We start from the raw sequence: 72,089 nt of genomic DNA on the forward strand, positions 1-72,089 counted from the left end.
ACAACAGCATTTGATTTTATGTCTCTCAGGTTTATTAGGCTAACTGTGAACTGTGCAAGTAAATTATAAAAACCTGGAGAAGCACATATTATGATTCCTTCTGTATAATGCTCAAATTCTCACTCTCCATAGAACTACCTGATGGTCAAGTCCTGTGTATTTGTCAATAAAGGACTGTTGGTCAATAGGGAAGCAAGATAGGTGGGACTAGGATTCAAGGAGGTTTCTGGGAAAGCAGCAGAGTCAGTCACGATTTGTCTCCAGAAGAGTAAAGGGTTCAGACCCTTTCTCTGGTAGGAGAAATACTTAGATTAACAATTATGGGGTAAATATTTAAGTCTGAGATAGCCAGTAAGAAACCAAACAAACAGCCAAAGTTTTATAACTAATATAGCAACCTGTGTGCTATTTGTGGGACTGCAACTGTGGCAGGGACCAGGCAGATGGCAGGGAAGGCTACACTCAACACCTGTCTATGCCTTTTTGGTTCACAAACTATTGCACTGAGCTTACACATTTGATATTTTTTAATAAAGAAATTTTCTGTTTAAACACAAGAAAAATGTGTTATACTTGGTCACACAAGGAGAATACAATAAACATGATCCCTTCATCTAAATTTAGTTTACAATTAACATATTTGTGGGCAATGTGAGAAAACTGAAGATAGGATGAATATACAGAAAGGTGCGGGCAAACGGATGAGAGTTAAAGGAGAGGAAGCAGTCTTCTAAAATGTTACTACGAAATCTTGAAAATGCAGTCCACAAAAGAAATAACTTGTAAATACACACAGAATAGGACATTTGTGACGTCAAATAAACACTTTCAGCTCCTGTCATTAACTTAAATTCTCTATAAAGAGCAGAGAAATTCAGATTGGAATGGATTTCAGATGACTCATCTCGTAAAACTCAGATATAAGCTCTGCATTCAGGCACAGAGACCATAGAGCAATCGAAAGAAAGCTGCTTGCAGATTCCATTGTCATATGCAAATTCTAGAGAGAAGTCAACTCTGCAAACTTAATAACACAGATATAAACTGGTATCACTTCCAATTATCCTTTTGTGATTCATAAATCTCAACCTAGACTTCTGTGCCATTTTCATCTCTGTTTATATTATTCTGAAGCACCAAGACACCCATTTTTTGTGATGATTATAAATATCTTCTCAGATGTTTTCTCCTTTAGTGTCTCATTTGATGTGATTGGTATATCTTTATTTAAAACAAATGAGAGCTTGCTTGACAGATGATAAAAATAAATATTTCATTTGCCATCACTTTAAAATGAGTAAAAAATGTGTATGTTGCCTGTTTATGACACTATTTCTACATTAGGTTTTCCACTCATTTTTTTTTACCTGCAGTGAAATGACTGTTGATTCATTCTATAAATGTATTGTTTTATGATTGTATTTTCCTGAGTTTCAACCATGCAAGTTAATATTGTAGTGAGATATGTGTACTTTATAGAGATACAGTTGCAGTACATTTGGTAAAGTGCATCTGCATGAGACAGAAATGTCATCCCACAAAATAGCATATCTACTCTGAAGGGAATGAAATTAAATGCATTTTCATAGTACGTCTTAAACTTTTTAGTGTAATGCACTAGTTGTCAAATAATCATATGCTACTAAGGCAGGGAAGACAAGAGTTCAAATTAAAAGGCAACATATGTAGCTTCCTTCTAGAAGGGAGAAACAAACAATTTGACCATTAAATGGATCAAATCCTAATACCTGAAAATGATCATAACATGAAAATTGATCATCAGATATTTCAAAATCTCAGAGAAAAAAATAGAAATGCTCATAGTTTCTGATTGGTTTGAGTCCTGCATGTTCTTATTGTTTTTATGCAGATCATTGCTGTGATCTTGGTGGGTGTGCACAGATGTTAAGGTAAATTTGAGAGGAACTAAATGCTAGGACTATAGAAATTTTAAACTAAAAGCTAAATCCATTAATTCAACTGTCTCTTTCATGAGTGGTGCTTACAGTATTGTAACACGATTACTAATATGGTTATGTCTAAGTCTTTTATGCTGTTGGTAATTTCATTTTGTCCTTTGTTTTGTTGTTCTTTTTCTGCTTTTTAAGATTGATTCAAGCTTATAATTGCCTTTCTTGCAATCTCATTTGCTGCAGATTTGCTATCTACTTTTGAGTTATTATTTCACATAGCATTCTCCTAATTTATTATAGATTTCCTTCAAAGACTTTTGCTATTAGTGTATCAGTGGATTAAAATTTATCATTAATATTTTACATGAGTTACTTTCCTAAAAATATTTTGTCACACAACAGTTATTTAGCTCTGTTAAATCAATCTATACTTTGAAATGTTTAATTTGCATGAAAATAGAGTATATACAATATAAAATACATGCTTTCATAACTATTATATGTTCCCACTAATCCCCTCCATACCTGATAATAGCTCTGTGAGGATTTTTGAGGCATGATTATGCAATCTACTGAAATACTCCACTTTTACAGGAACTCCTGAATATTTCCAATTTACTATAACTAGTTTGGGATATAATTGGCAAATAGTTATATGACAAGTGGGGATATGTTCAGCTATAAACAAATTCCTAGTTTAGATCTCAAGTACTGCCTTTATATTCCCCCCCCAAAATTTTTAAAAGTAAACAAGTAAAACAAACACTTTGTTCCCTGTAAGCATAATTTTATGAGAGAATGTAGTTTGGGCCTGGGGAGTTATTAAAAGCACAGCTCTGATTTGTCTTGAAGAAAAGAGAGCTAATTATTAAATTATGTGAGATTTTTGTGAAACAATGTAGCAAATTATCAATGGCTGACATCATGTAGAGCCTAGAAAGATTTTGATTTATGGTAAATATAGATGTAAGATCATTTTAAAAGAAATAATAGTATATATCCTTATATAGGTACATAGGTTCTATTATTTCTTTAAAATAATAGTATATATCCTTATATAGGTACATAGGTTCTGTTTATGAAAAAGTACAAAACTTCTAAATCAAGCAAGAACATTTAAAAATAGCAAGTATTGGATGGGTTTGAGAAGTTTCAGCTTCCTTAGCTGATATGGGATCAGTAATAAAGATTTCAGAGCTAAGTTACAGTCCATGACAATACATTGAAAAACTGATGTTGCCTAGAAGCTGGCTGTCAAAACCCTTGTTCATATTTCACAACCTTACACCATTGTATTTTCTTGCATGACTCTCTAGATAGAAAGAAATGTCCGATTAATTAAGGGAGTCTTCCAGGTTATACAAACTAGGATTCTGTGGCCCAGCACAGGCCCATGAATTTAAGTAGATTCTTCCTGAACAGACTCAAAATCTCAAGCTGTCAAGTCCTAACTGGTGATAACCTTCCTCAATTAGAAGTAGGGCTAGGAATAAATGTGTTAATAAACACTGTAAGTCAGATAAAAGTTCAGTTTTCCCATGATGACTTTCTAAGAATTGGCTCCATTTTATTAAACTTATTTCAAAGTCTATAGTCAAATATAATTATCAGAGCATACAATATCTGGGTGAGGTCTTGACTGTCAAATCCTCGAAATATGGAAGGTATGTATCTAAACTACATAAGTATTACCACGTATTACCTATCATAAAAGTACCCAAAAAAAGATAAATATGAAATTCCTAAATCTTTAACTTCTATTTTCATTGGCATTAATGTAGCTTATTAAACTTGTATAATATATTGATAGTTTAATATAAAAAATTAAGTATAGAAAAGTGTTTTACTTGAAAAGCATTTTTAAAAAATCCAAAATTGGCTAGTAACATACCAGGTGACATATAATGGCATAAATGATTCATAGCTGCATTTTCCCTAATTTCCATACCATATTTTTTATTAATGATAGGACCAGGAGAGACAAAGCATTCCAAACTCTAGTGAAGGTCATAGGCTTTTAAAGAAATGGCAGACTAAAATAGTCGCATAAGTAAAGAATTCCACTTATTGCCAACACATGTGTAATGGTTGTTACGATAATTACTTGATCATTATTTTGATCTTGCATTCCAGGACGTGGATTATTTTCAATTATTTTCACCAGGGTTATGCATGCACTGATGTACATAGTCTAGATGATGAAACTAACAAGTCGAAATGAAATGTGTTGAAGACAACCGAGTCATGCAATTGTCCAATTTACACCATGGAGGAGAATGCATGTGAAAATATTTCTGACCATGATGACACGATTAAATATTATGACCATCTATACAATCAGTTTCTTGCAGGAATGGTTATGTGGCTCCAAATGTTAATATAAAGACACTAGTAAAATTCTTCTTCTTTTTTTCTGCTATACCATCATCTCTCTAATTTATTCGTTATGCATATATGTTTATCAATGGTTTTACCAGTTACCTACCTATCTATTGTGCTCTGGGAGTTGTAGAAGGGAAAATATCTATGTTCAAGTAGCATGTAATCATTATGGGTTGCAAATGACCAGAAAACATGGTAACCTCTCATATGGTATGGTATAAAAAATACTGCATGAGTTCAAAGAAGGGAGCAATCTGTGCTGACTACAAAGGGAGGGAGTTTATAAATTGCTTCTTTGCAGGTGACATGTTAGCTGAAGCTTGACAGATAAATAGGATTTCAATAGGTAGAAATGACAGGGTTTAGCTATAGCAGAAAAAATGATGTGAATAAATGAAGGTAATAAAGGACAGACAAGTTCCAGAGAAAATCAATGCCTTTATGGAACTCCAGATGTAGGTACTGGGGTTAAATAAGATCTGTACTGACTTCATAGAAACCCTAGAATTTCCTCTGAGAACACTCTATTATTTTAAAAAGTCCTCTGTATTTTCCTCATAAAATTTAAAGAAAAATAAAACCAAAATCTAGAAACCTCAAGGACATATTTCTTGAATTCCTGAAAATGTTTGAGTTTATGGTTTATTTTTCTTCATTCATAGCATTCTTTCAAATGTTAAAAATATCATGGACAGGACATTTTAGTGAATAAATATTTAGAAATGCTACATGATAAAATTTGTATTACTAAAAGATTAAAATGGAAAGATCTCTCATGCTCTTGGATAGGTAGTATCAACACAGTAAAAATGACAATCTTTCCAAAAGCTAGCTACAGATTCAATGAAATTCCCATGAAAATCCCAGGACAATTCTTCACAGACCTTTAAAGAACAATAATCAACTTTATATAGAAAAACAAAGGACCCAGGATAGACAAAACAACCTATTTCAACAATGCAATGTCCAGAGGCATCACCATCCCTGATTTTAAGCTCTATTATAGAGCTATAGTCCTGAAAACAGTTTGGTATTGGCACAAAAATAGACAGGTAGACCTATGAAATCTAATTGAACTTCCTGATATTAAACGATACATGTATGAGCATCTAATCTTTGACAAAGAAGCTAAAAATTTACAATGGAAAAAAGAAAGCATCTTCAACAAATGGTCCTGGAAGTACTGGATGCTGGCATGTATAAGAATGCAGATAGATCCATGTTTATCACCATGAACAAAACTGAAGTCCAAATGGATCAAAGACCTCAACATAAATCCAACCACACTGAAACTCTTAGAAGAGAAAGTGGGAGACACCCTTCAACTAATGGGTACAGGAGACTGCTTCCTCAACATAACACCAGTAGCACAGACAGTGAGATCAACAATTAATAAATGGGACCTCCTGAAACTAAGAAGCTTCTGTAAGGCAAAGGACACAGTCAGCAATACAAAAAGGCAACCAATATAATGGGAAAAGATATTCACTAACCGCACATCTGACAGAGGACTGATCTCTAAAATTCACAAAGAAGTCAAGAAGCAAGTCACCAAAACACCAAAGGATCCAACTTAAAAGTGGGATACAGAACTAAATAGAGGATTCTCAATAGACGAGTCTAAAATGGCTGAGAGGCACTTAAAAAAGTGTTCAATATCCATAGCCATCAGGGAAATACAAATCAAAACAACTCTGACATACCATTTAAACCATTTAACTCCTGTGTGAATGGCTAAAATCAAAAACACCAATGACAGTTTATGTTGGAGAGGATGTGCAGACAGGGGAACATTCCTTCATTGCTGGTGGGAGTACCAACTCCTACAGCCACTTTGGAAATCAGTATGGAGAGATTCCTCATGAAAATGGGATTCAGTCTACCACAAGACCCAGCAATTCCACTGTTAGGCACGTACCCAAAAGATGCACATTCATACAACAAGGATGTCTGTTCCACTGTATTCATAGCAGCATTATTTGTAATACTCAGAACCTGGAAACAACCTAGATGCCCTTCAACTGTGGATAGAGTAGATAGAGAAGATGTGGTACATTTACACAATGGAGTACTACTCAGTGGAAAAAAAAACAATGACATTTGCTGGCATATGGATGGCACTGGAAGAAACCATCCTGAGTGAGGTAACCCAGTCAAAAAAACATTGTGTGTACTCACTCATATATGGATTTTAGACATGGATCAGGGGAGTGCCATCCTATAATCCCACTGCCAGAGAGTCTGGGATACAGAACCTTCAACCAATCACTGATGGAAACAGAGGCTGACACCCACAGCTAAACACTGAGCTAAACTCAAGGAACCCAGTGAAAGAGACAGAGGATTTATAAGCACAGGGGTCAAGGCTGGGCTTGTTTAACCCACAGAAACAGATGACCTGAACGAGCTGGAGTTCTTGAACCCCAGACTTATGGCTGGGAATCCACCATGTGAATTCAGATCCCCTGTATGTGGGTGTCAGTGAGGAGGCCTAGAAAATCTATGGGGCCTTGTAGTAGATAAGTATTTATCCCTGGCATGTAAAGGTACTCTGAGTGCCAATCCCACAATGACAGATGGTCTCTCAGCCTGGACTCTTGGGTGAGAGCCTAGACCCTTCCCTGGATGAAATGACAGATTATGGATACCCCCATGGAGATCCTCACCCTTTCTGGGGAAAGGAGGGGGGATTAGGTTGGTGGGAGGGCATGGGAGGAGGGGAAAGAGAGGGAGAGGGAGCTGTGACTAACATGTGAACCAACCTTGTTTCTAATATAAATTTTAAAAATGATGACATTAAAAGTTTACAAAAATATTCCTTGTTTCTATAGGGTAATCAATCTTTTATTTTGAAAAGAAACATTTAAAAGAGTGATAGTATTCAAGACATGAAATCCCACATAAATCTCTTGAAGGCCTGTTTCAATGACTCAGATACAAATCGAATGGAAGAGTAACACTTGTCGCAGGTCTTCAGATATCAAAATGCAAAATCATATCCAACAGCAAAGTACCTTAAAGACCCTACATAGCAGTGTTTAATTATTCATTCCCTGTTAGCTTGTATTCCAACTCTCTCAAAATTATGTTCCTTTGATAAACTCTGAGTTTTATTTCCAATTATTCATTGTGGTATTGCCATTTTTCCTGAGTCTATTTCTTTTCAAATTCAGAAACTCACCTTAGCATGTACTCAAAAACTGTGAAATGTCTCTAAATCTTCAAATTGGCGATTCAATCTTGTTGTTTTTGCCTTGTACCTTCTTTAAAATAAATGTTTTGCAAGTTATATTTTTGTTCTATACAAAAGGAAATAGATTTCTGTAACATTATATCAAACAAGTATTGTTGACAAATAATCATTGAAAATTGTGGATTATTAATATATTAATGAATATCAAAAGAACTGTACAGCATTCCTAGATGAAATTCAATGATAAAGCATAGCTTATAACCAGAAAAATGATTTTCGATGCTAGATACCAGAAATCTATTCTCCCAGGAGATGGTCTTTATATATATTAGTAAGCACAAAGTCTAAATCATTCTGTCTAATATATGAGTATTTATGACAAATCAAACACATGAGGCCAACAAGGTAGAAGACCTGGCTCTTTATTAGTTACTTTATTCCAGAGTTCTGAATGCTTTCTGCTTAGTAATGCTATGATTTGTTTGAACCTTGTAACAATATTAACCTGGAAGTTATAAAGGTAAAGCAACTATATCTATTTGTTTATCTTTTTATGTAATTTCCTTATACTGAAATATCATCTACATAATATGAGCAAGGAGGCATTGCTTTGTCACAGTTTCATTAGGCTGCAAATTGCCATAGAGACACGGTTTCATGGAAAGTGCTTTACCATTAAGAACTTCTCCCTGGAACTCCAAGTGACATTTTTATATGTATGTAAATAAAACAAAATTCTTAGAGCACATGCCAAATGATACACATCAAGTTAAATTTGAATCTAGTATCAACAGTAAAAGTCTGGACATTCTGTTTATGAAAAGGGAGAGCCAGTATTGACTCTTGTCACAGATCATGTTACCTAATCCAACCTCTCCGAGTTGGCTCAAACCTAACCCTCATGCAGTTGAACAATCAAGTCAGTTACTGCCCATGTGTATGGTCTTCATTATTTCCCAACACTGTTGTAATGATAATGGTGCAAACGTTTGCACATGATTTTTTTACTTTAAATATTTATTACAGAAAGTTCTACCCAAGCTGAAGAACTGACTTATATATGTCCGGTTATGTCATAGGTACAAATGAATGTTTTGTTGATGCTTCACAGACTTTTAGGGATGCTGAGTATTGGATTACAGCTGAAACAACTATGTTGCCAAAAAAGCCATTTTGATTTTATACATCAATTTTCTTAGTGCAATTAAATTAAGACTACTCAAGGGAAATGGATGCATGCCACATATCCTAATGAAATTATGGTTCGAGCAGGTTAGTCTTAGATGCCCTTCTTTGTCTCTGGTAAAATAATCAAGAAAATGGCCCATTGCCAATGTTTTAGAAGCCAGCCAAAAGGAATTATCAGGTGACGTGACCATTCTTTCTCCTCAGAACTCTAATGCCCATTTAGAAAAGAATTTGAACTCAAAGATATAAATGCTTTTCTCTAAAGTGTAAGCATTCCTTCATTAAAATTTCATGCCTTTAAAATAAATAATCCGTATTATTAATTTCCTCAGTAGGAGATGCTATTTTTGTAGATTTGAATATTTTAAATTATCATTTCCTTCATAATGGTATTAAATGGATGTGATTTTTAAAAGTTATTTCATTGATAATTTGGGGCATATTTCAATTACTCCCTCTTCCATGACTTTTCTTACATGTATTCTCCCCTCCCTATCTGGAATATTTTATGTCCTTTTTTAAAAAAAGTAATAATCAAGTCCAGTTTGGGCTCCTCACATAATTTTGTATCTTTGGCCTTCCACTAAAATACGGTTGACTCACCAAACACTTTATACTTTAAGGAAATTCACGTTATCCAAGCAGCTCTTGATTATTGATGGCACTTTATACATGGTATTGGAGGTCATTGCCTGCTAGTCAGAGGTTGCAGTCTATCTTGGCCTGGCAACTTTTTCCAAATCATTGACAATATGGAGATTTCTTCCCTCCCCATCAAAATTTCCTGCCTCTACCTATCTTTATCTAGACAATGTGCCTGGACATTAAACCCTTCTCTGAAAGCTGTCTGGAAACCAGCCTGCTTTATCTTTAGCTTGAAACTTGTAACAGATTCTTTCTAGAAGTATCCCCTGCTGCATATATGGTATCTAGATCTTGTGCTAGTTGTCTTATGATAAAACCATATCATTCAATAAAAATTAGCCTTCATCCCCAGGCTCTCCAAACCTATATATTTCTTATATTCTTGAATAATGCTGAGATGATTCAATGAAGTCAGTTTTATGGGGAGGGGTCTGTCTGCATTGTACCACAGCCATCCAAATCCTGTTCGCCACTTTTGCTTCCTCCAACCTCATGGACCAATGCAGTCAATCATCTGGAGGAAGAACAGAGTAGAATTTGAACAGGGTAGAATTTGTACTTATATCCTTTACCTCCATTTGGATTTTGGTCATCCCTATGCTTGCACAGATCTTGTTCGTACTGTCAAAAGCACTGTGAGTTCATATGTACAGATGCATTGCTGTGTCAAACAGGCACTAAATTCTTTTATTCATCTACTGCCTCTGGCTCTTGAACATTTCTGCCCCATCTTCTGCAATTTTCACTGAGCCTTCAGAGGTATAGTGTGATATATCCCATTTTAGGCTGAGGATCCAGCAGTCTTAGTCTTTGCAACTTGAGCAGTTGTAAGTCTCTGTGTTAATCACCATTTACTGAAAATGGTAGTTTCTCTACTGCAGGCTGAGTAACGCATTAATCTAAGTAATGGCAACATGTCTGGAATGAGTTTAGTTCTGTGTACATTTAGCTAAATAATTGGTCTCCTTTTGCCTATTTCCTTTGTAGGCATAGGTTCTTGGCCTGCCTAAAACTTATGCAAAGCTGATGTGTTTTTAAAATGAAAGTTATGCGTATATAGTGATTGTTTATATAAGTATATAATCTTTAAACATACATGAAAGTGAAACGAGAATAAAATTATAAAGCAGAAGATAGACATATGCTGAGGTAATCCAAATTTATTCCTGTTGAAATAAATATCTAATTCTTTTGGAGTTTAAAGTCTTCTTCATGTTTATCTGACCTATATACCATGCATTGGTAATAAAACATGACAAAATCCTTATTTGTTTAACGGTTGTTTAAATCACATTTATCTTAGCTTGAAAACCAAATTAATGATAAATAGCTTTAATTTCACTTGATATCATCTCTCATATTTTCAGATCAATCCTACAACTTTTATTTTTTGAGACTAGGCCTCATGCAGCCCACATTTTTCTCAGACTAACTCTATAACTGAAGATGGCCTGATATTTCTCATTCTTGTGCCTCTACCCCATAAATATTGGCATTACAACAATCAGATCTTCAAACATTTAAAAACACAATCACAAGTCGCAGGAATGATATTACATATAATGAATAACAGATTAATTTCAATAGTCTGCAAATTTCCCTTGAGATAATTAAAAATAAATTGATATGGTTTTGCAAATAAGAATAAAGTAGTATAACATTCAAATCTTACAAATAATGTAATATGATATCAAAATTAGAAAGATGTAAATAATGAGGCATGGGAAATAGACTTGTTATATACATGCTTACACATATTTATACCAGCCAAAAAATTGTCAATAAACTCTTATAATTTTTATTTGTTACTAGACTTGGAATAATGATATTCTGTGTTTTCTGAATAATTACATCCATAGATTTATAATTACATGTAGTCATCCTATAAATTTTCAATTAAAAAACTCCAAATACTCTAATGGGTAGATATTAACTTTATTTTATATTTGGATGTTATTTCCAAAAGAAAAGGCGAGTGTAATCTTCTGACAAACTTTTCTTCAAGCTATGATCAAATAATTGGAACAGGTTCTGTATTTGGCAAATGGAGAAAACAAAATCCCTGAAACCTATGTTTTCTTCATTTGAAAAGAGACCAAAAACAGATAAGGTAAATTCTAAAATTCCATCGGCTTACTGCTGCCTGTGGACAGTTTCCAGGTCGCCACACTGAGTGAAGAGGGTCAAGTGGAACCCCCATTCTTCTCCATTAAGGAGGCAGACATAGAGGCCAGTGGAGGTAACAGCACTTAGAACTTCTCAACAGAACGCGGGTAAAAGACAAGCTATACAAAGGAAAAGACAGTCCTAATATCTTCAGGGAGTTGCCTTTGAGCCTTGGCTGACTTCTAATTTCTTCTTGCTCAAGCAGAAACTTATCAGACTCCACAAAGTAACAAAAAAGCAGCATCCTCAATAGTCCTCTGTGCTCAGTGAGAGTGTAGTGTACTTTCTGTTCTTATCCACCAATCTCAAGTGAAAGAATCCAAAATATTTATGCTACAGGGGAAATATTTGCCTCAATAGTTATACTATATGAGAGTTAGAGCAAAACTAGCATTGAAGCTGACTTAGTAGAGTCCCTGGGTATCTGATGTTCAAAAACAAACAAAACAACAACAACAAAACAATAAAAATGAAAAGTCCAAGTACGCTCCAACCAAAATAACCTCTGACATCTAATAAAAATGTGTATAGAAATGAAATCAGGAAAACAGGAAACTTGGAAAAATAAAAGTACTTACCAAAGTTAGTGGAAATACTGAAAGAAAATGTTCTTCTGCAAAAGCCACTTACATTTTGCGTTTCCCCTGAGAAAGTAGTGTTCACAGTGTTGAGTTAATCTTATGTGTTCAAAAGTCATATGTAGAGAACAAATTTTAGTGATTTAGTGCTAAAATATTTTTTAAACTTCAGAAGATGGGTACAATTATGTATTTTTAAAGATAGTCTTCTTGCAGAATAAAATGTAAGTAAATTTAAGCCATAATATTATAAAGACTATGGTTCCTTTGGAAGAATGAAAAGAAATATATACTGTATTGTATGGTCATCACTCATTTCTAAATTTAGGATTTCTTACTTTTATTCCAATACCTGCTTCATGCCAAAGTCACCTCAATCACTTTCCATTGTCCTGTACCTGAAGAAATTGGGCAAACACAGGGAATATGTAAATATCCTCTCTGCTATTGCTATCCAAAACTCCTTGTTTATACCACATGGCCATCATCCAGAAGAATATATGGATTTTTAAAATTAATTTGTTCTTTCTTTACCCTCTTTGTCTGGAACATAAATAGATGGGAATATGGGACATCTTTTCCACAGGTCACAAACACTCCATTTATCTATTAGGGGTTTGGGGGATTCAATCATTTTAGAAGGAAGCTATATGTTAACAAATATTGCAATTATAGGAAATAATATGGGATAGTATGAAACCAGAACTGTATGGTCATTTCTAAGGAAAAAAGAGTATACTGTTCATCTCTAGCAGACACTTAGAAACTGCATTTGCCAGAAAAAGCACTGACATACTTTGCTACACAAGGTATCAAACAAGCAGCTTGATAGGCTGATATCTCTGCCTCCATTTTGTATGTTTTTAATTTGGTTTAATAACTTACTGAAATCTACAAATACTGGCTAGTCATTCAAGGAGGGTATGTCTAGAACCTGGTTGTATTGGGATTTTCTCAACAAACTTCAAGTCTGAAGGCAAAGAAAAAAAGGAGTATAATCGTTCTTCCTGTCAGATTTTTACAAAGTTTTGTTTCAGATCCCAAAAATTGCATGCATAATTCTGTAGCTATCATCCTAAATCACTTACCACCTTAGATTTAGGAGGAACAAAGCTTAGCACACCAGGCCACTCTCAAATGAGGGAAATTATTTGCTCTTGTAGGTTTTACGTAGAACCAGAGTAATAATGCTATGAGAGCAACAGTCATGAGAACAATGATCATTTCTTCAAGCCCACAGATGTAAGTAGAAGCAGAATAGTGTTGAATCAGGCTATATATACTTATTTATGCAGAGTGTCTGAACACAGCTGCTCTTCAAATTGGACTGTGGTCATACATAATTTCCGTTCTTCACTATGTTCCACGTTAATTAAAGACCTTTTTGCTGTTTGTCACTAATATGTGTCATGTACTTTTAGCTGCACTTAGTTAAAAAGACACCCAAACCTGCAAAATCTTTTTCTGAAACTCACGAGCTAAACAAACTCTGTAAAAAGTAAACCACACAACAGAATCCCATGTGCTACTACTCTAAACTAGAAATCATTTCTAGGTTTGATTTCTCAAGTGACAGAGATGATGGAAGTGTAGCCATGGAAAGCTTTAGTCTAGTCCGTCTATGGAGACAGCCTTTATGTCATCTCCATTGAATCTTTTTAATACAAAGGCAGGAAGTTTTTAAGTGAAAGTCAAAACATTGGCTATTCTAAAGCTGGTCAGCAGTATACAGTGAGGCTACTGAAAACCCTTTGATTCCAGTTTGTCACCGAGGTCAGCAAGGTAAGGACGAGGGGAATGTGATAACTTCTAAGTTCTCTCAGTCCATTCATACAGGGTCAGTCTGATCGGCAGAGGAAGCTGTGTTAGAACAAAGCTAAAGGCTTATTGGACTGTGACTGTTTTGAGAAATGCATTCTTAATTTTCAACCCAATTTTTTCTACCCGATGGTATTGAACACTGATCAAAATCAGGAAGGGAAGCTTATTGAACTGACTGATTATAAATGATTGCTGTTATGTCTCAAGATTTCAGTTCCAAGAATGACTATTCTGACATGAGTCCATGTTGTTATTATACACAGCTCTTTAGTGATTCACAGTCTTTTTTTTTTTCTTCTTCATTTACTGCTAATTCTCTGTTGCCTGCCTCTGTGTGTCATGATCAATTAATGGATTGAGAACAGTTTCTAAAGAACAAACTGAAGATCCTATTCTATGTGGAAAACAAAGAAACTGGAATACATTGAAAAGAAAGGACTTCTCTGTGTCTTAGGACCCACAAATAACCTTGAGGCCCGGAAAGTTCATTTCCGTCTATTACAGAGTTTGAATTGTAAAAAACAAACATAAAAACAACAGTGGTTCACTACTGCCACCCAGTGGTAAATTCAGAAAATGTATAAACTTTTTGTCTATTAAAGCTTTCTATCCACTGAGTTCAAGTTTTTAATTTAATCACTCAAACCCTGGAAAAGTCCAGTTTCTTATTCTCAAATGCTACTGAACTCAAATAGTTGATTTTTTTGTCATCAGTATAATGCGTGTTTCCGAATGACTGTTGTTATCACATTGCAAGGATCTCATGTCATATTCAAAATATCTCATTTAAACCAGGCAATGGACTGTATATGTATAAGTGTATACTTATGCTAGCATACAATTTTATGCCATTTCACATAGGAACACATAATTACAAGTGGCAATTTTAATGGAATAAAATACACTGCTTTAAGTTTTTATTGTGTAACATGCTCTACTAAAGATTGTTGGAAACTAAATGAAGACACATCAGCATCCTGTATTTATAAAATAACATATAGTAATACACATACACAAGCAACTCTCTACAAATCTTTTGTGCAATATTTCTCTTCCACATACAAAATTTCACCTAAGTAGATATACAAGAAATGTAGATTATATCTGGTAATTACTAATAGATTCCTCTTGTCATAAATTATATTCTAACATCCAATCTATTCAATAGGTATCTAGGCAAAAATGAAATAAAGTCAATGTGAGATCATCTAATTTGGCAATAATTACAAAGTTCAATGTAGAGGAATGTCAGGAAATCTTAAGAGACGAAGAAAAGAATAATAGCTGTACAAAAGAAGAACAGAAAAAGAGAGGGGGATAAGAGGAGGGGAGAAGAAGGCATGGGGGAGCAGGAAGGTTGAGTCTAGGTAACAATAGAGGAGAGCAGGATGAGAGATACCATGATTGAGTCATTATATCCTTGAGGAGAGAGCTGACACTAGTGAGATCTCCAGAGATCTACAAGGATAACACCAACTGACAAATTAAGCAATAGTGGAGAGACTACGCTAATAGCCCCTCCTTGATGATAGGGTTGATGATTACCCTATATGCTATCCTAGAACCTTCATCTAGGGACTGATGGAAGCAGAGACACATACCCACAGCCAAACACTGAACTGAACTCCTGGAACCTAGTGACAGAGATGGAGGAGTGATGAGCAAAGGGGTCAAGACCATGATGGTGAAATCCACAAAGACAGTTGACCAGATAAGGGGGAGCTCTTGAATCCCAGACTGATGGCTGAGAGGCCAACAGGGGACTGATCCAGACTCTATGAATGTAGTGCCAGTGAGGAGGCCACAGAAATCACTGGGGCCTTGGGTAGTAGATCAGTGTTTACCATGGTTTATGAATGATCTTTTTGAGCCCATTCCAAACAGAGGGATGCTCTCTCAGCCTGGACACATGGGGAAGGGCCTAGGTACTTCCCTGGATGAAATGACAGACTTTGGAGATTCCGCCAAGGAGGGCCTCACCCTCTCTGGGGAATGATGTGGGGATTGGGTAGGGGGATGGGAGGGCTGATGGAGGGACAAGGGAAGAGGGGGTAGGAGAGGGAGCTGGGTCTGACATGTGAAGAATTCATGTTTCCAATTTAAATAAAATCATACATTGAGGAAAAATAAATAAATAAAAAATAAAGGCAAAAAAAGAACAGAATTCATTCTTCTTGAGTTCTAAAATTTGCCTCAGTTGCAAATAGAATCCCTTCATTTCCATGTCTTCAAAAACTAAGTACCTTCCAGTGCATCACAGCACAAAGTTTCTTGCACCCTATTTTATTTCAGAGAGTAGATGAGAAAGAAGAAGAGGAAAACATTTTACTTATTTTATTTCTTTGGAAAAATTTCATAGAGTAGATTGTTCAAAATTGAAAGTTAAGTTTAAGTGCCATCAGATAAGAGACACATGCTTAAAGGTTAATATGCAGCAATAGCTAATTAACAGGATGCAGAAAAAATTCTGTGCAGATTAATGAGGAAAACCAAGTGAGGAAAATGCACACCTAAAGAGGAAGGGCTGTCAAAAGCATCATTCATGAACAAAGACAATGTTTCCAGGATGAAGCTACTGACATTGCTGTGTTACGTAGAAGCCGAAGACTTTTAACTGCTACAGTGGTAATAGACAAAGTGTTACACAAGTTAGCTGCACAGAACATCTATTGTGTGATTAAGAGCTTGAAAAATAAAAATATCTCTGAGTCCTCTCTTCTCAAGTTAGAGAAATAGCATTTACAAATGTTTTTCTATTTGATTTTGTTTTGCTAACAGTGGTATATTCTTGAGCTCTTTGCTTTTTTGGTGCTTTATAGAAAATTGGCAGTTGTAGTCATATATTTAGAATGCATGTGTTACAGAACAATGGACAAGAGTCCAGGAATCTAAAAGAGCACAAGGAAGGGCACATGGGAGATTTTGGATGGAAGAAAGGTAGAAAACATCTAATGACATTGTAATCTCAAAAGTAAAATGTATAAAAAATGCAACTTTTTAAAAGGAGGTATCAGCTTCAAAACCAATGCTTTTCAGTTCAGTAGTGTGAGAATTTAATAAAAACTGCTGAGTTTTGTCTTTGATTTGAAGATTATTTTATACTGATTTGTTAGCCAAATTTTTATTTATGTCTTGTGTGAAGTTCAGTTTTATGATTGCATGTAAAGAAAAGTGTAATATTTAAGAGGATGTGGTCTAGTGGTGGTGGCACATGCCTTTAATCCCAGCACTCGGGAGGCAGAGGCAGGCGGATCTCTGTGAGTTCGAGGCCAGGCTGGACCGACAGCCTCCAAAACAATAGAGAGAAACCCTGTCTCATAAATACCAAAAAAAAAAAAAAGAGGATGTGTCTGCTAATTCACCCAATTTTAGCACTGCAAAATAAATATTTATATAAAGTCACTGCATTGTACCTTACATATATATGCAATGATTATACATAAATTTTATAAAATATATTTAATACATTATAGCCATTTCCCCAGTTATTACTGTCATTTTATATTGATTTATGCTTCGTAGGTGTGAAGAGAGAAGAAAAGAGCTATGTACTTCCATATGTTGAGAAGAAAAATAAAGTTTCCAAAATAATTCAGTGTCAATTGATGTATTTTATGTAGTTATAATCTATAAAGAATTGCTAACATTAAACTTTGAGGACATATTCTTACATTTTCTCAAATATTACTCTTTGATAAATGTATCTTTTGAATCTTCACAAATGTAAATAGATAATAATTTCTGCTATTTTAGCCCTTAAATAATAAAATACATGGTCATTGTAAATATAAAACCTGTATATCTGTGTCAAATTATGAAATCTGTCTGTCACAAAATCTGTCTGTCACAAAATTTTCTCATTCAAGTCTCCATTTATTTGTATTTCAAAATAAGCCAGCAGACAAAAAATTAGCATAACATTTTCCCTGATATTTATTTTATATTTTATAAAATATTTCACAATGACTAGTTAGTACCTGTATTTATAAAATCAAATTTAAAAACGTCAGTAATCAAACCCTTCATTCTGCTTTCTATATTTTGTAATATTTTACTCTGACTTAAGAGGCTTGCTAAAATTTCTCATCTTTTCCTACCTGAGACTGTCACATAAATGATTGTGTCTCAAAGAATATTCTAAATTGTATAGGAATACACACTCCAGAAAGTAGTCTAGAAATGATTAGACAGTACAATATTGCCAAATTATTCTGACAAAGGAGTTTATGTGTCCTTGAATAATTAGGTACCTTACATTTCAGTTACTAGGCCAGGCTTGGAGATCTAAAGACCATTTCCCTCAAATGAAAGTCAAATAGTGACCCCAGTTACTCTACAATTATATCTATGAGTGGTAAAACATACTCCCTCATATCTGGTTTTTAGACATAGATCTGGGGAGTGCCAGCCTACAATCCCATGGCCAGAGAGTCTGGGAAACAGAACCTTCATTTATTGGCTGATGGAAGCAGAGGCAGACTCACATGGCCAAGCACTGAGCTGAACTCAAGAAAGCCAGTGACAGAGAGGGAGGACTGATGACCAAAAGGGTTCAGACCTGGCTGGTTTAACCCCCAGAAACAGCTGACCTGACAAAGGTTAGCTGTTGAATCCCAGACTGATGTCTGGGAATCCAGCATGGGACTGATCAGGACCCCTCCTGAATGTGGGTGTCAGTGAGGAGGCCTAGGTAATCTATTGAGCCTCTGGTAGTAGATCAGTATTTATCCCGGGTATACACATGGACTTTGGACTCCCATCCAACAATGTGAGATGCACTTTCACCCTGGACTCTTGGGGAAGGGTCTAGGCCCTGCCCTGGATGAAATAACAGACTATGGACACCCCCATGGAGGGCCTCACCCTCCCTGAGGAAATGAGGGGATATTGGGGGGGGGCTAGTGGGAGGGCACGGGAGGAGAGGAGGGAAAGGGAGAGGAACCTGGAATTGACATGTGAAGCAACCTTGTTTCTAATTTAAAGTTAAAAATAAAATATAAAATGTTAAAATAAATAAATAAATAAAGTTAAAAAAGACTAGCACATTTACCTGTTTCATTAGAAATCTCATAAAAAAGAGTGGGAAAACAGTGTAATGCTGGTGTTGCAGGTTTTAGAGCACTGTATAGGCTTCTTGTCCCATTAATTTAAAATACAGTCTAAACGTCCTTCTGTAGAGAAAGTGCATGGATTCTATTGTATATACTTGAAGATGAAAGAATGTAAAGACTCCAAACACATTGCTTTCTTGTTCCTAGGACTCTCTTTCTTCTTGTGCATTAAAACAGAAGATGAACAGCTTTGATGTGTTTCCAGAAAATCTCAAAGTCCTGAATCTCATCAGAAGAGACCTTCAGAACAAGCAGGAGAGTTATTTGTAAAATTTACTCCACTGCATTGGATTGTGTAAACTATGATAACATAATATAGGAAGGATGAGTTGTACTCTCCTGAACACCGGGTAAAGAACTTATTCATGTTGCTTAATAAAACTGGTATGACTTATACTTTTACTAGGATAGTTCATTATCTTTTCCGCTTGGGATTATAAAACACTCACTTGTTAAGCCTCGTTTTTAGTCCTCATTTGATTTCAGCTGTTTCCCTTATTGTAAAAAATTGATTTATTATTCTGAGAGCTCATTATGTATGGATGTGTAGCCACCCATTTCTATTGGCTTTAACACAAAACAGAGACTCACCTTTATAAATTATTTTCTATTGGGATAATAAACACTTAAATTTAAATCCAAATACATTTATATTAAATCTTATTGTTATACATGCTGCAAAACTGGAAGAGAGATAAAATTATAGTCTTTAGCTAAATTATGCATATTGCCTATGTAACTATGAGCAGGTTCTCTCTACAGTGAAATGGAGCCCATCAGTATCTAAGAATGTCTGACTGCATACTCAACTTTGTAACATTAGCAATGGAAATAAATTGAACAGTCTTCTGCAATAATACAATTGTGAACTCTGGAAGCTATATATTTTTCATACACAGTACTATCTGCATATATATACATATATATGAATATATATTCAATGTATGTTTCACTAGTGCATAACTATGTATGTATAATATATATGAATACAAATTAAGTGGAGACTGAAGTTAAGAATTTGAGTTCCATTCTAGATGTGACAAGTCTTATTTTAAATGATTATATTGATAAAGAATTTGCAAATGATATCTATATAGAGGGTATCACACTAGAGAAAGTTCAGCTTTATCTCCATGATGCAGAAATGCCATAAAATTAGAATGCTATTCAAATCATACACAACTGAATACTTACTTGGCTTGGAATAGCAAATCAGAAATTTCATAAGAAGTTTACTCCTGTAAGATATTTTAAAAGGGTTATGAAATTCTATAAAGTGTTCTTGTGCAAAACAAGTAAAACAAAATGAAAATATATATTCTTTACTGCAAAGTTGGTAAGAACGCTTGTCTCATTGACGTTTACTCCTAATGGATGGAATGGCGTATATTTTAGTTTTCAAAATTACTTAATATTGAAACTTTCCCTTTATCAAGGTGGTTCAAGGATGATCAAACATAAATATTGGAAATCACTGACAGGAAATTTTGGAAAGAGTGTTTCTTCATTTAATGCTTAGAATGCAGTATGAGCTCAGTGGCAAATCTCAGTGAGTAAAGGCTCTTGTAGGCAAGTCTGATAAACTGACTTGTATCCAGGATACTCACATTATTAAATTAAATAACTTGTTCCTGAAATGTATTTATGATGTCCACGTCTTCTGTGACACATGCATGTACACACACACACACACACAAAGAGAGAATAAAAAATAATTGTGAATGCATTGTAAGTGTTCATGTAGATCAAGTTTTATTATGAATACATATCTTTTAACAGAATAAAACCAAAGACAGAAAATAAAAAATAATAACCATGAAGCAGTTAATGAATGAGTAGTGTCTATCATGATTATACTTATTTATTTCCTTTCTGTGATGTGGTTAAATGATTATTATCAGGTACTATACAGTAATACAAGAGTAAAAATGGTATTTGGTGCTGTTCATTAATGTCTTTTCTTAAAAAACATACATGATTTGTAGGTTGAGGAATATTAAGAGTAAAATCAAATAACCACAAAGACAAAATCAGGATAAATATACAGGAAAGGATTGATTTATACCAACTTCATGTTATAAGCTTATTGACCTGCTCTTACACATCTTTAGATTTATATAAATAAACTGTTAAATTCCATCTATTGTTATCAATACCCTCTATTAATTCTATGTAAATTCATTAGGTAATTGAATTCAGAAACATTCATGATAAATTTGGTAATACATCGAAAATTTTGAATTTTAAATATCAAAATTGCCATATTGTGAATACTATAATAATTCATTATAAGGTGTTTTAGCATTTCTATGGCCATAAATATAGAAAAGAAAAACCATGTCTATCAGCTTTCACTGATATAAAAATACAGTGTCTAAATACAAGATTAGAGAACTAGATACATTATGAAACAAACAGCTTACTACTTTATCTTAATGGAAGTGGGTATGAATCAACTCTAAAAGCACTGGAAAATAAAGGAGTTATCCTACGTATAGTCCATTAAAAGACAACAATTTATATCTATCTATTATTGTGGATTTAAGGCCAATGTTCCTTAAAGTGGTAATTTACCTTAAGAGGTTGCATTAAGAAATTAAAATTCCAATATTCTAATTAAGTTTCAACTTTTGTGACATTAAATTCACTGTAAATGAAATTGTAATATACACAAGTAATGTTTTACTGGTAGTGGCATACACCCTACACTAAAATATTATTAATGTTTTTAACTAAAATTGTACCTAATATTTTGGAGTAATGCTATCTAAATATAGCATACTCTTGATTATCAACAATTATCTTGCATTTCTCATAGTGGAATCCTCATTCCAGGTGTAGAGAGAACTGGAAAGACCAGATGGAGAAAAGTATCAATCTGTAGATCAAGGAGGAAAACAGCTAGGTACTACAAATTGGAGTAGGTTTGCTAGAGCAAAGGTTGCATTTTTAATAGGAATATTTCAGAAGTGTGAGCAAGGAGTTAAGGTTTAAAAAATAGTTGTGAATGGTAAATGTTTGAGGTTGTCCCCTGCTTTGGAGGTGTAGCACTGTAATATCAGGAACAAGATATATTCAGCTGACTAGTTTCTTTGGTTTCTTGTTCTCCTATGCAAGTTTTCCTCTATGATGGAAAGGTTTATATAGAAAAATGACAAAAGAGCCTTGCATATAGCAAAAAAGGGATATGTAACCAGACTTCCGATTTTAATAAGATAGTCTTGGTTGGATTTGACTTTGTTCACATATATAAATAATAGATAGGAAAACATGTTGAGTAAAATATCTCTAGAATAAAGGTTAGCAAAGGGGACTCTATGAAAACAGAATCTTGCTTGGTGATTGTGTCATTGTACTAAGACATCCCTGTTGGCTTGGCACTGGAGACTACAAAGAAAGTCAATTTAGCTCTTACTTCTTATAACCCTTATCCCTAAAGATCACAGGCAACTATGAAGAGATAATAACACATGAACATTAAATTATAATAGATTACATCCTGGATTTACCATTTTTTTTCTGCTCTCAAAATACCGAAACCTAAATAAACTAAAAATAGAAAATATAATAATTGTAAATCCCAGGCATAGAATTTAGATTCTGTAATCACAGAAATTCTGAGGCTGAACTCACAGAAGCAATGAGCAATGATTTGCATCGAACCTGAGCTATAGCCAGATCCTCTATTAGGAATCTACCAAATCCTAAACTCTGAGAATCCTGTGAATAGCTGATCAGAGGCAAAACATTTGTCTTTAAAGAGATACAATAAATGCTGTAGAGGGAAAACAATAAATAATTTGGAACATTGTGGAATACTCCAAGGACTTTGTTTTTCACAATCTAGTGCTTATTTTTCTCAGTAATGCTTCTTTAATTGCAGCACTACAGGAGAGGAGATGGTCATTAGAGAAGATGGTTGGGAGAACCAAAGAGCTTCTTGTTGCCCTGTGTAGGGAAGTAGTGTCACCATGTTGTTGAATATACAAAGCACATTCCTGTCTTGGGTCTTCTGTCGTCTGTTCTAAGAGACAAACTTTTCTTGTGAGATGAAAAGCCAGTCTTTCACACAGACTACAATAATCTCTTGCTTTGGGTATGGCCATGAGACCTAATGGTCAAAATCTATATTTATTATTTCTGCTGCCTTGGTATTATATGTAATAAGGATGCTACAACTCCATTATGTATATATATATATATATATGCTAATAAAAAGTACAATGATATTTTGTTACACTGACATGAAATCAAATAAATTAATGACAAAATTTTGGGGTACTGTTCCTTATAATATGAGTATTCCTTTCAAATACTAATATGAAAATATGATAATCAAATTTCAATACATCTTTTAAAGAAGAAATGGACATTTTCACTTAGTGTCCAGTAAAGGATTTTCAGCATTTTCCTCAGGTCTTCTTCCAAGACTAAGTACAACATTTTATCATTGTGTAAAAATTCAATACACAATACCAAAAATAGCATCTCAATGGAAAGGTCTTTTGCAGTTTTGGACATGTGTAATGTTTTGTTTTGTTTTTAATGCTAAAATCTCTGGGGCTGCATAGCCAAACCATTGTTTTATTTTCTGGTGCTGTAATGACAAACAAACAAAAAAACCTGACAATTCACTTTTAAGAGCAAATTTTAAAAATACATCAATGTTCCAAAGGGAAATGTACACTAAGAATTATAAGTTCCATTAGGCAGTGCCCCACTTGTAAGGCGGCATTTATGGGCTTCCTTTGATGGTATAATTCCTCAAGAGGCACCACAGATAATGGGAGACTCAGCAGTGACTCATCCTCCAAAACTAGCACAAAGAAACTTTCATTGTACTTTTCTTTTCTTTCCTTCTAGATTTTGAGTTTGATCTTCAAAAGTAGTTTGAATTTTCACTATACAGAGTTCCAATATGCAAATTATCTATTACTTATCTCTCTGACATTTTGTCTACCATCTTCTATTTATATATATTCAACTATCTATTATGTATCCATTCATTGACCATTACTCTACCATCTATTACTCTTCTATGCAGTAAGCTTTATATATGTATAAGTGTGTCTTTCTGTGCATGTCTGTGTGGTGTGTGTTTGAACATATATATGAATGATAATATATAAATTAGGATATAGTAAATGAAGATCTATTTTTCTTCATGTCCTCTTTCTTTTTTTATCATTTGACATATACTTAACAGGACTTAAAATTTCTTTGTAAAATACATTAAAGATGTTGTTATACATAAACAAATTTTGGTTTTGCTTTGCTATGCTTGTTTGGTGTTTCATTTTCGATATTATCTTGAGCTAAGAATTACAATATTTTCAAGATATGTAAACATGATATGGGAAAACCCTAACTTTATTTACTTATTATTTTTTGATCCCATGTTCACCAACAGCATAAAGAGACATTGGTCTATCACAAACACACATGCTTCCTAGATGAGTGCAATTTAGTGAATTCTTTGCATCAAATTTTTAATTCTCCTAGGAATATTCTTTGTTTTTGCGAAGAACCTTACTACTTTGCAATATTAACCTCTTCAAAGGGAGACTTTGGATGCACAAGAAATAGTTTATAACCACAACTCTGGGAGATATAAATAAAGGGCAGACAGATAAAACAGTGACCATTTCAGCAGCCCTGCACTGGGGTAGTAGACAGACTGACTTGACATAGTTCATGTAATTTCCCAATGATTGGAGCCTGTTGGTACATAGCAATGTTATCAAACTTCCCTAATTATGAGGTTCACCTGCATGACTTCTGACTAAAAATACAGATGCTTGGCACACCAGGAGACTCTAATTCTGCGGGCATGGAGGAAAGCTCCGGAAAGTCAATTATTAACAGGTACCCCAGGTGATTTTATTGATTCTGGAAGTTTGAGCTTGGCTGATTAGGCAGCACATGCCACTGGCAGCACTCTTCTTGTTACCTGCAGCTGACTCCAGTAAGGACTCTCATGAAGGTACATTTCTCTTCTGAAATTTGTGATACAGTTTAGACATGCTTACTCTCTATTCTCATAGCATTCCCATAAACAGTTCCATATTCCCTGAAGTGAAGTTTTTCCCATATCCCATACAGCAAACTGGATCTCTTCTCTGCTACCTCTGGGTCACCATACATTAACTACTGCCATTCACAGTAACTATTACATTTCACAATCTATAATTGTTTATGATTATGCTCAATAAGTGTTTCTTGCATGGGTGTTAAGACAAATAGATTTTGACTGATTTGGATGTTCATCCATACATCAGAATCCAATCTTATTTTTTATTTGCTTAGTTCTTTGAGAAATTCATGATATATATTTGGATCTCATTTATCACCCTCCTCACCTATCCAAATTTATTGTTTGTTCTATGTATGTATGCATTTATTTATTTATTGTTTATTCTTTCAAAACAATTAAGTTCACTAGAGATGCCCATATACTCATACCCACAGGATTCTGTCAACCTATTAGGGGCCACACCATTAAAGAAAACCAACTGGCATCTTGCAGATGCTATTAATTCCCGATAGATCCTCAGCAAATGGTGTTTCTTCCTGATCACCTCTCACTTCAATCTTAAATTTTGCATTACATGATCTTATGAAGATCTTGTGCATCCTGTATTCATGTATTACCTATCACTTCGTGTGTGACCCAAAATACTATTTTATTGTAGACATCCACAGCATTAAAAACCTCAAATTTACAGCCCTGTAAATTAATAATGTTGGCATTTAAAATCTAGCAATATAAAGGTGAGCATGTTATTTCCTTTTTTTCTTGTTTAGTTTTTCAAGACAGGGTTTCTCAGTGTAACCACTGTGGTTGTCTTAGAACTCACTTTGTAGAAGGTTGGCCTTGAACTCATAGATATCTGCCTGGCTCTGCTTCCCAAATGCTGGGATTAAAGGTGTGCATCACCAATGTATGATCATTACCTCTCATCTAAAAGAAAAAGGGAGATGATATTCCCACAGTTAACACCACCACACAGACAACCATCATCATCAACACTCAAAGACTAGTCAAAGCAAAGATTCCTTGGAGACAGCAGTGATTAAAATTTTTTCAAAAGTTTTCCTGAATGCAGTATTATTTGATTTCTCTTTGCCTTCTAGACTTTTCAAACCATAATGTGCAACAGAAATGTTTACGTGGTAGATTGTTTATTCATTTGAAGTATTTTTCCATTCTTCAAAATAACACTGTGGTGTCTTTCTGAAACAAAAATTACCAGGTATGAATATTTATCGTTTATCACTATAACATACGATTGAAAAATTCAAGCAGTTTCATTGTAACTGTGTTTAAAGATTTCAGTTAATTATTTTTATTTTCTAAATAAATAAGCTCTTCTAACATTAAGGAGAATGAAAACATTTCTGTGACTTCTTATGTACAAACTAGAGAATACAAAAATATTTACAGGTATTAAGAAACTGCTTCCTGATTTCCACAAATCACTTTCACCAAAATAAAACTACATTTTTTCAAAATTATTTTTGCTGCATCTTTCATGGATAGACCAGTTTCAATGGCTATTTATTTTTTCAGTCATCTTCAGTGTGTTTTGCCATTCTGTCTGCTCTTTTTAGAGGAATGCTGATTACTTCATAGTCGTTAAACTAGAAGTGATATTTTTGTTATTTTAGACAAGTCATATCCAAGAGTTTCTACACCCCAATTAGCACTATATTTGTTGTAGAGATCTTTCAACAAAGAGACAGACCTTGGAACACACAGCACAAAATAGGAAGACTCAGTCAAATCCCCCTCCATCAGAGCTCAGGGATCCAGAACCCCAGAGAAAAGGAAGTAAAATTAGTGTAATAACAAGAGATGGCTTCCTCTGCTCCCCACTCTCTACTTGAGGTGGGTGTGGGCTCTTCTCAGAGCCCCAACTCCCCACATCCTCCTGCTTGGATCTTCCTGGGTATCCCCCTCACTTTGAGTAGACCCACCCAGACAGGAAGGACCACTCCGTGGCTCCCCCTCTGTCCACTGTGGGATCCACCATGCTCTGCTTAAGTGAGAAGAATACCAGGAGAATACAGACCATCTAGAGTTAGAGACACTGGAGTCTTGGCCCATATAAATCACTAAGAGACCAGATGAGACAGAGAAACCCCACCTGAACCCATTTGAAGAAGGAATGGGAAGATGACAGTATAAGAACATACTCAGGAATAGAAAGACCAATATGACACCACAAGAAGATAGAGACTCCACACAAGCACAAACTTTAAAACCTAACACAGATAATGCAGAAGAGACAGACCTTAAAAATTATTTTATGAAGATGATAGAGACCCTCAAAGAGGAAATGAGAAAATTCCTTAAAGAAATAGAAGAAAACACAAGCAAAAAATACATGAACTTGAGGAAAAGATAAACAAAAATTAAAGAAATAAACAAGTGTCTCAAAGAATCTAAAGAGAGCTGGGCGGTGGTGGCACACGCCTTTAATCCCAGCACTCAGGAAGCAGAGGCAGGTGGATCTCTGTGAGTTTGAGGCCAGGCTGGACTGACTGCTTCCAAAACAAAACAGAGAAACCTTGTCTCGTAAAACCAAAAAGAAAAAAAAAAGAATCTAAAGAAAGCCAAGAAAAAGCAACCAAGCAAGTGAAGGGAACAACTGAGGCAGTTCAAAGCTTGAAAGCTGAAATAGAAACAATAAAAAAAACTACAGAATGAGGGAATGCTGGAAGTAGAAAAGCTGGGAAAATTATCAGGACCTACAGATGTAAGTATAACCGGAAGAATCCAAGAGACGGAAGAGAGAATCTCAGGTATTGAAGACTCACTAGAGGATATACAGTCATTGACCAAAGAAAATCTCAAGTCCAAAAATCCCTAACACAAAATATGCAGGGAAATATGGGACACCTTGAAAAGGTCAAACCTAAGAATAATAGGTATAGAAGAAGGTGAAGAAATACAGAGCAAGGATACAGAAAACATATTCAAAAATAATAGAAGAAAACTTCCACAAACTAAAGAAGGATATGCCTATGAAAGTACAAGAAGCTTACAGAATACCAAATAGACTGGGCCACAGAAAGAAGTTCCCTTGCCACATAATAGTCAAAACACCAAACCTACATAATAAAGAAAAAAATATTAAGAGAAGTAAAAGAAAAACACCAAGTAATATATAAAGACAGGCCTATCCAAATTTACCCGTCTTCTAAAGGGAAACTATGAAAGCCAGAAAGTTCTGGATAGATGTTCTACAAGGGTAGAACTAAGGGTACGTGATACCAGCCCAGACTACTGTATCCAGCAAATCTTTCAATCACTACACATGGAGAAAACAAGATATTGCATGACAAAACCAGTTTTAAACAATACATATCTGTAAAGGGAAGCCTTCCCTTGAGAGAAGCCTTCTCACCTGCCTGGTTCCAGATCCGCATCAGTCCCAAATAAACACACAGGAGGCTATATTAATTATGAAGCTGTTGGCCTTGCTTGTTTCTTACTAGCTAGCTGTGACTTAAGTAATTACCCCATAATTGTTAATCTAAGTATGTCTCTTACCGGAGAGGTTTCCGGGCTTCCTACCCCAATGGCGTTACATCTAGACTCTCCTGTGTTTCTCCTTCCCAGAATCCTCCTGGATTCCTAGCCCCACCTATCTAGATTCCTATTGGCCAGCAGTAATTTATTAACATATACACAGGACTTCCCCAACACACATCCACAAATTCAGCCCTACAGAAAATACTGGAAGGAAAACTCCAACCCATCAAACATAACTACACTCAAAAACATAGGCAACAGATAATCCCACTTTACCAAACACCAAAAGAAAAAAGGGGGAAGGGAATTCCACACACATTAACACCAGCACCAACAAATCCAAAGCAAACAAGAATAAAAATCAATGATCATTAATGTCCCTCAATGCCAGTGGTCTTAACTTCCATATACAAATACACAAGCTAACATAATGGATACAAAGACAGAATCCATACTTCTGCTGCATACAATAAATACATCTCAACAACAAAGATAAAACTTACCTCAGAGTAAAGGGTTGGGAAAAGATTTTCCAATCAAAAAAGCTGGTGTAGCACTCATAATATTTACCAATTTGGACTTCAAACTAAAATAAATTAAAAGAGATGAAGAAGTGCATTTCATATTAATCACAGGAAAAGTCCATCAAGGTGAAGTCTCAATTCATAACATCAATGCCCAAAATATGAAGGCATGCACATCTGTTAAAGAACATTACTAATGCTCAAATCACACATAAAACCTCACAACTTATAGTAAGAGACTTTAACACTCAACGTTCACCATTAGACAGGACGACCAGACAGAAACTTAACAAAGAAACAAAAGAACTAACAGAAGTTATGACCCAATTGGGACTAACATACATCTATATAACATCCCATACCAAAACAAAAGAATATACCTTCTTCTCAGCTCCACATGGAACATTCTCTAAGATAAACCACATATAAAGCAACACAAAAAAACCTCCATAGATACAAAAAAACCTGAAATAACCCCCTGTATCTTATCAGACCACCATGCTTTAAATTTAAATTTCAACAACAACACAAATTTCAGAAACAATACAAACTCATGGAAGTTGAACAATGCACAATTGCACTTCCTGGGCCAAGGAAGAAATAATAAAAGAAATTAAAGACTCCAAGAAGTTTATGAGAATAAAGACTACATACTCAATCTTGTGGGACACTGTGAAATCAGTGCTAAGAGGAAAGTTTATAGCACTAAGTGCCCACATGAAGAAACTGGAGAATTTTCAAACCAGAGAATTAACAACACAACTGAAAACTCTAGAATAAAAAGAAGCAAACTCACCCTGGAGGAGTAGACACCAGGAAATAATCAAACTAAGGGTTGAAATCAATAAAGTAGAAACTATGAAAACTTTACAAAGAAACAATGAAACAAAGAGTTGGGTCTTTGAGAAAAATCAACAAGATAGACAAACTTTTATCTAAAATAACCAAAAGGCACACTAATTAACAATATCAGATATGGAAAGGGGGACATAACAAGGGACACTGAGGAAATCCAGAGAATCATCAGATCATACTATGGAATCCTGTACTCCACAGAACTTGAAAATCTAAAAGAAATGAACAATTTCCTGGATAGATATCACTTACCAAAATTAGAACAAGAATATATAAGCAATTTAAGTAGACCTATAACATCTAATGATATAGAAGTAGTCATCAAAACTATTCTAACTAAAAAAAAAACTCCAGTGCCAGATTGTTTCAGTGCAGAATTCTACCAGAAATTCAAAGAAGACCTATTATCAATACTCCTCAAATTGTTACACACAATAGAAGCAAAGGGGACATTTCCACACTCCTTTTATGAGGCTACAATTACATTGATACCCAAGCCACACAAACAGCATCCTTTACAATAGCCACAAAGAACATAAAATATCTTGGGGTAACCCTAAGCAACCTAGAGAAAGACCTGTACAGTAAGAACTTAGAATCTTTAAAGAAACAAAAATAAAGAAGACACCAGAAAATGGAATGAACTCCCATCCTCTCAGACGGCTTGGATCAACATAGTAAAAATGGCAATCTTGCCAAAAGTAATCTACAGATTCAGTGTAATCTCTTAAAAATCCCAACACACTTCTTCACAGAACTTGAAAGAATAATAATCACCTTTATATCAAAAAACCTAAAAAACCTAGGATAGCCACAACAACCCCGTACAATAAAGGAACTTCTGGAGGCATCACCATCCCTGACTTCAAGCTCTTTTATAGAACTATAGTCCTGAAAACAGCACAAAAATAGACAGGTAGACCAATGGATTTTAATTTAAAACCCTTATATTATCCCGCACACCTATGAGCACCTGATTTTTGATGAAGAAACTAAAGCTATACAAAGGAAAAAAGAAACATGTTCAACAAATGATGCTGGCATAACTGGATGAGGACATATAGGAGATTGCAGATACATCCTTATCTATCACCATGCACAAAGATTAAATCCAAATGGATCAAAGACCTCAACATAAATCCAGGCACATTAAACCTCTTAGCAGAGAAAGTGGGAGGTACTCTTGAACAAACTGGTACAGGAGACCTCTTCCTGAACATAACACCAGTAGCACAGACATTGAGATCAACGATTAATAAATAGGGCATCCTTAAACTGAGAAGCTTCTGTAAGGCAAAGGACACAGTCAGCAAGACAAAATAGCACAACACAGAATGAGAAAAGATTTTAACCAATGCCACACCTGACAGAGGGTTGATTTCCAAAATAAACAATAAACTCAAAAAGGTAGCCACCAAAACACGAGACAATCCGATTAAAAAGGGGTGTGCAGAACTAAATAGAGAATTCTCAATAGAGGACTCTAAAATGGCTGAAAGACACTTAAGAAAGTGCTCATCATCCTTAGTCTTCAGGGAAATGCAAATCAAAACAACTCTGAGATACCATCTTACACTGACCAGAATGGCTAAAATAAAAAAAAAAAAACTGCAATGACAGTCTATGCTGGAGAGGATGTGGAGAAAGTGGAACACTCCCCCATTACTGGTGGGAGTGCAAACTTGTACAAACACTTTGAAAATCATTAAGGTGGTTTCTCAGAAAAATTGGAATAAAACTACTTCAAGATCCAGCAATTACTCTAGTATAGGTTTGGAGAGAAGTTTGGCACAGGGGAAAGTTAAGGAAATACACAGGGATGACACCAACTGTAAATCTAGGCAGTGGTGGAGAGGCTGCCTTTGATTGCCTCCACCAATAATGAGATTGATGACTACCTTGGTTGCCACCCATAGAACCTCCATCCAGTAGCTGATCGAAGACGAAATAGGCATCCCAGCTAAACACTGAACCAGACTCCTGGAATCCAGTTCTGGAGATGGAAGAGGGATGAGAAAAGGATCCATGAAGGTACTGATAAAATCTTCAGAAACAATTGACTTGACCTAGTAAGAGCAGGGATAGGATACCAAAGTTGTAAAGCTTGGGAAACCAGCATTTGATGGAACCAAGCCCTCTGAATGTGGGTTTCAGCTATTAGGCCAGGGTCATCTATGGGACCTCTAACAGTGGAGCCAGTGTTAGAACACAAAAGAACTTTGGAAGCCCATTCCCTATGGAGGGATACTATTGTGGCCTAAATAAAAGAAAGAGGACCTGGGCCCTCCCCCAAGTGATGTGATGGACTTTGATGGTCCCCTGTGGAGGGCCACACTTTCCCTGGGAAGTGCATAGGGGGTGGGTTGCAGATGTTGGGGGGAAGTATGGGAGGGTGAGAGGGCAAGGGAATGGGGGGATAGATATGTAAATAAGAGTGTTTCTAAAACAAAAAGAAAGAAAAAAGAAACTACATTGGAAATAAAAATTGGAATGTAATTTGTATCAATATATGAAAAACCATACCCATGGGTCTGGGGTAGGAAGCTAGGAACTATTCTCTGGTAAGAGAAATACTTAGATTAACAATTATGGGGTAATTACTTAAGTCAGAGCTAGCCAGTAAGAAACAAGCAAGGCCAACAGCTTCATAATTAATATAGCCTCCTGTGTGTTTATTTGGGACTGATGCGGCACTAGAATCAGGCTGGCGGAAAGGCTTCTCTCAAGAAAAAGGCTTCCCTTTTCATAATGGTACCAGGATTGGGGTTGAATTTCCACATAGAATGACAAAATCTTTAAAGGAATTTTAGAAACAAAAGAATGGAGAGAAGCACAGATTTTTGGTAGCAGCATTTTCTCAGGTGGGCTCTGTTTTGCTAACGACAAGCAGAGACTCATGCGATTCACTTAAGGCAGTCTTCCTGACTCAGCATAAGCAAGCAAAAAAAAAAAAGCAAGGTTCTTTTAAGAGGCTCTGCTAACAATTGTAAGGTGTGTAAGCACAGCTGGAAGTGGCAGTGACCACATCTCCAAGCTGGCAGCTGGAGTCACACTTACTCCTGCCATCTTGGAAAAACTGCAGTTTAAACAGCCACAGTTTTAACAGATAAGACACATGGCCAGAAAAACATAAAGATTTACAGGAAAAATATATGTAAGATTGAGAGAGAAAAACAAACGGCATATTGATAAATAGGGAAGCTGGCTGCGGTGGACACATGCCGGTAGGATTTACTCCAGAGGCAGAGGCAGGCAGATTTCCAAAGAGAAACCCTGTCTCAGAGAAAAATAAATAAAAGTAAAAGAAATAGAGTAATAATAATAGATAAATAAATAAGCCACGTAAAGATGAAAAATACACAGAGAGTCTGGATACTGTATGCTATTGTGTTTTTCAGTTTTTAGATTGCTCAGGAAGGAACAACTGCTAAAGTACACTTGATTATAAATGCAGCTGATTTAATTCAACTTATATCTTTTGAAAATGCCTTGACTTCAAAATTTAAGTATAAGAATATGTTACTTGGGAAAGGAGATTTTGTTTATGTTTCTACAGAAAACAAAAAGCTGAGGATTCCTTCCAGGCTTCTGTGATTTGATGAACCAAGACCCCCGGAAGCAGTGGGCCAGGTGTTCCAACAATTGAGACAGCTAAGATGATGGAGGTTCACAGACCCTGAAAATAAGGACTTATACAGGTTTCTGAGTGTTGTCATGATCCCCATGGTATGAAAAGCAACCCCTTCCAGCATGAAGCAGTTTGGAATGAGCAACATCCTAATTCCCATCTTGTTCATAAATCTTTGTTTTCATTTAAATGGGGTTGTTCATAATTGGTTAATGATCACAGCCAATCTCTTTTTAATGGTAAAAAGGGGAATTATGGTATGGGTATGGTTTTTCATTTATTGATACAAATTCAAGGTCAATTTTGTGATATGTATATTTTTCCTATTGATTAAGTATTGTGCTTATACTGATCTTTTAAAACATAATACATAATTCAATACAGACTATAGATAGTTACTTATAATAGTCAGAACTTATAGTTAGGTAAGTTATGTTTTCTAGATATACAGAAATATATTTGAGATAGATATACAGTCTTCAAACCGTTCAAAGACCTTCAGAAAATGGCATTTAAAATGGTTTACGGTTTTTCTTGACAATGAGAAATGTCTGCTCCTGGCAGCACCAATTATGTCTGAGAGGAAGATGGGCATTGAAGAAACTTGTTATGGAATTTGCTTTCAATATGGCAAGATTGTCCATTTGGGCAAGAAACTGCTCTTGCCTGTACTGCTTGACTGTTGTTGTATAATCTGGACATGCAGGACCACAGAAAAGTGACTGCTGAATTCAGTCTTACAGGGTTCATGCTTTATGGAAGAGTCTATGAGACTTTCTGCAGGACACAGAGAAATGACTGACAGACTGCCAATGAAGATGGACAGTTTGAAATCTCCTGCTTTGCTGACAAGTCTTCCAGACACACTGTGGCCATGGGCTGAAGATGGGTGCCCCAACATTACAGAGGAACTTCGGGTGACTGTTCAGGTAGCAAGATGTCTCTGTCAATCAATCCTAGTGTTTATATATTATCCTTCTGTTGTCTTTGATAGAGTTGAAGGCAGATAGTTATAATTATAGTTTTCCTTAGTTATGATAAAAGATAAGCTACATATAGAACTTTGGACTCACAAGGATGGGATGGATGATATTTTCTTTAAATCTTACTAAATGTTGATAAACAAAATATTGTAACTGTGTTCTTGCTTTATAGCTCTTCTGTTATATATAATTTGACTATGTTAAAGTTAAGACCTTTCTTTTTATTTAGACAGAAAAGAGGAGATGATGGGGGAAGTCCTATGTATATGTCAATAAAGCACTGTTGGGCCAATAGGGAATCAAGATAGGTGGGACGAGGAGTCCAGGAGAACCTTGGGAAGGAGAAACATAGAGAGTCAAGATGTAACCCCATGGGGTAGGAAGCCAGGAACTATTCTCCGGTAAGAGAAATACTTAGATTAACAATTATGGGGTAATTACTTAAGTCAGAGCTAGCCAGTAAGAAACAAGCAAGGCCAACAGCTTCATAATTAATATAGCCTCCTGTGTGTTTATTTGGGACTGATGCGGCTCTGGAACCAGGCTGGCGGGAAGGCTTCTCTCAAGGAAAAGGCTTCCCTTTACAGAATGTAGCACAGAAAAACAAAAAAAAAATAAAATAAATAAACAGAGCTAGAGATGGTGGAGCACACCAGAACAAGGCTATTTAAATCAACTGAGACAGGATCATATGAACTCAGAGACTGAAGCAGCAAGCTCAGCAACAACCGTTTCTATACCATGTTATCTGTGTTTATTTTTCAGCTTACTATTTGTATGGAACTCTTAACTGTGTGAGTGACATTGTCTCTGAATCTTGAGTCTTTCTTGGTTCTCTTTTCTTTCTGTTGTTTTGTCTTTCCAACTTAGATATGATGGTCTTTGTTTTATCTTTTTATATTTTGTTTTAAAAAGTTTCTTTTCCATTTTTTTCATTTTTTGATTTCATTTTACATTCCAACTACAGTTCCTCCTCCCATACCTCCCTCCTACTACCTTCCTTGCCTCCTCCCACTCCCTTTTCTCCCCAATAGCCCATCCTCAGTCCACTCCTCCTCATGGGTATGGTTCCTGTGAAGAATCAACACAGTCTCGCACAATAGGTTGGGCAGTGTCAGGCCCCTCTCATGTATTAAGACTGAGCACGGCATCTCACCATTGGGAGTAGTCTCCAACAAGCTACCTCCTGTACCAGAATAATATCGTTGTCCTCCTGCCTCTGAACACAATATCCCACCCACAAGAATGGGCTTCAATAAGTTAGCTCATGTACCAGGTTAGTATTGTGGTCCTACTATCAGGGTACCCTCAGCTAGTCCAAGGCTCACAACTGTCTCCCATATACAGAGGGCCTAATTCAGTTCCCTGGAGTTTCCACAGTTGTAGGCCTTCTTGGAAGAAATGTGTATCTGTAGATGCAGACTTCAAGGTCTCATACATGCTCAAATCATGTCTAGTATTTCAGGCCATTTCCTTCTGCCTGTGAGTCAAGAAAAAAGTACTCTCAGCTGCTTCATTAGCATCATTTCAGCACTGGATGCTGCCTTGCTCCCTACAATGAAGATAATGGATTAAACCCTTGAACTGTAATCAAGCAATGACAAGTATTTTCCTTTATGAGGGCTGCAATGATCAAGGTGACTTTTTACAGAATACATATCCTTGCTAGGACAAAATATAAATGGCATGTGTGTGTGTGTGTGTGTGTGTGTGTGTGTGTGTGTGTGTGATGTATACCAGTGTAACATAATGAAGTTCTCAATTTTTACTATTGTTACATTGAACAAAGTTAACCTTAAAATTTTAAATGGTCTGCGCTTTCAGTGCATAAACCAGGATTGTTTTTGGCAAAGGTAGATATTGGGATACAGGTGATCTGAAGGAAGATATGTCAAAAAGGCCAGAGGAGCTTTAATTGGGATAATTGATGGAGGTTATTACACAAAAGGCAGAGATAGAAGGTACAAATAACACCAAGGATATTTGAAAAAGCAACATAAATCATATTGTGTTTTATGTATTAAAATTACATATAAAATACTTATTTATTTCTTCTCCTGACATTCAGGGTAATGAAGTCAGCTCCTCGAACTCGGCCTTCACACCCTTTCACTGATGGACTGTAAACTGAAATTTTAAAGCAAAGAAACCATTTCTCTCCTGAGCAGTTTTCTCTCTGACTATTTTATCACAGAAAAGAAATGAAAATAGACCACTGTTCTAGGACTCATTTTTTCTTGAGATTGAAGCATTGGAGCCTGTCCTGGAACTTGCTTTGTAGATTAGGCTGGCCTTGAACTCACAGAGATCCACCTGCCTCTGCCTCCTGAATTCTGGGATTAAAGAAGTGCACCCCTCCAATTTATTTTTTTAGAGAAGCCTGATATCTATTTAGGTTATCAGTTTGCATAGCCAAAATCTGTCTCTTGTATTCCAGCAGGATTAAAGAACACCCAATAGGAAAGGACCAATAATCAGTGACTCATCTGTTCTCACCTGAGAGACGTGGACATCCACAACAAAAACCCATGTGAATCCATGGCCTGTGTCATGTTGGTACACGTGACCTCATAAAATTTAAAAATAGCAGTATGTTGAATAATTTTGTAGTCTTGAACTCAGAGAACTTTCTTTTTAAATCACACACACAAAAATAATTTCTTCCTTAGAACTTTCCACATAAGATTTGTGAATAAGTCAGTTTATGAGGCTTTTGCTTTTCTGAGTATTACTTAACCCTAGAGTACCTACCAATTACAAATATTTGACAAGTCATTTTATCTGGAAAGTTCAGACCCACCACTATTAATAATGTTACTGAGAGTCTAATCTTTAGAATTTCTCCTTTCTATAACATTTAAAAGCATTAATTGACTAGAAGAAATTTCCAGCTATGAAACATATAAATGATCATACTTGTGAAAGTAAGATATTTATTTTCCATCATGTACAACTCTCTGTCAATATAGGGGGCAGAAAATAGGGTTGTCCAATATTTCATCTTAAATAAACTTCAATTTATTTTTATTGCCATCCTTATGTAAGACTGACAGTTGAATCTGTACTTCAGAGGAAACAATTGATCAACAAACCAGAGATTATTTTTGGTATACTTTTTCATCTCCTAGTGTATATCCAGTTTCCATGGGCAAAACCCAAAAATTTCATTGATACCTTTCAAAATCTATTACAAAAACCACATGTTCATTTTCCAGCAAGGTTTTCATTTGTTTTCTTGATATATGTATAAGTGGACATCACATATAAAATACTTCTGGCAATAAGCCTTTGGTTTCAAAGTGCTTGCATTTCCCATGAGTGCTTTTATAACTACAACGTTGTAATGACAGCTGTCATCAATAGGCATTCATGAAGTGTCTGCTGACATTTCAATACTTCTTAGAACACTGCTGTTGTACAGTCTTTAGGGTCTTGCCCTCGAGTTTCCTTATTCAACAGTGTTTCTATATCATTACCTCTTCATGTACCTAAAAAAGTCAAGTTGTTTATGTTATTTCTGTTTTCTATCTTTTTTCTGGAGGCAGTCCCTGAACACCTATTTTATTGCCTGGGGTTTATTAAGTCCTAGGTAGATGGTGATAAGCACAGAAGACATTCATTTTTCTTTTGAAAATAATAAGGAGCAGACAATGAAACAGGAATAAATGTACATTGATATAGTGATGTCATTAAAATGTGATAATTTTACAAAATTCATCTGGAGTGTAATGAGAAATAATAGTAGAGTGTAAACTTTACTCTGAATTAAAATCTTTGAGAAAACTGATGATTGGGCAAAGTTGAAAAACCTACTCTTTTCTTGAAGACTATACAGAGAAATATTACTTAAGTTGGAGAAAAAGGGAGACATGTTTTAAACTAAAAGTATTCTATCATTTCATAAATCCCAGCAGCACAAAATATAAAACTGTGTTACTAGTAAGTTAGTTTTTCCATAAGAGTATGTACCCCAACAGTAAAGTGTTGGAAAAAGTAAATGTATTTTACAAGAAGCAGAGTTAGGTTCTCTACTGACTAAGATGAAATTTAGTGTTTACTAGGGTCACAAAACCTTAATAACAAATAATAGGAAAAAATAAACATTTAATTTGTTTTCTCAAAGCAGCTTTCTATGTTTTATTTCCTCTGTTCCTTAAACTCAAATTCATGAGATAATTGTACCATTGTACAGTCACACTCTTTAAACCATTAGAGAGTTTCAGGATGCAGTTGGATCAAATTTAGGATAATATAATGGAGGTAAGTGATATCTGCTGAGCATAATTTCTACCACAATCCTTGCATAGTTGGGAAAGTCCTGTTTCAGAGTTTTGGTTCTAGTCAATCAACTTATTCACATGTTTGGCTTCTTAGGTACTCCAAGTGATTTAAAATATGTCCATGTCAGGATTGATCTTTAAATATATAATGCTGATTCAGAATACAATCTTTCAGGTTGGAGAGTTGGTCCCTAAATTAATAGAATTTGCTGTAGAGGATCAAGGTTCAATCCCTGTTTCACAAACACCATTGGGGATATTTGACCTCTACTGGCATCTTTGAGCAGTGCACAAAGAAGCACTCATGTACATAAAATAAAACCCTTTTAAAACTATTTACAAACCTATATATTATTTGATATCTTCAAATTCTCTAAAATCAATGTTGAATTTCCATTAACTATAGCCCATGTAAAAGTCAATCATGATAGCCAATATGTACATGTTATAAAGAATATTGAAATTCAAGCACACTTCAAGTCCTGATAATTACATCTATTCTGTGTTATGATTGTATACAGAGTGCCCATGGAAAATGCTTGATGTAATATTTCTTAAAATTATTTCATTCATGTCTAATTTACCAAGATCATAAAAGACTACAATGGATTAAATTTATTCTACAATTTCTTTCCTAGTATTTCCTCCAATATTTCCTCCTAACATTATATTCCCTATCATAATATATCAATAATAGCCCCTGAGGAAAGTAAGTTAATTTTCATTTATTAAATGTGCTTTGTTACCCATAGAAATTAACTTTATTTGGTATAAAATAAAATGATTTCCAAAGTAAGTTGTTTTCTGGAAATAACATGCATATTGCACTTAGGGACTCACAACAAGGCGTACAAGAGATCAAGCTAGCTAAAGTTATTGCATAGTTGATGATGTTCCTCAGGCCTTGCCCTCATCAAGGAAATTTAGGACCTATTAGTTATTGTGGGAGAGAATCAATCTTGCAGAATGTGGCTACTCCTATGTTTACCATGGTCCAGCGAATGGCGCCACACCTCTTCACATGTGAGCAGCACTTCTTACAATTAGTTGGTTTATTAAAAAGAAAAGTGAAGACATGAAGGTAGGGACAGGAAGCATTGGGGGACAGTTTGGGAAGAGTTCTTTTGTGGAAGTGGGACAGCATATTATCATATTTCATTGTTTACTTACATAAAATTCTTAAAGAATTGTTATAATTGAATTTCTTGATAAAGGAAATTATTGAAGAATAAAACTGTAAAGAAAACCCTTAAAACATCTGTTCAAATTTTACTCTAAAATACAATTGACAGCAGTAGTTATATTACTCATATAATTCATGTTTGACTTGCCCAAATTTTTAAAGTATGCCTGACATAGCTTGTGACACAGTGATGAAGTTTTACAATCATGATTTTAAACTAAAGGAAACTACACATGGCTTTTGTTTTTCGGATTTTTTGTCTAATCCCTTTCACCCTGATGACTTTCTAAAGAGTTTTGTGTCCTATTTCAGACTTAATCAGTTCAACATCTTCCCAGGCCTCATGTGAACAAATATGAAAGATCTCAAAAGTGAAGCTGTTCAATACAATGGGGGCTCATTAACATTGTTTTAACAAGCCTTAGCTTATGCAAGCCCTTGTCTAACATGCAGCTCTAATTTGAATCCACACTACTCAGCATGGTAATGAGGGCTCTGCTGAATGCCAGTGTTTGTGCATATACATGAGCATTCTGCATTTACTTCAATGAGAAAACAAACTTTTCTCTAACTTAATTTGCTTTGAATGAAAAACTACTTCAGATAACACTAAAATGATATATAGTAACTCATACATGACCAGGAAGTTTGAAGAGAACAGGCGGTGGTTTGTGGCTATGTTTATTTTAAAAGGGGGAATATCCCAATTTCTATTTGAGGAAGAGGATCATATTTTTTGTTTATCAGTACATGAATAATATAACCAAAGCTAATATAATTAATAGAAAGTAACATAAACTGTACCATAAAATTTATTTTTCTGCATAGAATTACATGAACTTCAAAAGTTAAATATTAATTTTTGCATCTGCAAAGAAGAATAAATTATGTATTGAATGTTTAAGATAATTTTAATTTCATTTAAATTAGTGAGTCTATGAAACCACATGTAGCTAGCTGATCCTATCTTGAAATATGCATTTTAAAATAAAAATTATTCCAATATTTAATTAAAACTACATAACAATAAAGTCTATATTTCATTGTCTTTACTACAAGCAGAACTAACTTTTGCTAATTTTTCAGAACGTATATTTTAAAAAAGTACCTTTGGAAATGAATATGAAATTAGCCTTAGAAACATTCCTAGCATTTTAAACCTTGTCAAAATCTCATGACAAGGGATGTCAAAGCTCCTTGGAGGAACTGAATACAGTTGTTTGACTAAATTCATTCAGCACCAACCTGCCCTCTAAATATTTATGTTTATACCTATAAATAAACACTAAGATGTCTTCCCAGAGAGTGGTGGTGAATATTGAGACTCAGACTGAACGCTACTGAGAATAAATTATGGATGAAAGATCAGCCCTTAAAAGACACTCATACTATCCTTCCTAAGACTTAAGGGACATTGGAGGAGTGATGGAAGGAGAAATGGAAAATCCCTAAAATAAGGAGAAGGCTGTGAAATGACATCTCTGGTGTGGTGGTTTGTATAAAAATGGCCTTAAGACACAAACGTAAAGAAATTCAACTATCTTCCCCCATGTTTTAAGAAAGATGCTGAGGCCAGGAATGTATGAGGTGATTAATTGCATGACAGCCTGAATTGTGTTGGAGACGTCAAGATGTTAGAGATGACAGAACTATGTAATATCTGTCAAGGAGAGATTCAGACTGAAAGTGAACTAGTACAAGGGAAGAAGTGTGCTGCAATCAGGAAATGTAGAAAGGCAACGACATTTAAGCCTTTTCACATCAGACTTGCTACTACAGCATATAGAGTATGCCCTGCTGGGTTTCTGGGTTTCAACAGTGATTTTCTGGTCCAGTATTTCTTCACTATGTCCCCTATTGTGAAATTTTTGAAAATAATGTATATCATGTGTCATTATGTGTTGGAAGAATGTAAATTATTTCTTATTTGGTTTTAGAGGGAGTTACAAAACAAATTGATAGGAGTCTCAAAATGATTGGGATACAAAAACAAACAAACAAACAAACCAGAGGGGGGAAAAACAAAGAAAAATGATTGGGACTCTTAAACTATTCTGGACCCATGAAAGATTATGGGGGCTAGTAAAGTCAAATTCAGTGAATTTTCTATGATCTGGCCAGAAACCCAAGGTAGTGGAATGCCATAAATGAAGGTGAATGCCACCGTACTTGATGTCTACTTGATGTAACTGTTTGGCATTAGGAAATTTAACCTTGTTGGAGTAGGTGTGCTGCTGACCCAGGTTTTCAGTTTCAAAATGCCACACCATTGCTGGTTAGTTCTCTCTCTCTTCAGTTTTAGGATTAAGATTGAGCCATCAGTTAACTGGTCCATCACTGTGTCTGCCTGCTGGCTGCTATAATCTGCATCATTGTAGATGATCATGAACTCATTTTTTGGAACCAATAGCTCCAAAATTAACACTTTCATTTATAAATTGTTTGGTCAAGTTTATTATTCTCAGCAGTTGAAAACTAGCAAAGACATCTGAGCAAGACACATTTATTCAAACCCTAAACTCACAGTAGTTATAGAGCTTATACTTGATCACAGAGCTGTACCTCTTAAAGCAAAGATCTTGCTACTGAAAGATTCACGGAGAACACAAATCATTAATTTTAATTATGTGCCAATTGATTACCTCCATCGGGACTTGGTAGATATTTCCAATCCAATTGTTACATACATGCTCCTGGTTGAAATAGGTGGGTCAGTAATACAAAGACATGAATCTGGAAAAGACTGGTGGGCATTGGAAAATATGACGTGGAGCGGAAAGTGATAAGAGAGGATAAGATAGAGAGAGCAATCTGGATACATTAAATGCATATATAAAATGCTTAAAAAACAAATTTAGTAAAATGCTTATCATTAACAAAAATATATAAAGAAGACAAGAAACTAGATATAAAAAAGCAAATTAAAAACTGGGCATGGATCTAAACTGAGAATTTGCAATAAAGGAAACTCAGATGGCCAAGCAACACTTAAAGAAATGTTCAATATCTGTAGCCATCAGGGAAATACAAATCAAAATTACTATGAGATTCTATCTTACACCTGTCAGAATGGCTAAGATCAATAACACAAGTGAAAACTCTTGCTGCTCAGTCTTAGGAGCAAGGGGAACACTCCTCCATTGCTGGTGCATGTGTAAACTTGTACAGCCACTGTGTAATACGGTTGTTCTTCAGAAAACTTTACATCAATCTATGTCAAGATGTAGCTATACCACTTTTGTATATATACCCAAAGGATGCTCAATCAAAACACAAGGACAATTGCTCAGCCAATTTCATTGCATCTTTATTCTTAATTCACCAAAACTGGAAACAACCTATATGTCCCCAAATATAAGAATGGATAAGAAAATGTGATACAATTACACAATAGAGTATTACTCACCTGGTAAAAAAAAATGACATTATGTAATCTGCAGGCAAATGGATTGAACTAGAAAAAAATCATGCTGAGACAATCCAAACCCTGAAAGATACATATAGAATGTATTTACTTTATAAGGCAACATAAGTAAGTGATAGCCAAGCTATAATCTGCAGATCCAGAGAAGTGGGGTAAAGAGGAGTCTAGCGGCCGTGGGGAAATAGGATAGATTTCACAGACAGACTTGGAGGAGGGAGAAATTGAGAATATGAAAGTGTCAAGTATGGGTGAAAAGAGGTGGAGAGAGAGAGTCCAGAAAGAGATGGCTTCAATTGGGGAACTTAGGAAGGAGGTGAGGAAATCTAGCAGAGTGGAAACTTTCCAGGATCTATGAAAGTGATCAAAATAAGAATTATTAGTAATCAGCAATATCAATTCTCAGCTGGTCATCTTTTGTCTCCAGGCAAGATTCTAGTGGAAGGACTGGGTGACACTCAATTGAGTTGTTTACAAAAGGGGGCCATGGAAATTATTTGACAACTTAGGCTGTTGCTAAAACAAATAATTTTTCTCTGATAACCAACAGCGGGGTGTCACTGTTGAGGTCGACACATACCCAACTCATTAAATAAGGCAAAGTCTAGGGTGCCTGCATGAATTCTACACACCTTCATTTTAGTCTGTTTAGTGAGGGAAGGCGCTCTTAGGCAACAGAAAGAGAAACATGGAAAGCAACACAACCACAAAACCTTACAACTGCAATCTGCTCTGCCTGAAAATATGCTAGAGCAATGGCGGCACAGAACTTGTGCAAATAGCCAAGCAATATTTGTTTTGTTTTGTTTTGTTTTGTTTTTTGGTTTTTACGAGACAGGGTTTCTCTGTATTGTTTTGGAGGCTGTCGGTCCAGCCTGGCCTCGAACTCACAGAGATCGCCTGCCTCTGCCTCCCGAGTGCTGGGATTAAAGGCGTGAGCCACCACCGCCCGGCGCAATATTTGTTTTGACTTAAAGTTTATAAGAAGTAACTGCTAGACAGTGCTTGGGTAAACAACAAAGACTAGGTAACCAAGAGACCTAGCGCAAAGCCAAACTCTACTAGTTTTAAATAAGAAAAAAAGAAAAAAGAAAAGGATCAATATAATGAAACTTATACTGAGAGATCATTTCCTTATTCTGTCATCATGATAGAGGATTCCTGCAGCAGCAGATGAAAAGAAATGCAGATATCCAAAGCCAGGCATTGCCTGGAGAGAGACTAAATGCAATGTCTCCATTAATACCTCCCCTCTGAACTCAGGGAATCCCACAGAATAAGTGGTGCATAGAGTTCAAAATCAGGGAGAGAAAGGCCTAAGCAAAGCACTTATGACTTATGAATCAACTAAATAAGGTGCACATGAGCTCACAGAGACTAACGCAGCAAGCAGAGGACCTACATGTTTCTGCACCAGGTTCTCTGAGTGTATAATATAGCTATTAAATGAGTATTTTTATGGAACCATTGGCTAAACCTTGTGCCTGCTCTTGGGACTATTGTCCTCCTCTTTGGTTGCTGTGTTTAATTTTGTTATGAATTATTTACTTCCTCTTCATAGAATTTATTCTGTCATATTTGGTTGTTATCACTCATAAGCCTAATCCTTTATAATGAAATACAGAAGGAATTTGATTCTGAGGTGAGGGAGGTGTAGAGGAAATGGGAGTAGGATTTGGAGGGGGAAGCATTATCAGGATGTATTGTATAAGAAATGAATCTATTTTCAGTAAAAAAAATACTGGTTACCTGTAAAACTGTTTTAAATGGACTTAGCATTCTCAAAATAAATGTTTTCTGGCCAAGAAGAGTTTACCTGAATAAGAAAATGGGAATTACAATAAATATATCATAATCATGAAGATTTTTGATATTTATATGGCATTTTTTGTCTTCATATTTGGTAATGTACTATTAGCCAGATGAATATTTTCTTTAGTATACATATTGCTGAATGTGTAATACATTTTGACACTGTTGTTACCTGAAGCAAAATGAAAAAAAAAGCAAGTAGGTATAAGTTCCTTTAAATCCATTTCCTGTTATTTCCTTTTTTTGAATAAAATATCCCATGATACACTATTTTTACTTGAAGACAAATTTTTGTTACTGCTTTTTCATATGTACTACTTAATTTGGAGTCTTTCCAACACTTCTTCATAAATCTCTGAGAGCTTTCCTTCATTAATCTCTCCCACATTTAACTCTCTCTTCTACTCTTTTCATTTCCTTCTGTCCCTATTTTTTCTTTTGCACTTACCATTACTTACTCTTCCATCTGCCCAGCATGACTTCTATGTGTCATTTTCTCAGCAAGATTTTATGTGGCCTCAAGTATTTCAGTAAATGCCATTGTGTCAGGCTGGTTATTCTAAAACATGAACTTTTGGATTTATTTTCATTTTATTTTACTTTTTATTTATGTGCATGTTGTATTTGTGCACTGGTATGAGAATATGAATGCAAGTTCCCAGGGAGTGGCAGATAAGGTTATCAGATCCACGAGAGCTGTAGTGACAGGAGGTTGAAGCATGCTGGGTTTACATGCTGGGAAGAGAACTTGGGCCCTGTACAAGAGCAATTAGTAACCTTAGCCACTGAACTGTTTCTCCATCACTAAAACAGTATTTCTGAAAATGGAAGCTCCTCATCAATTCCATGACCTCTAATTCACCTTATGAAAATTATTTTATCCTAGTTTATTTTTAGCAAAAAATGACAATATCATTCATCTTATTACTTATCAGTAGCTACATATGTTTCATTCTCCTAGAAAGAATATCACACCAACTAAACCATGTGTCCAGCAGGGCACACAGGGATTCGAGCCCATGGGAACCTGGAATGAATGAGACAAGAAACACAAGAGAGATGGACAGCAAGAAAGACCTTCCAATCAAGCAGCCATTTAATGAGAATTCTGTACAGGCTTAAATAAGGGATGAGAAAGAAGGAGAACCTGAGAGATCGCTCTCAGTTGGAGGGTGGATTGAGTAAATCTGCAGGCTTTTGCATGAGGCATCATCCTCGGTTGGAGGATGGATAGAAAAATGGGTAAATTGAAAATGGTTAACAGTAAATTAGGAACTGGTATTGAGTAGAACAAAAGGCAAAGGGAAAAGTATATGGAATGGAAAATGCATGGAGGGTCTGGATACTATGTGCTGTTGTGTTGTTTTTTAATTATTTAATTGCTAAGAAAGGAACAACTGCTAAAAGAAATTGATTATCAATGCTGCAGAAATACTCCAACTTACATATTTTGAAAATGCTTTGACTTCAAAATTTAAATATAAGGACAGGTTACTTGGAAGAAGAATTTCTGCTTTTGTTTCCATAGAAAATAAAAAGCTGTGGGTTCCTTCCAGACTAGTATGGTTTGATGAAGCAAGACTACCTGAAGCAGTAACACAGGTAATCCAACATCTGAAACAGCTGAGATGATGCAGCCTTGCGGACCACAAAAACAAGGACTTCATGATCCCCATGGTATTTCAGCGCTCCTTAACAGCAGGAAGTATTTTGGAAAGAATGATGCCCACGTTCCCAAATATTGTTCATACAGGGTTGGTTATTGATAAAATTTAAGGTCAATTTTGTGAATCATCTCTAAAAAATTTTGGCCAAAAGCATGGCCTCTGTACCCTACATCTACAGAATTACAAGGAAGGGGTATGGCTGTAGCCCCTGAGTGTAGCTCAGACCTTCTCAAATGGAGGGATGATCAGGGGCATACTGGAGTTTTTCAGCCTTTTGTTTTAATTCAAGGATTTGCTGGAGTTGTTCTGTCATAGAGATTTCAATTAAGGAAGTTTCATTTCAACAAACTAATCATGACCTAGGGAAAAAGGATGATTGAAAGATGTATGTATGTTCTGATTGTGTGGTGTGGCCACACTGGTATGTATGAAATGTGATTGTGAATGCTTGAGTATGAACTACTTAAATTGCTTTGGGAATGATTAAAAGGATACTTAAGTTGCTTTGGATATAGTTAAAAAGGTACCTAAATTGCTTTGGATATAGCCAAATAGAGCATCCAGCCAGTCAATGTCTTAAGAGGAAAGGTTGACAATTTGATTCCTCAGAGCCAGTCAGTGGAAAAATAACAGGAGCCTACAACATGGCCTGAGAGCCAAAGAAATCTGTATGGAAGATTCTATACAGTAACAAACAGTTCAAACAAAATTTCAAAAAAATAAAAATGGGGAGTAATGTCCCCAGTCCCCACATGATTCATTAAATCATGCACTCTTCATTTTAAAATTTTAAATGTGGATGCCAGTGAGCAATATGCTACAGACCAATTCTGGCCTATTGGAAGCTGAGTGACTTTTGCTCAGGTCAAATGGAGACATTCATACACTAGATATTGGAGAAGATCCAATTCTGCCCTAATTTGGGGTTGAGGGTATGTTTGTGTTTTCTTGCAGGAAAAGAATAAAGCTCGGCAGCTGTCAGAACATTAGGTGAGATGCATGGAGCAGAGAAAAACTGGACCTGAGACCATGGGAGCCTGCCCAAGACAGTTCGAGTGATATCTCCTAAACCAGTGTTCCCGACCCTTGATGTCAATGGATCTACAGTCAGAAAAAGAAAGAAAACAGTCAATCAGAGATTTCCAGTTTCTCAACAGGCCTGCTACATCAACTTCCCGGATCTGTGAGTTTTCATCCCAGAGCTGACAAAGAACTGGATTACTAGCATTTTGCCCTTGACACACCTTGAAACAACAGAATTCATTTTGCCAATTTTTCCCTTTGGGGAAAAAAAGGACCCATTTAAAACAACTGGATGCTGGTATGGACTATGATGAGTGACGAAAGCCCCGTTTCTGTATTTGACCAGGACATGGCCACTTGAAATATTAGCGTTGGTGGCTCCTGTTCCTGGAATCATCCCTCTCTCTCTCTCTCCCTCTCTCTCTCTGTCTCTCCTGGCAATAAAAGCAGCACATGCATTCTCTTAGTACAAACAGCTGTACATCTTGTCTTTCTTTTCCTGATACCTTGGACTTGCTTGTGGCACAGGCAGCAGAGGGCAGTATCAAGTCCTGTTATTTACTTAGAAATGCTTTTTTACGATGAAGAATATAAAAGTGTAAGTTAATGAAAGCATTACTTTTTATTTATTTGTTCTGCTTGGAGTAATTCTCCATTGTGTAAATGGACCACATTTTCTCTCTCCACTGTTCAGTTGAGTGGCATCTAGGTTGCTTCCAGGTTCTGGCTATTACAAATAATGCTGCTATGCCCTTGTTGTATGAATTTGCCTCTTTTGGATATATGCCTAAGAGTGGAATTCCTGGGTCTTGTGGTAGATTGATTCCCATTTTACTGAGGAATTTCCATACTGATTTCCAAAATGGCTGTACAAGTTGGCACTCCCACCAGCAGTGGAGGAGTGTTCCCCTCTCTCCACATCCTTTCCAGCATAAATTGTCTTTGGTGTTTTTGATTATAGCCATTCTGACAGGAGTAAGATAGTATCTCAGAGTTGTTTTGATTTGCATTTCCCTGATGGCTAAGGATGTTGAACACTTTCTTAAGTGTCTCTTGTCCATTTTAGCCTCCTCTATTGAGAATTCTCTGTTTAGTTCTGTACCCCACCTTTTAATTGGATCCTTTGGTGTTTTGGAGACTCACTTCTTGAGTTATTTGTATACTTTGGAGATTAACCCTCTGTCAGATGTGGGGTTAGTGAATATCTTTTCCCATTCTGTGGACTGCCTTTTTGTCTTGTTGACTATGTCCTTTGCCTTACAGAATCTTTTAAGTTTCAGGAGGTCCCATTTGTTAATTGTTGATCTCAGTGTCTGTGCCACTGGTGTTATGTTCAGGAAGTGGTCTCCTGTACCAACTTGTTGAAGAGTATCTCCCACTTTCTCTTCTAAAAGTTTCAGTGTGGCTGGATTTATGTTGAAGCTTATTTTGCCCTTTAATTTTTTTCTATTCAAATCAGAACTGTATCATTTCTCAAATTGTTAAAGAATAAATTAACAATGATCATAGTCCTGGAAATTTTCTACTGCTTGTTGTTTAATAACTTCTAGGATTATTTGTTTCCTTTTATTTTCTGAATCAATATTTTGAGTTTTAGGCTTTTTATTTTAGAAAACATGAGGGATCAGAAAGATTGAGTCAGGGAAGAATAGAGAAGAGTAAGAAAAGAGATACCTTAATAGAGGCAGGCATCATAGATTTAAATAGAAATCTGGCTTTAGGGAACTGTACAGAGATATGCAAACATGAACTCAACTAAGAATGCAAACAATAGTGGAGAGGCTTCCATAAATGCCCTTCCCCTATAATGAGATTTATGTCTACCTTAAATGCCATCATAGAGCCTTCATCCAGTAGCTGATGAAAGCAGAAGCAGAGATTCACAGTTAAGAACTGAGTTGAGCTCCTGGAATCCAGTTGTAGAGAAGGAGGAGGGATGAGCATAGAGGTCAAGACCATGCTGGAACACCCCACAGAAACAGCTGACCTGACCAAGTGGGAGCACAATAAGCCCAGTGATAAAACCATGGAACCAGCATTGGACTGAACCTAGCCTTCTGAATGTGGGTATCAATTAGAAGGCCTAGGCAGTCTATGGGACCTTTGACAGTCGAAGCAGTATTCCTAGTGCACCAATGGACTTTGGGAGCCCATGCAGGACTATTCTCTCAGCCTAGGTACATGGGGGAGGGTTTATGCCCTGCCCTGAATGATGCAACAGACACTGATGACCCCCCTGGAAGGCCTCACCCTATCTGGGAAGGGAAGGGGAGGTGGAATGGAGGATTGTGGGGGACATGGGAAGTAGGAAGGAGAAGGAATTTGGATTGGTATGGAAAATAATATTGTTTCTAAACTAAATAATGAAAATCATTTTAAAGAAAAAAGGGAGAAATTTTCTAATTTAAACAAAAATTTATAATAAAAATGAAAGCAAACTGAGCCAATCTTGGAGTCCAAGGCCCTACATTCCTTATCTCCATGACTCATCCTCTACTATTTTCTGCTCTAGTACCTTTTCCGAATTCTTTCCTTCTATTGATAGTGTGTGATGTGGAATTGTAAGCCTAACTAGCATTTTCTAGCTCAAGTTTCTTTCATCAGTGTTTGGTTGTAGCATCAATCTAGCAAACTAGGGCAAATGGGCAAAGTTATATCAGTGACTGTTATGAAAATGTCTCTGAAATCTTAAATGACACAATAATAGCATAATTAATAATAATATTGGTGGACAATCAACTTAAGCAATGTACTAGCAAATAAATATGATGAAACAAACAACATGTATTGTAATGTCTGGGTTTCACAGATGCAGTGACCTGTATACATTAGGGCAAATGATTTATATCAGGCCTATTCCAAAGTGTGTCAACAATGTAGGCCAAAGCTCAGATGCTCTTCTACAATGATCTCTTTCTCAATATGGGTTGATTTAAAGACTCCATGTGTTTCTTCCTGGTACTGATTATCACTAGCACTAAATTATGAGACCAACTCTGATGTGAAATATTTTGCCTATCTACAAGCAAGAGATCCTTGGTCATCCCTCAGCCTCTTAGTTTAAGGGAGTGGTTTTAAGACTAATCCCTTAGCCAACTTGCAAATGCATTTCCAGTCATTCAATCCATTGGCACTATCTCCGGGATGTGGGATATAGGGCTTTGAATAGAACTCTTTGCACCGCAGTTCTCTTGATGAGTATATAGTGTAATAGTTGCTCCTTAGTTCCTTCTCCATTCCTGAAGTTTCTTTTGAAACCTCTGTTTTTGGAGAACATCAGTTGAAGATTGACACCCTTATTCCTGGTGCCCTTTCTTCTTACGATGCTTACATGAGGCCCAAGGTCTCCTGTGTACCTCTTTTGCTCTTCTAAAGGTTGGTTGATGTGCACAAAGCTATTCCGTGTAATGTGTCTGCAGGGAGATGATCACTACCCGACCTTACTCAGCTGTCATCAGGCTCTTACTGCTCACAGTGATTAGTCAGTATATTAAAAATAACATGTTTAATTATATACACAAGTTTTGCTTTTTATAAAAGAACTCAATAATGGCACTTCCTTTCTAGGATATAATTGTAAATCTTTGCTTTAAATTTTAAATGCTTTATGAAATATGAATTACTTGAAAGACATGTTTTATATTAAACAATTTCAATTTGTTAACAAAAAGTTCCCAAAGCACAGATTCAAATAACCTTTTGAAAATGACTTGACCTCTTATGTTTCCCAAAGCAATAATTCCAAATGAGTATTTAAAATACCACTGAAAATCCAATGTATGGGTTTCAAAACATTTATTGATAATCCTGTTTCAAGATATAATGTTTTCATCATTATAATTGAAGTATATAAAATATTTATAATTTGAGTTAATTGTACATGGAATTATTTGTATATCTTAGTTCTTTGAATGCTGAGTTCTGAAACTCATATCTATTTTCATTAATATCATATCTAGTAGCTCAGAATTTCAAGGATAGCAAATCTATTATCTGTTGTACAGTTGGCAAAAAAGTCAGAGGAAAATATATGATGGAATATGTGCTAATCTACTAACCAATCCAGTATGTGACTAGTGTTTATGTTTTAGCCTGCCTTGGAAGATAAAGTAGCATTGAGAATGTTATTCAAGAGCAATTATCAGTAGAAAAGAGACAGATCATGGGTTTGTACTACCAGCATTAATCTTTTTATGTATAGATATGGTCATATTCACTACAGTCTGTGTAAAAAATGCAGGTTAATTTCATAAATTCCTAACAAGTCCTATATCCAGATCAAGTCAATTTTTTTGTCCTTAATTTATTTTATGTTCATGGGTGTTTCTCCAGTTTACAAATCTCTGTCCTGCTGTGGGCCTGGAACATGGTGATTGCACAAGACAAATGAGGACTTTGAAATCCTAGAACAGAAGTTATAGACAGCTGTGAGCAATGATATGAGTGCTGGAGATCAGCCAAGGGTCATCTTAATAGCAGCCACAATTTTCTGACCTCTGAGCCGTTTCATCAGCCCCCAAAACATTACTCTTCATTTGCAAACCTTGATAAGGTCTTCCTAAATTTTATGAATGAGATGAAAAACAAAAACAAATCATAACCACATGGTTATTATGTATGTAAAATGACCACATCTGAAAATGAAAGAAAGAAATACTTAAAACTTGAAAAAGTTCAATAGAAAGTATAAAGTTTCTCTTTTGCCTGTGACTGGCACATTGAGTACAGAATGCCACTGGAGACAGGATCACATCTAATGGTACATATTTATGTTAGCAGATTTTAAAATAGAGACTCTAGAGTTCACTTGGCAATAAAGAGGACTCTATGCTCTTGCTTAGAACCTGCATTTGATTTCCATCACTCATGTTGTTTTCTCAACCCTCTGCAACTCCACTCCCAGGCGTTCTAACCTTTTTATGAACTCAGCAGGCACTGCTTGAACATGCTCCATGTACATGAATGCACTGAAACACCTTTACATATTAAAAACCTAGAAATAATAAATAAATGTAAAAGTAAATAATGTTAGATGTCATTGAAATTATTATGTAAATCATAACTGTTGTCTTTCTCCTAGATCTTTTCTTTATGAGCTGTTGAGCGTTTTAGCAACAACCACACAAACAAGCTAATGACCTCCAGTTTCACAATGAATAATGCCAATGGCAGTTTGTAATATTTATCCATATAAATCTTCAAGTATTCTAGCCTTAGGCTCTCATGCATTTGACAACCATAACTTCAGACTCTTGTAGAGGTTTTTTTTTATTTTATTCTGTGAAAGCCACAGATACATATATTATGTATATATACAAACAGTATATGATTTGCAGATTCTGAATAATAAAATGCCTTTCTTACTGTTTGGTTGTTATGGACATTGTTCTTATAAATAATTTAATACTCCAGTGTTGCTATTGTTATCAGTTGCTGTTGTATTCACTAGAAGTGACTTCAGAAAGGCATGTATTTTTAGGGTCTCCACTCATGGGTAGAGACATTATGGCAACTTTTCTAAACGAAAACATTTAATTGGGGCTGGAATACAGATTCAGAGTTTGGGTCCATTATTGTCAAGGCAGGAAGCATAGCGGCACCTAGGCTGACATGGTGCTAGAGAAGAATCTGTGCTTGCTACAACTGGATTCACACCAGCAGGAAGACAGAAAGACGAAAACCTGGCTTGTTTATTTGAAACCATAAAGTAGAGCCCGAGAGACACAATTCATCAAAGAAGCAGACCACACCTACTTGAAAAAGGCCACAATTCCTAGTAGTGTCATTACCTTATGGTCAATCATTCAAATCTATCAGTCTATGTGGGCAATTCCTATTGAAGTCACCACACTTATTGTGAAAGTGTGCAAGTCTTAAAAATATGTCATCATCTGCAAAATACAATTGCTGTAAAACAAACAGAAATTTTCATGTTTATTTTTAATCCAGAAAACTATTAAAGCAAACCAAACTAATACTTCTGAATACATTGAGAGTTCTAAAATTAGTAATGATGGGCAGTATTTGCTCTTGTTTTATGGCATTCCCTAATATTTGGCAGAAGTTTCAGCAAATAAGTAATTAACTCTTAATATAGGAATCTCACAAACTACAATTTGCAAAGTTCTGCTTACTTTGAGAAAACAAGTTGCTGAATATCATACTGATCATCTTGTTTCTTTTTAAATAGGCCAGGTAAAAAAATTTCCTGCCTGAAGTGTACTTGCAAAATTCAAAATAATATTTTACTACAAATATGTGAGAATATAATAGAACTATAGTATTTGATGTTAACATGATTTGCAAAACATTATTAGTAGAACTGGAAAAATCATGTATAAATTCTGAACATAGAAATTTTAAAATATTTTACTAATTAGTTCAGAAGTTCATATATTTCTTTTTGTTAATATTAACCAACTTATTTCCCCTTTATGACTTAAAGATATAAAAGTGCTTCCCTTTCTTTGCCAACTTAAAGTCTTCATTTGTTAATTTAATTCTGTTTGCTGTATTCTTTGCTGGAGTAGGATCAATCCTTTAGGAACCAGACCCTTAAAGACAGCTAACTTTCTCACCCATGAGTAGACTAATGGCATACAGATGCTTTGTTTAGATATGGAAGCTGATATTTAGGCTGAATGACCATATATTACACTGATGACGTTTACCCTCATGCCTCTCTGGACTTATGACTATAAAATCTGAACATCAGCATGATGAACATGCTAGATTTATGGAGGATATTTGGTCATAGATAATAGTTTAGTCCAAATCATCTATATATTAAACATTTTTTAAAATTTCATACATGGGTACTATATTAAAAAATTTGCCCTCACTCCTTCCCTTCCAACAACTCAGATGCCAATTCCCACATTTGCTTGAAATCATGATCTCTTCTTTCTAATTAATTATACTGCATATCCTTTAATTGTATATGCATATGCTTAAAACGCTTTTGACAACATACTATAGAAGTTAATATGTTTGTATATATGTGTATGTATTGCTACATTCATGTGAATAGAAGACATTATTTCTGAAACTAAACTCAAATTCAAATGATAGAAGTATATGAATAAGGTGGTTCATTAAAGTCTTTCTTCAGAAGACTGCACTAAGTGGAAATAACTGATCTTGCATCTGTTCAAGTCATTTGTGTTATTTACCACCAATAGTTAATGTTGAATGAACCTCTCCTCTCCAGGTCTAACTTAATTCTGTTTGTCCTGATTTTCAGACGACTATCAGGATCCCTTTTAGTATGTTAGTTCTTCTAAGTTGTTCACTCTTCTCTTTTTATTTGTTCACCAAAGATTTACCATTACCTAACAAGAATAAAAGTATGACTTCTATCCTTTACTAATGGATATTTTGGTCCTCTGGGCTGTTTCAGTGATCCAAATGCTGATTTATGTGACTCAAATGTGACTCAGATGTTCAGTTAAAAACTGAGCAAGAAGGTTGAGTCGGGAGAAGAATAGAGGACAGCACGAAGAGAGATATCATAATAGAGGGAGCCAGTATAGGCTTGGGAATAGATCTAGCACTAGTGAGATTTCCAGAGATATACAAGGATGACAGAAATTGGCAATCTAAACAATAGTGGAGAGGAAACATTAAATGCCCTTACCTGATAACGAGATTGATGACTACCTTATATGGCATCCTAGAGCCTTCATCTAGTGGCTGATAGAACGAGAGGCAGACACCCATAGCTAAACACTGAACTGAACTCCTGGAAACAAGTTGCAGAGAGGGAGGAGTAATGAGCAAAGGGGTCAAGACTGACCTGTGAAATCCATAGCTGACATGAAAAACAGGGAGCTCGTAGGCCCCCAGACTGATGGCTCAGAGGCCAGCATGGGATTGATCCAGACCGCGTGAACATGGGTGTTCAGTGAGGAGGCCTCTGCAATGTATGGGGACTTGGATAGTGGATCAGTATTTGTTGCTGGTGTATGAATGGATTTGGGGAGCCTATTCCACATGGAGGTATGCTCTCTCAGCCTGGATACATAGGGAAGGGCCTAGACTGAGGGAGGAGGGTAGGGAGAGGGAGCTGGGATGAACATGTGACGCAAGCTTGTTTCTTTTTTTTATTTTATTATTTTAATTTTAAATAGCTTGCTTCACACGTCAATCCCAGTTCCCTCTCCCTACCCTCCTCCTGTCCCCTCCCACCATCCCCCCCAGTCTCCCACCCTATTGCCAATTCCTTCCACAAAGGGGATATCTAGAATCTGTCATTTCACTCAGGGCAGAGTCTAGGCACTCCCCTAAGAGTCCAGGCTGAGAGAGCATCCCTCTTTTTGTTATGGACACATGAAGTCCAAAGTTTGCCCAGGCCTCCTCACTGACTATTACACTCAGGGGGTCTGGATCAGTCCCATGCTGGCCTCCCAGCTGTTGGTCTGGGGTCCAAGAGCACGCCCCTGTTCAGATCAGCTGTCTCTGCTGGTTTTGCTTGTTTCTATTTTAAATAAAAAATAAAAAAATAAAACACACACACAATGTACCTGTTCATTATCTAATTCTGTCTTCAATTTTTCCTGTATCTAGTCCACAAAAATAACCCAACATACTGTTTATATTTAAGACACAATCAATAATTTGTTCCTCTGATTTCACTCAGTGAAGCAGCTTTATTTCAAAGAAAAACTTAGATTTACTTTAATATTTTCAATATGATTGCAATGAATAAGGTTACTGGACAAAATTGTGTAGATTGTTAATTCATATATTAACTAACCACTGTTATGCTTAGATTTGAAGACTCAAGTCTGCATATTTTACATTAAATATTAGTATTTTATTAATTTTATTGTTCCTATTGAAGTCTATTTTCAAGTTCTGTAGTTTCAAAAATTCTTTGCTAGGCCTATAAAGATGTCTTAGTACTGAGAATATGTGGTGTTCTAGGAAATCACCTTTGGTTCAGAGAACATACCTGGGAGGATCAAAACTATGTACATATCTGGGGATCCAGTGCCTCCAGCCTCTGCAAGCACCTGAACTCATGTACACATCACCTCCTGAAGTCACACAGACACATAAACATGCATCACCGTTTTAAAACAATATAATAGATTTTTTTCAAAAAGAAAGATTCTCTACATATCCAATTTATTCATTATGGCTTCGCTGTAATTATGAAATATAGCTATATTTTGAACTTTCTAATAAATAAAATTTGCACCTATTTTGTAACATTTAGTCTTAGAACATTCTTTGACAGGTCTAGAGCAATGGTTCACTGGTGAAGATTGGGTACACGTTTCATAATTGAACTTAGTTTGTCCCCCGGAACCCATATAGGGCAATTCCAAGGATTCAAACCCTCTCTTAAGGTTATAAAGATATTGTAAACATGTGGAAAACCCCATTTAGAGATACAACACACACATTAAAATAAAAATAATATATTCTGTTTTTGTTGTTTTGTTTTATTTTCAAGACAGGGTTTCTTTGTGGCTTTGGAGCCTGTCCTAGCACTACTTCTTGTAGAGCAGGCTGGTCTTGAACTCACAGAGATCTGCCTGCCTCTGCCTCCCCAGTGCTGGGATTAAATCAAAATACCATAGTTTTTTTGGTTTTGTTTTCAAAACAGGGTTTCTCTGTAGCTTTGGAGGCAGTCTTGGAACTAGCTCTTGTAGAGCAGGCTTTTCTCGAACTCATAGAGATCTGCCAGCCTCTGCCTCCCGAGTGCTGGGATTAAAGTCATGAGCCTGCAACACCTGGCAGAAATAAAGTATTTCTAAAAACTTTCCTAAATGACAAAATTGTGATGATAGTTTACTATTATTTGTATAAAGAAATTTTATAAAATGATTTGATATGATACTGTTAATTAGTCAAGGAATCCAGTAATGTTAACTTAAGAATATGCGTCAATACGAATGCATCATTTAAATAATGGTATGATTATTTTCCAATAGCATAAACTTTTGCTGGGATTTGTCTTGTCTGTTTACATGGAATCATACATAATTCAGTGTAGTGTGTAATTTAGAATTGCTCATAATTGCTGATTGAAATGTTTGAAATGTATCAGAATTACATGGCTGTCATGGAAGATTTTAGAAAAATCATTGCAACTTTCACTAGAGAAGTGTTCAAACAAATACAAATAAGCAAAAGAAAGTAAAATTTAAGACTGATATCATTTCAATACAAATATGTTATAGGTCATTCAAAAACTAAATGGCATTTGTTTTGTTAAATTTCATTGACATCAGTCCTCCCTCTCTGTTACTGGCTTTCTTGAGTTCAGCTCAGTACTTAACCAAGGGAGTCTGCCTCTTCTTCGATCAGCCACTAAATAATGTTTCTGTTTCCCAGACTCTCTGGCCATAGGATTGAAGGCTGGCACTCCCCAGATCTATGTCTAAAATCCATATATGAGAGAGTACATGCCATGTTTCTCTTTTTGTGACTGGGTTACCTCACTCAGGATGGTTTCTTCTAGTGTCGTCCATTTGCCTGCGAATCTCATGATTCCATTATTTTTTTCTGCTGAATAGTACTCCATTGTGTAGATAAGACTGGGATGGTTTAACCCCCAGAAACAGCTGACCAGACAAAGGTTAACTCTTGAATCCCAGGCATCAGCCTGGGAAGCCAGCATGGGACTGATCAAGACCCCCTGAATCTGGGTGTCAGTGAGGAGGCCTAGGGAATCTATTGAGCCTTGGGCAGCAGATCAGTACCCATCCCAAGTATACACACGGACTTTGGACTCCCATAGAACAATGTGAGGTGCACTCTCACCCCGAACTCTTGGGGAAGGGACTAGGCCCTGCCCTATATGAAATGACAGACTATGCACACCCCCATAGAGGGCCTCACCCTCCCTGGGGAAATGAGGGGATAACGGGGAGGGGGGAAGGCTCGGGAGGAAGGGAGGGAATGGGAGAGGGACCTGGAACTGACTTGTGAAGCAACCTTGTTTCTTATCTAAATTTAAACTGGAAAATAAAATTTAAAAAAATTTCATTGACAAACTGGGTGAAGCAGCTATGTAAACAGGTATACAACTAGAATTCAACATAGCACTAGCTACTGAACTTTATTGAAGGTTAAGTTTAAATATGAGAACTGGTGCAAGAGAATGGTTAAAATAATTTCAGATTCAGCAATAGTTTTGAGAAGCTATCATTTAATATGACTAATGAATGATCAATTATAGGAAAGAAGAAATGCAATAAAGCATACAATTACAATGAAGAGAGAAATAACAAAGAGAAAATGGAATGTGAGATGTATGACAACTTTTCAAGTTTTCTCTACCATTTTGAATCAGTTAAAGGTTGATAAACCTGAGATGCAAACGGAAGTCAAAGTGAATGGGGTGGGCATATTACAATATTTGCAAGCTGTGGTACAAAAATCTGAAAAAATATGCAACACAATCCACAACTCAAGACCCAATATTTACACCAAAGCTCTTTAAGAACGTCTGGGATTAAGCATATCTATTGTGAAATTCTTTCGTATTAATCATAAGAAGACAGTAAAACAGCATTATTTAGACCCTAGTATTTGAGGACCACAATTACAATTAGTGTCTTAATTCTGCAGAGGTGTTCATCTATTTTTACACTATTCCATTCAAATACAAAGAGGTGTGATTTATTACATATAAATAATCTAGACAATTGCATACTGTTGTAAATTGATATTTGATGTACAAAATGGCATGGCACATATAACAAACTAAATTTTAAGACCGCAACATAAAAGTAGGTTATCATATTTGACATTCTATTACAATTAAATGTGATTTTAATGGTTACTCTGTTTAACAGAACCTATGTCTGTAAAAAGCAGAAAGCTGTGGAACCTTGATAAGATTTTTTGTAGAATTAAGCCATGAGTCCCTCATGACAGTTTTCACGATTACTCCAAAGAGATATGAGAGCATTCAGTACATTCACTCTCCTTTCAGAGTGTGTTGAAGGAATAGAGAGTGTGTTATTCCATGGCAGAGATAACAATAGTGATGAAATGAATCTTCTCTTATTATTACAAAGGGTACTCTTCATGAACGTCAAATGGCAGTCCATTGCAGGCAAGACTACAGTGAATTATGTAAACAGCAAAATGTTCAAAATAATTACATTTTAGGACTGAATAAATTGAGTTCTCCATGATCAACAAAGAATTTACAAATGGGAATTGAAGATTTTACACGTTTTTTCTAGTTAGAACTTTTGCATGATGGAATTTGAAGTCCTCTCCTCCTAGAACTCACTGAATATATCTCAATGTTTGTCTCTGTGTGCCCATTATATATTTTAAGATAAAATAAAATAGCAGATGTTATAGCTACCCATAAGAATAATTCTTATATATGCTTCTAAAGTAGATTACATTTGGTAATGTGAAGAATTACATAATTTATATAGATACACAGAAATGCATATTATAAATTTTATATAATAGACATAGATTTGTTTATATTCATTTTATAGAGACACAGAATAAGGGGTCATTGATATTTCAATAATTTATATTCTGGTGAGGTACACTTGGTGTAAACAAATACAAAGTGCACTGGAAGCCGCAAATGAGATCACTGGTGTTATCAATAAAAGTCTAAGGACTTGTGAGTCTGTAAACATTGCCTCCATATTAGAACACACTATATGAGTTTGAGTAACATAACCCTGAGTGGAAGTTTTGGGAAAACGTATTAAGCTATACATATTAAAACATTCAAAACTTACATTTATATAAACCAGGGGAAATATGAAACTCACCACAATATGGTCCTAACATATTCATATCAGAATTGCCATTGTACTAGTCTATGTATAGATGTATAGTATAATCCTATTCATTTGTGTACACCTGTAAATGAACAACATAATGCACATGCATACAGACATGCACACACACACACATGCATATGGACACAAACACATTGTAAGCAGTGCTTATTTTTACTTGGTATGAAACACACACACACACACATGCATACACATATACCCATCAACACAAACATACACATATTCACACACACATATTTTGTTTATTTAGTCTTGCTAAACAGTGTTTCCTCTTTTACTTGGACACCCTCATTAAGTAAGACAAATTTATTTCACTATCTCAATTATAGAATAGTACTTTTAACTCATTTTTGCTATTTGTCCTTTGTAATTAACAATGAGTAAGCAATAATAATACAGATAATGTTTATTATTGTTCTCTATTAGTGGTCAGATTTAAGTTTATCACATTCAATTTATTCACGCAATATCTTAAACCTTGAGGTATGATTATTGGTTTTGAATTATTACTTGCTGAACCTATTCTAATTTTTCCACATGTAATGTAATTATCTCAGTTCTAACAGAAATATCTAAAATCAAGGCAATGGGAGATATTTTTAATGTAAGCTTTCGTAAAAAATTATAGAATTGTTTTTCAAAGATACTTCATTATTCCTCAAGTCTTTCTTTATCTAAGAATACATATATAATTTCATCATTTCATAGTCATGAGAGATATTTCAAGGACTCAGCTTTTATTTGTTTCTGTTTTCCTTAATATTGATGCTTACAATGATACTGCACAAAAAAAGTTGCAAGTGTGTGAGTTTAGTATTATTCAAAAGAAAAACTATGAGATATCTGTTGATGTACTAGTCTCTCAATATGCCATGTTTAATATTGTACTTCCCTCACTCTTTGCTCTTTTGAGAATTCATTAAATAAGATGCTTTTTTATTAAAAATTTTTATTTAACTTTTTACAAATGTTGCTTGCAGTTCCCTCTCCCTTCCCTCCTTCCCTGACCCTCTATTCCTCCAAACCCCTCACCCCACTCCATCCCCACTCTGCTCCCCAGGGAGGGTAAGGGCTTCCGTGAGGGATTTTCAGAATCTGTCATATCACCCCAGGCAGGGCCGAGGTCCTCCCCCATGAATAAATACTCTACTCTCCAAGATCCCATTGATTGCCAAGGCCCCCTCTCTGCCACCCAGGTTTGGCAGGAGGAGGGGCGTCTGGGTCAGTCCCATGCTGGCCTCTCAGTCATCAATCAATGGTCTATGTGTTCCCCACTTATTTAGGTCAGCTGCCTCTGTGGGTTTTGCCACCCGGGTTTTGATTCCTTTGATAACCCCTCCTCTTTGCAATTGGGTTCCAGGAGTTCCGTTCAGATTTTAGGTGTGGGTGTCTGCCTCTGCTTCTGTCAGTCACTGGATGAAGGTTCTAGGATGGCATATAAGGTAGTCACCAATCTCATTAACATGGGAGGGCATTTAAGTTAGCCTTAATGCCAGCTGATGTCATTCTTGTGGATCTCTGAAAATTTCACTAGTGCCAGATCTCTCCTCCAACCTATAATGACTCCCTCTATTATGGTATCTCTCACCGTTATCACCTCTATTCTTACACTGAATCAGCTTTCCTGTTCCCCTGTGTCCTCTCCCCCCTTCTCCCCTGCGCCCAATCTAATTAGGAGATATCCTCCTATAACCCTTCTCCGGGTTACCATGCATATCTCTCTGAGGGTCCGCTCTGCTTCCCAGACTCTCTGGCAGTGGGATTGTGGGCTGGCAATTCCCTGCTCCATGTCTAAAATCCATATTATAAATGAGCACATACCACGTTTGTCTTTTTGTGACTGAGTTACCTCACTCAGGATGGCTTCTTCTTGTGGCATCCATTTGCCTGCAAGATACTTATAATAATAACTTAATAATATTTCCTATAGCTATATGCTGATCATTATTCTCATCATATGGATCTTCAACATCCCCAAAGATTTCAGATATTGCTCTCTAACAAGAGATAGGGACACATTATTAATTAGTCACCTAACACATATACAACTTGTGCTCAGTACAACATTTAATTTCTGTGCTTTTTTATGGGACAAATATAGGGTTAGTCAGATTTTATTACTACTCAATACATTTATAAACCAAAAGTGTTAAATTTTAAACCTCTTTTGCATCTAGAGGTTTCCAAATTATGTTTACTCCCTGTTCAATGTAACTGAATTTGAATGAATCTGAAATAACCATTAACACACACACAAATGTCATAATTACTTTTAGAAATGTACTACTGTAAACCATTGCATTCAGAATCTTACGAATCTTTATTTTAGAGATACTTTGTTGCTACTCTCCTGTCTATAGAATATGATGTACTAGCTGCACAGAGTGTAACAAAAATCTTAGGTATTTAAAATGTGTCAAAATGAGCTGGGACACATTCTTAAGTTCATTGGATGTCCTAAGGATACACATCATTGAATAATTAAGAATATATATATATATGTATATATATCTTGTATTGTAATGTATTATAAATAATACTTGCACTAAATAAAATGTAATAGTTTTCAATAAATTGACATTTCATCATGTCCACCAGATATGTAAGTGTAATCTAGTGAAGCTAGGTATATAAGTTTTTTAACATATAATAGTAAAACACTATTGTTTAGTATGTGTGCTTTATTGTCAGTAATATGTAGTTGGTTAAGTGATTCCCAAACTGTAGTCTGGAAAACATATACTGAAAGAGAATGAATAGACCAACAATGGAAATGCTGCACTTTAACTTGAATTACTGCACACAAAGCAGTTCCTTGGTGACAGGTAACTATTATTTATGAGAGGATGATATATTACTTTAAGTTCCCCTGACAGTCTTTATGTATATTTCTTTTACCCAAGACAGTTGCAATTTAATAGTGCATTAAAAGACCATGTGCTGTGCCATTTGTCATATGCTAAATTTATATGAACTATGCCATTCTCAGCTTCAATTCTAATTAATCTAGCAAATACCTCATTACCTTTTTAAAAATCTGATTTTACTAAGGTTAATTATTAAAATATTACAACATCACTTACATATGCATTTTTATTGAATTACAGAACAAAGCTCTGGTCAATTTTAATTGTAGATTTGAGTGCTAAATTCCTTATCATTGAGATATTGAAGGACAATAATATGTATTATTTAATGAACAATTCCCTCATCCTAATAAAGTCTAGAACAGATAGGAAATGCATCCTAAAATGCACTGCTTACTCCAAACAATACCTAATGCAGATAGATAAGGGTCTCTCAAATATATTGCCTAACATTTTAGAAGGAGGTCCTGAAAATTTTGCCTCTGAGATACATATGCTCTTCATCAGCACCTTGCCCTGGCAGGTATGTAGTCCATTGGACTCCTGTCTCCTAGACACATTTCCAGTGAAAATCTGACAATCAGGCTTAGAAAGGTAAGTTACTCTAGATGTCAGGTATCAAGCAAAAGTTTTACCACTCAGAGATCTCAACTCAGTCAGCCAATCATAAGTTCTGTGGATTTTATGACATTGCAACAATGTCCTTTCCCTATTTGGACTCAGATTATGGTAGAAGACCTAACAAAGGTCTAAAATTAACTCATAGAAATTCAAAGAGCAAAGAGATTGAATAATCTCCCGAATGAGTTCCAAGAAAACACAAGCAGTTGAATGAAACAAAGAAGTCTATCCAGAATCTAAAAATTAGAATTTAACAAAAAGAAATATTAAAGGTTAGCAAACCTTAAATGATTCTGCAAAATAAAGTATTTAACAAGCAAAATAAAGACCACAGCAGAAAATCTGTTTAACAGAATCAATCATATGAAGGATGGATTAGTAAAATTTGAATTTACAGAAAGGGCTTATATCAAGGAAAACAAATCAAAATATACGGTAGGAACATACAAACTACATGTCACAATGTAAAAACAGTAAATTCACACATGGTAAGTATAGAAGTGTGAAAAAAAATCTTATGTTAAAATAAGTACTATTTTCAGTGAACTAATATAAAAAGTGTTTTCCAAGAGATGCCTATTTGGGCACAAAGGCTAACAGAACAACAAATATACAGAGACAGAAAAGAAGTATCCCATAAAACAATGTAGTTAAAACACTGACTGCACAGAGCAAGAAAACTTATATTTCACCCTCTAAGATAAAAGAATGAGATCACATATAAACGCAAGATTATAAGAACTGCAGCTGATTTCCTGATAAAAGTTTAAAAATTCAGAAGATTTGGAGAAATACTTTTCAAGTCATTAATAACCACAGGTCTCAGTATAGATCAATTTACCCTGTAAAACTATCTGCTGTAATGTGTTAAGAAAGGAAAACTTTCTATCAAGATAATAAACTCAAGCAATTTAGTCCACTGACAAAGTTTTACAGATTGTATAGGAAGTAGTGCTTTGAATGGAAGTTAAATACAAACATACTGAAGCAGCTATAGACAACAATAAAATAACCTTCGACATCTGTTAGACAAATGCAAACTAGAAAAGCACCAAACAATACAAAATCAACAAAATGACAAAAATTACTACACACTTTGAGAATGATTCACTGCTGGATTTTACCAACCCTTAAAGGAGAAATGAAAACCAATGTTTCAAAATTGATCCCATAAAACAGAGGAGTAAGCTCTTTGTGTGAAGCCAGCATTTCAAAGAGAGATAAACTAAAAAAAGAAATTATAGACCTGTCTCTATGATGAAGATATGTGCAAAATTTCTTGATAAAATGTTTGCAATATAAATTTAGGAATAAATACAAAATATAATTATCCACTACACTATTTAATGAAGAAGTACTTTTCTATTTCATAGCTTTAAAATCATATTTGTTTGCATTAGAATACTTTTAACATACTATTTTATTGTTACCCCTTAATTTCTTCAGGATGACAGAAAAGAAACATTTATGTTTTTCCCTTTAGAATAAATCGGTATGACAAAACATTGAATAAAGAACAAACAAGTTACTTTTTCCAGGTACATGAATGACAATATGAGGAGTACAGAGATCCACCAATGAACAGGACTGAAAGAAAGTCAGAATGTTTAAAATCTGATGATTAAATATGTGGTTCTCTGTAACAGAAATATTAGGAATAAAATGCAATATAGGTAATTATGGATTTTCTATGCATTAAGAAGTACTGCTGCAATTCTAGTAGTTGATAAATTATCATATACTCATTTCTTGTGGTGTTCTTCCTGATGTTATCTCAATTTAATAGGGTAATAGAATATCATAAAAAGCATTGCATGTTCATCTACTTTTTACTTTCAAAATTTTAAGTACTTTTAAATATTACAGTTAGGAAAAGCTGTTAATAACATTCATATAAAAGTCATATTGATATTACCAGATACAAAGCTTGTTGCTGCCATCTATTTGACTGAGGAAAATATAAAACTTAACCATTTTCAATAAAGATAAAATTAAACAGAGGAATTCACTGAATTCTTGGTATTTTGAGGGTGATTGTGAAATTCCTTCACTTTAATAACTATAATATTTAATAAATCTGCATTTGTGGGTAGAAGTAAGTGAAACTATTCATGGAACCTATGATCTAGGATATTTACATTTTATTCATGTTTTAAAAAATACTGTTTGAAGAGTTATAGATAATCAATTCAGAATAATGAATTTCCCCTGTTATGAATCAAGTATTACTATGAAGAATCTAAGATATTACATATGACTTGCAATTATTAAATAATAAGGTGATACATTCCATGTTTGCCATCTACAATTACTATTTAAATAAGAACAATGACATAAAAATGAATCCATGATTGTTTCACACAGTTATTATATAAAAATGTGAAAAATAAAATTAATATTCCCAGGATCACATACAGATATTGATTTTTAAAATAGATCCATTGTGATCAAAATAAAACATGAATGTCTATAGTAGTCATATAATAAGAAACATATGATATTGTCCTGCAGTTAAGGAAGAATTATGAAAATTAATCTCAGATTACTCTTAAGGAAAGCTTTTATTAAAACATAAAAAATTGGAGAAGTCTATATGTCATATCAAATAATAAATACAAACTAAGAAGTAAAATGCAATTAATTAAATGAAAAGTAAATATATATAAAATTTATGTGTGAAAAATACAGAATATATTTTGCTAATTTTATTGCAATGAATTTCAATTATTGTCTCAACTACCTGTGATAGAATGACCTGATCGTTTTCTTTCTATGGAAATTTTGAGTTATTACTTCATTGTTTGTGAATGGAAAGAAGATATATTAATAAAATATTAATAAAAAATATAATAAAATAAGTTCTAAGAATTCAGTTGTCATATATTAAATCTAATATGTAATTCACCGTGAGTGTAGACGTAACCTGAAGGTTTTCCAAAAGTATTTAAAATTTGACAATCACTTCCTCCACCACCAAGTAAGATATTGTAGAAGTACTGAGTTTTCAGTAGTTCAAAGTTGAAGAAGTAGGTATGATCATTAAAGGATAAAGAATTGGAAGACTGCCAATTATTTGGTCAGTGAGAGTAGAGGGGGTGGTTCAAGTTACAGAATACCTGGGGCACCTTTAAAGAACGGAGTACCCCATATTGAGCGCCATTCTTTCTGATTGACTTTTCTGACTCATTTTCAAAGAAGGAGGTGTACTCCATAGAATAGCAAAATCTAGAATAAGTCAGTGAAGCTGATGTAACAGGGTCATGAGAGCAAATGGAGAGAAGCGCAGTGCACATCTAAAGTCCCTGATGACGAGACTACAAACCCTCTATTCCTGAAAGTCAGTCACTTGGATGCATGAGAGTTTGATTTCCTGAACTGCATCACATACGTGAAGCATGAAAAGGCAGAGGTTTCAAGCGGCCTTATACTAGGAAATAACTGAACACTGAAAATTATTGCAAGAATGGAAAGGCAGAACAGCAAAGGAAGAGAGTTCATAAAGCTTGTTGTGCCAACAAAATTAATGTCAATTAACGCTATTCATGGTATTAAAATAAATGGCTTTAAGTTTAATTGAGCCAAAGAATGTTAATGAATTCTGAAAACAGAACAAACAAACAAACAAACAAACAAACAAAACTGGGCATAAAGAATATACTGCATGTGATTTTCTCTCACCTTTCTACTTACTGTGTATTCAGCCAAAACTCAATATGAAATAGAAATGGCTTATGAAGAAGTATAGTTTTTATGTGTTGTGTGAGAGTTTCATACATGAGTAGCATAAGACAATTTTATTGAATCTATCATTGACTCCCTCTCCCAACTTCTCATGTGTGCTGCTACAAACATTTTTCCCTACCAACATTATGCAAACCTTTTCTTAACCCAAGGGATACCTCACCTATATCTTCCCCATTGTACTCTGACACATAATTGTATGCCACAGTTTTGCATAGTTTTCCACATGTTACATCATTTTGTGTTTATATTGTTAATTAACAGAATGCATTCAGTTATTTAGATTGTAATCCAATGCATCAGTTTAATTTCAATTTAAAAGCTTAAAATAATGGAGTACTTGTTAAGAATTCAAGCTTGAATTATAAAATTTTAAATAAATATAAGTTACATTTCTGTACAAATGATTAATGTGATATCCACACACAAAAACATTATTTCTACTCTGACTGGTTAGCCATTATATCTTTTAATACTGCATTATGAAGACACAAACGTATGATTACTGCCAGATTCTACTAAATATGTTACAGCAAATGTATTTCCTGGAGGAGATTTTTGTGTAACTTATACCTTGAGTCAATTATTTCCCATTCTAAGTGCCAAAGGCTGGAAATGTCTCGAAGGGCTCCTCTTCATTTGTTTCTACTCAAATTTCACCCTATGTCCCTCCAGTTTTCCTCTTTAGTAAAAAGGAAACTGTAGTGAAATCCTAATGGACTAACCCACTTCCCTCCCTCAATTGTATTTCTCAGTTCACTCTGTATTGCTGATTTGTTTTAGTTTTCTCTTCTTTTTGCTTCTCAATACATGCTTCACAATACATGCTCATTCATTATTATACTTGATAGGTTTTCTGAAAATTTTTATGACTGTACCTGATTTAAACCAATCCCTAGCATTGATGTTTATATATAAATTTAGCCTTCAACTGTGACCAGTAGTTGGTGGGGTAGTGGGAAGGTGGTAGTCTGATTTTATAACTGTTTCTTCCAATTTATTAATCATGACTTCTTGAAAAAAATGCTATCTGACATCTGGATGACCTACGGCATTCATATTGAGTGGATGTCAGATGTAAATTTAATTGCAACCATTTATTTTTATCTCTTTGGAACTTTCCCAATAATTATTTCTTTAAAATACAGATCATTGGTCTGAAAACATAAATGGCAGCCACTGGTGTGTGATATTTTAAAGTTCTTCCCATCAAAATACTAGAATTTTCAATTTGCTTACCACACTGAAGTATGATATCATGTTAGTAAGTAGTTCGAACAAAAGACAAAGTGTTATAACATGTTATGTTGTGTGAAAATAAACATACTATTATTAGAATTATATTCTTATTAAAGTGGATGCTTACAGCAATATTGCTAGATTATCTTACTAATTAACAATGGTGTTAAAGCTAATTTACAAAGTTTCATTATATAGTGATGCTCGAACCCACAAAAGTATAACAACCAATTTATTAAGGGTGCAATGGAAAAGGCAATCTCACAGATACAGAAAAAGCAGACACTGACACTGCTCCTGCCACCTTAGTCAAGCCATTCTGCCCAGGGGTCAAAAGTACCAACCGTGCTGTATCACAGCCAGCTTGGTCTCCAGCCAGTCCAAGAAGGAGAAAGGGCAAGAGAACAAGAGAGCTTCCCACCACCCCCATCCCCCACCTCCCATGCCCACCCCAGCTTATCAGTTGACACATAACAGACAAGACTATTCATTCCTAGGGGCTGGTATCCCAAGGTTATAGGCAGAAGGAATTCACACAACAATAGAGTGAATAAGAAGGCGAGGATGAGGAAGATGATTAAACAATTGTATTAATTTTTGAAAACATTAAATGATCTATATGTATTTTAAATGTATTGTCTCTGTATGTTTGGAGATGTGAGTGCAGACACCTAAGATCTCTTGGACATGAAGATATAGTAGGTTATACGATAATAGTTCTGGTTGCTGACAAGTGGAGTCTAGTCTTCCACAACTAGTGCTCTTAAATGATGGGGCATTCCTGCAGCAAATTTTTTCAGCTTTCTCAATGGCAGACATCATATAATAAACTCAAGAAAACATTTAGGTGATCATATATTCATTTAATTGAATAATATTAAAAGAGTAAGACAAGAATACATTGATTGCAGTTATAGAGAAGATTTCATGAATCAGTAGTTGAGCTGTGAGATGAATGAGAAGTCAATAAACATACTAAAATAATACAATGAACTTAATTTCAATAAATGGCCATTGGCAAGTTAAGCATATTCATGATATACATGTTGTCAGTATATTAAATGCAGCCTTCTAGTTAAACTATTTCTTCCAAATATCACTCTGGGAATCTCAAAGTAATCTAAAATTTGAGTTTACACTAAATAGTGAATGATACCCATAGCGAAACCAGCAATTACGCTTATCATTACCAGCATTTGTGTCTTAAGACATTAGTCATTGCTAGGTAATATAAAGAACCAAGGAAAATTAAGCAAATGGTCTTATACTTAGTCTCTGATGTCATATGAATTCCACAATGTTTAAATGAAACCTGTTAGATAAAAGAGTAAATTAAGCTTTGAATGTCTGAGACAACCAAGAGAGGCAAAATGGTTATTATTAAAGACTTTGGATTTTTATTTGTTACTGTTGTCTGGGTGTGTGCTTTTATACTTATTATTCAAGTTTTATAATGAATCTTAAAACAAATAAATATAAAAAATACCACAATGCAAGTCTGTGGATAGAAAATATGCACTATTCTTTTTTCATGAGGAAACTAAATAAATACAACAAATGAAATCAAATTGTCTATTATTCAAAATCTGGATTCCACTTTGACTACTTATAAATCTCCTGAATTCTAAATCTAGATATGTACAATTACTGGTGGATATTGCTATTGCAAAACCATAGATATGAGATATATGAGTTGACCAAAATCAGGAGGTCAATATCATTCTGATTACCCAGTATAGAGCAATTGAATGAATGCAAATGTTATAAAGCATCAATAACAATGTATTCCTCAATATGTGCTAAAAAAGATCAATTCTAAACATTTCGTGACAGATAAACATGAGTACTGAGGCTTCTCAGTGATTGTTGCCCAAAGATATCTTGAATTTTTGTATTTGTTTAATATTTGTAACTCATCACGTATCTTAGAAGAGTTAACACATGCCAAAAGGATCTCAAGAGTTGTCTGGAAAGCAGGATAAACAATTTGTGTAATAAGGGAAATAAGTTAGACCTGGGGAGCAGCATGGCACAGTAGGCTTTGCTCCCTGTTAACACATTGTTACCTAATAAAAAATGGCTGTTCAAAGAAATGCATGAGTAAAGTCATGTATGTTTGATCTAATTCATGTGCTAAAGGAGCTATAATAAGAAAGCTTTTTAGTCATGTAATTCTAATACTTGAATTTTAGAGTAACTTAAAAAACGGATTAACCAGTGTGAAAGAGTCATTGTGACTTGTGAATTTGCCAAAGATGCTAATTATGTGGAAATCTTCTTGACCTCCAAAAACCAACACCCCTAGTGTTATTTCTAGTCATCTGCTTTATCAAGGTACCTCAATGACTGCTGTACTTGATAATGATAGAAAAATATTTTTTAAAACTAAAAACTAAATGTTAAGAGCATAAATAAAGAATATTTTCTAAAAAGTATCTTGTAAGATAGTGACACTCCTCATAAGTTTTTTGTTGTTATTCTATTACTTGAATTACTTGATATTTTATTATGCATAGAATTTCTTATCTATTTCTGTCAATTCAACAATTTCATAAATCTGATTGTAAATCTTCTTAGGACTTTTCAAAAGTAAGGAAGGGCAAATTTTGCAAACAAAACCTGGGGAAAATAGATTTTGTTTACCTATTAATAGCACTGAATTTTTTCAAAGCATTGAACTTCTTTTTTTCATCTTGTTTTATAGTTCTGACAGTCATAAATTAAAAATTTGTAGTATAAATTAAAGTGAAATTTTTCCTTCTGGTCATTGACAATAATAAGAGTATTGAGGATTTTAAAATATTCTAGTATGTATTGAGAAATGATATAACAGAATGTGTATATATTGTAAGACTATTTTGTATATTATATCATCCAATAACTGGCATATTGCAATTTGCATGCTATGTGAATCAT

Source organism: Mesocricetus auratus, unplaced genomic scaffold (assembly GCF_017639785.1).
Source record: "Mesocricetus auratus isolate SY011 unplaced genomic scaffold, BCM_Maur_2.0 Super-Scaffold_2245, whole genome shotgun sequence".
Lineage (NCBI taxonomy): Eukaryota > Metazoa > Chordata > Mammalia > Rodentia > Cricetidae > Mesocricetus > Mesocricetus auratus.